General features: G+C 39.6%; 2 protein-coding genes across 6 annotated transcripts; one reads left to right on the forward strand and one right to left on the reverse strand.

Moving 5' to 3' along the window:
- Positions 1-12,855: 12,855 nt before the first annotated feature.
- LOC124868486 (polycomb protein suz12-B-like) lies at positions 12,856-30,783 on the reverse strand. 4 transcript variants are annotated; one of them, XM_047365845.1, is made up of 18 exons: positions 30,454-30,783; positions 30,052-30,196; positions 27,925-27,971; positions 27,775-27,839; positions 27,627-27,695; positions 27,474-27,523; positions 25,777-25,862; positions 25,464-25,686; positions 25,237-25,342; positions 25,049-25,154; positions 23,002-23,179; positions 22,516-22,560; positions 21,369-21,457; positions 21,013-21,165; positions 18,117-18,274; positions 17,728-17,926; positions 17,125-17,204; positions 12,856-14,499 (listed from the first exon to the last, which is right to left on the reverse strand). In XM_047365845.1, the coding sequence occupies exons 1-18, from the start codon at positions 30,466-30,468 to the stop codon at positions 14,187-14,189; spliced, it is 2,127 nt and encodes a 708-aa protein (XP_047221801.1). In that variant the 5' UTR covers positions 30,469-30,783; the 3' UTR covers positions 12,856-14,186. The 4 variants fall into 4 exon arrangements, with proteins under 4 accessions (XP_047221801.1, XP_047221802.1, XP_047221804.1 ...); XM_047365846.1 differs by having other exon boundaries at positions 21,369-21,454; positions 30,454-30,780; XM_047365848.1 differs by lacking the exon at positions 22,516-22,560 and having other exon boundaries at positions 21,369-21,454.
- A 3,803-nt stretch (positions 30,784-34,586) lies between these two features.
- LOC124869006 (cysteine-rich hydrophobic domain-containing protein 2) lies at positions 34,587-53,524 on the forward strand. 2 transcript variants are annotated; one of them, XM_047366708.1, is made up of 6 exons: positions 34,587-34,694; positions 48,156-48,210; positions 48,736-48,891; positions 49,042-49,098; positions 49,172-49,231; positions 50,436-53,524. In XM_047366708.1, exons 1-6 carry the CDS (start codon positions 34,600-34,602, stop codon positions 50,484-50,486), a joined length of 474 nt encoding a protein of 157 aa, XP_047222664.1. In that variant the 5' UTR covers positions 34,587-34,599; the 3' UTR covers positions 50,487-53,524. The 2 variants fall into 2 exon arrangements, with proteins under 2 accessions (XP_047222664.1, XP_047222663.1); XM_047366707.1 differs by lacking the exon at positions 34,587-34,694 and adding an exon at positions 39,530-39,851.
- Positions 53,525-72,089: the final 18,565 nt, after the last annotated feature.

A 72,089-nucleotide genomic window follows, 5' to 3' on the forward strand; every position in this document is an offset into this window, starting at 1 on the left:
AGCTCCTCTAGAAATATATTTAGAAACAGGAACTCTAACCTGCTGGAAGTCAGGCTTCCATAGTCCAACTTATGATTTCTAACTTTCAGGCAATGCGATGGCCTTAAGTAGATTCTGAAATAACGTTGCACTGCCCAAGGGATTATTGTGCCCTTGTAAGAACAGTGTTCTTCAACCACCTGTTCAATCACTCGCCAGTGATCAGCTTACAGTTCTTTATCTTGTGGTGGTCCGCTGTCCTCACACCTTTCAGGCCGTGGATGATCCATTTGGAAGATGACTTGTGTCCTGGAAGCCAGATGAAGCTGGAGGAGCTGGAGCTTTCCTGCAGCTTTCCTGCAGCTTTCCTGGGTGTCTAGTAGGATCTGATATGGGCCATTCCAGCGCCTGGACTTCCTGTGTTTTCTCCTAGATTCTCTGACCAGAATCCAGTCGCCAGGAATAAAGGACTGGAGGGTGGAAGTGGCTGTTTCTGGTAATGCAGCCTTCACCGTCTGTGAAACTTGAGAAAACACAGTGGACAGGTTTTGACAGTAAAACAACATCCTATCTTCACACAAAGATGTGGAAGAAAATTATCTTGGCAATATCCCCATGTCCAAATTAGGAGACCTGCCACACAGCACTTCAAAAGGACTGAGATTTGCCTGTGTCCTTTGTCTCAATCTCATATAAGTGAGAACAATAGGTAGAGCCTTCACAACACTTGGCTAATTTTCAATTCAAAGTCCCATTCTCAAACCTAAGTGCTTAACTACATGAACTCCATCAAAACATCCAACAAAATCCAAAGAATTGATCTTCTGACTTCACCTGATATACTAGCAATGACCATCAGCTAAATATTCTGAATATCAAAAATGTGACATGATGTTTGTGGAAGGTCTGATTACAGGTCAACATTTCATAGTTTCAGAAAACCCAAAAAGAATTTCAAAAATGGTCTAATCTGTGGAGATGTAAAATTTCACAAAAGAATCAACACCATAATTTCAGAGAGGTTATCATAATGTGGTCTTAGGGAGCTATGCACCATTTATATAACAAAGTACAACGTCTCTCTTGCATTGTCACTAAGTCCTCACTGGAGGTCTGAGCTACCCTTTTTCCCATGAGTGCTAAAACGTTTGGAACCCCATGTTACTTTATTCTGACATTCCCCTCTTCTGGCGCAGGGTCCAACCCATGCGACAATCCAGCAAAAAGTTTGTACAAAAATGTTTTAGTAACCAAGATCACATAACATAGAACCAAAGAAATGAATTCTGACATAACTATGTGTCACTATGAATTTAACGAAAGCAACATAAAGAAAATCCAGATGTTTTTAACTGCAATTCAGTTCCATTAACAACTAAACACAAACTTTAGTTATTCACGTCATCAATGTCTCACTTAGAAATTAGTCACACATCATCCTAATTTGTCTTGTACAAAGATGAGTATTAGATTAATGGACATCCAATGTAATTTGGATGAATAAACCCTACAAATTGAATCAAATAAATAATTCCCACCAAGTATAAAGGCATGACTCTGATTCTTTATCAAAAATATATTCCTTACTTTTTGCATATCTTGAATTGTCAGTTAGCTTAATGGCACCAGGGAAACTTTCAATCTAATAAATCACCAATGATTCTGCATGCAAAACTAATTCTTCAAACTAGTTTAAACTATTTCATTAACCTTTTAGTAATAAAACACATAAATCTAAAAGTCATGCTACATCCTTAATTATTATACAAAAAAAACATGTTTTTAAGGCAACAATCACTACAAGCATTTTGATTCTATTGTCTCTTAAACAGTGTTAAAACTCAGGAAGGGAGGTGCTGAGCGTTACCATGACAACAAAGGCATGAACCAACCTAGTAGGTGGGCGGAGTCAGGCAGAACTAACCTCTGATTGACAGCCTATGGGCGGACCCACAGTTTCTTCATCCCATCCCACATTAGTGTAACTTAAACTACAAAGCTATTAACATGCACCTACCTTAGAAACAAGCTGCTTCTTAACTCACCTGAAAACTCAAAGTTTTAATCAATCTGAGATTTAGAAACATTATTCTAAACATGGATTATTGTTTCATGCAATATATAAACAAACATTAATTCCAACAAAACAAAGACAAAACATCAAAGAGAGACAAATGGCCAAATTTGAAGCTTCAAGAATTCAAAGAAATTTTTAACAATCTCTTTTCAGAATATGTTTTCTCAGCCATATCTTTTAATGCTATAACTGATCAATTTTGTTATGACAATCGTCAGGATCCTTTTTAAAATGAGTGCACATAGTCCAAAGAGATCTCAAAGTATTTAGAAGCACAGCAACAGTTTTCTCTTATATGAATCCAAATTTACTGATGCTGAAACCTTTTGCTAATTCTTTGTACTGTAACTCTGTAATAATAACTACAATCCTGAGAGTTATTGTTATAGTTCTCTTTTTGTTTGGCTCAATTTGATCGCAGCTGCATTGCAGAATTTCAAGTTAAATGCAAAGAAGTATTTTTTATTTAATTCAATTCAAATTCAAAGATACTTTATTGATCCCCGAGGGGAAATTAGAAAAGTCGGCATTGACATTTTTATGGTATACCCAAACTAAACAAAACTGCAATGTTTGACTTAATCAGAAATTAAGATAAGAAGCTTGTCTCCAAACTGGACTTTTTCCCACATAGTGTTTCAAAAGGAGAACAAACTTCATTTTCTTTAATTTGGCTATTTAAATTTTGAGAGTTGGGGAAAACTTATTACTAGAACCCCTCTTTTACAATCCAAATGCTGATAAATGTTTCAATATTTTATCTCTTAGTAATCTGAAATTACCTTGTGTACCTTTGTACTCCTATGTATTCCTTTAATCTTTAAACCCTAAGAAATCAAACAAGGAGACTTGAGTTTGAGCCGACCATCCTCTTACTGTTAAGAGAGCCTTTATTTCTTTTCTTTTCCTAAAATAAAGGATTTTACTTGTCTTTATTCCGTTATACAAGTCCTAACCTTGGTTCCAAAACTAAACTCTTCAACCCCAATCTGTGTTCCCCAAAGTAGAAATTTTGAGTATTATTGCATTTCAAAGTCACCAAATGACTGGAACTCATCATTGGCTTAGATCTATTTTAATAAGTAATCAGCCTACCTTTAATTAAGTCTTATAATTTCATGGACCCAAAATCTATGGCTTACAGGCTTCAGGAGTCCAGGAACCACAAGTTGAGTACTACTGCATTGAACAATGGTGTTAACTTTCTGCAGAGGTTGAAGGATTGGCTAAATATATTGTTTCTGCTTGGACAATAATCAGATTTAAAATTATTAGTTCACAGCTCCTAATTTACCTCAGATCATATTTGCTTCGAACCCAGTTCATAAGAAGCTTCAGACAAACATTATGCTAAAAAAAACCAAGAACAAAACAAACAAAAACCAGATCTGTTTTAAAATAAAGAAAAAGCATGCTTAAAAAACTTGGTACTGTGGTGGAAAATAACTCCACGGTTCTGAAGGCCTTTTCATGCAGAGTCTTTTAGGAAGCATGAGATTAGTTTAACTTTTGTGTGGTACCACTGTCCAATCAGATTCTTTCTAAATAACCCAATTTTTTCATACTCATTTTAAAGGTTTGTTTTACCAAGGAAAATGTGTTTAACAAAACCAATTACTCTGAAAAGTTTTAAAAGTTTTTAGCTGGTGATATCTTAGAAAACAACAAGTGTTTTAATATTTCTATGCAACACAGAACTGATCAGGTGTCCTTTCCTTCTCCAAAGGGAGAAAAAAGAACCTGCAGAACCAAACCTTTCATAGTTTTTATCAGGACTTGATATAAGGTACAGTGTAAATCAACACGCTGCATGAATCAGAAGAGGTAAGAAAAAAACCTAATATAACCTCTTCCCAGCAGCTGCTGTGAAAAACAATGAATTTGTACTTTCCATAAGCGTCAGTTAACACTTGCGGACAAAAACTGCACCAAACTGTAAATACTGTGTCAGAGACTGTATGAAGACCATCTGCAGTAGAACTAAGCCTGTTTTAATGAGGTCTCTACCCATTAGATTTATGGAATACAAACTCTGACAACAGAAAATAATATCTGAAGGAGAAACCCATCAGGTTTTACGCATGCGCTGGGTTTTAAAAATACTCCTTCATGAGATCTGTCCTGAGAATAACATAGAAACACTTGGTTACTGCTGAGTTTTGGAGATGTTGTAACTTCCTCTGCATTTTCATAACTTTTAATAACTATAATAATTGATCCTGAATATTCCACGACGAAAGAGAACTTGTTTCTCTGAAAGAATTAACTGGAAAGTATCAAATGAGTTAAGTTATCACCTTTTTAAAGATACTTTTCTAACCCTAAAATAATATTTTAACCCGCTATATCTGTCAACGTCAAGCAAGTGTCACATGAGCAGCGGTTAATAAGCATTCTTCATTGCAGAAAATAGGAAAAGATTTATGCAAATGTGTGTTTGTACGTTACCCCCATCAGTTTCTTAATCGCTCCAGAGTCAGACTGTCATGGCACACAGTTCTCTATCAGTCCAAAAAACAACCAGGCCCTTCAGGTCTGTTGGTGAGACATTCAATCCTTCTTTGTCCACTTTAACTTCTCTAGGAGGGAGAAAGAAGAAACTTTGCTCCGGTTTCTCTTCTGCCTTCATAAGATGTGCTTTCAATATAAATCCAGTGTATCGCTCTTCTGGCTCTTGCAAACAGCATGGATCGTTGTCCATCTCAGTGGGTCCAGACTTCTTCTGAGCTTTGTTTTTTTTTTTTTTTTGTAGAAAGTCACACTGCGATTTTCAACATGCAGGAAGGCAGATCTCTCTCTTTCAGGCCGTGCTGGAGAAGCGTCTCTGGTGGAGTAGCCATGGAGAAGGGCAGGTTTCTAAGGTCCAGACTCAAAAACGCAGATGTTGAACTTAAATCCCATATATGTGTGTATTTGTGTGTGAGAGAGGCAAAAGAAAAGTTTAGTATAGGTTCAGATTTTGTACAAATACATATTATCAGTCAGTCAGTCAGTTGTCCCCCTGCCTGTCACTTCCTTCCACAACATGAACTATACTCCTTTCTAAAACAACTTTCTTTTCGCATCTCTAATGTCCCTTTTCAATTTTACCTTCTTTTCCGACTGATCGCAATATTTAAGACAAACAAAACTTCCTTCAGGAAAGTTTTAACTCTTTAACCCCTTAATTGATGCACTCTGTGCTTTTTAATCTTTTCTTATGTTTTTTTATTTATTTTTCCATCAACTGTTTTACTTGAAACTTTTTAAACTATTTTACTTATTTACACTCAAACTTCCACGCTGTGAAAAACCAAACTTATCTTCCAAATTAAAGCACATTTAACACAATCATCCCCACTTTTTCCTTTCATTATTTTATAAATCAGAGTATGAAGAAGGAGACACCCCTGATGCCTCAAGGTTCCGGAACCATTTTTTTTTACCTGTTCAGCGGCACGTCTGCCCACTGGCTTTTCTCCTTTATGAGGTGTAGAAAATTGCTAAAAACCACCCGCAAAACCCTGTGTTTTGCTTTATCTTATTGTTACCAATAAGAACCTCCCTGCAATTCCTTTTGCAGGGTAACTGGGCCCTCAGCTGATGTCCTCCCTCTCGCAACTCTGGAACCTAATTAATTAGTTAGGAGATGATGGTTAATGTGTAATAAAAATAATAATATACATTATATCATACAGAGCAACTTCTCACCCAGATATATTTGAAGACAAATTGTTCGGATCTAATCAGCCAGAAGCTGCAGGCGGACATGAGGACACCCCTCCGTAAAATGGAAGTGGACTGAGGACAACGTCTCCAGGCTGGCCAGGCGTCCGTGTCCCCTCCTGCGGTCTCCTCTGGCACGTTAGATCCTGTTCGTGACGCTAAAATTGTTGTGGAATTTTCTTATCAAAGTGGGTAGAAGTTGACTCATAACAAGAGAAAATCCGGACTTTGTCTTATAAGTTTTATTCAAAGGCATTCAGCGTTTGAAGACCCTGTCACTGAGGTTAGTCAGTGAAACAGAGCAACGAACAGAAATCACAAACAGTATTTATACTAAAAATGAGGGTGTTATCTCAACTTCAAGGAGTTTTAGAAATATGGCCCCTAGACCCTCCCCGGGTCAGAGTTAACAAAGTTATTTATGAGGCCACCCATCTACCTTCCCTTGAAATATACACTTCAGGAAGGGTTAACCATAAAACTCTCCAGCATTTGAATTTAGAGTCCATCTGCTAATAAAAACAGAACACCAATAAAACACAGAGGTCAGAGGTGAGAGGTAGATGGAAGGTCACCTGTGAGTGATACAACACAGAAACAAATGAGAGAGGTGAAGGGAATATCAGAGCATTTTAAAAGAATTTTCCATTACAAAACACAACATAGAGCCTCATCCTGGTCCTTTCTTGGAATGTCATCTTTTGTTCTGTTATTAGTATTAATATTACAGTTATTAATAACTGTATACATATGGTATGAATATATTGCCTTCATGTATCATTGTTTAATTAGTTTATATAATATAATCCAATACCATTGTGTGGCTCAGTGCATGTGACCCAGTTTGTTTGGTTAGAGAAGAGACTGGAAGGAGCCTCATTATTTTCAGAGATTACTTTTTTGACCTAAACAACAAATACGAAAGAGATGGTAAAATGTTGTTGTATAATATTGTTAATGTGAATTTATTCACACCAAAGAACGAGTTGGTCTTAAGAAAACATAAGCATTTTACCTGTTAACTAGTTAGCGTGATGTTCAACATTTAATTTCTTATAAAATTTCTGTACGCAAGTTAAGCAGGTTATCTTTACTTAAAATGTTCTTACAATTGCATGTAAACATTATTTATTTGTTTTAGATGTAAAAATTTTTTTATAAATGTGTGTTTTAAGCAAAGATGCATTTAGCAGACCAAAAATATTATTTTTTACAGTATTATACAGGTCCTTCTCAAAATATAAGCATATTGTGATAAAGTTCATTATTTTCCATAATGTCATGATGAAAATTTAACATTCATATATTTTAGATTCATTGCACACTAACTGAAATATTTCAGGTCTTTTATTGCCTTAATACGGATGATTTTGGCATACAGCTCATGAAAAACCAAAATTCCTATCTCACAAAATTAGCATATCATTAAAAGGGTCTCTAAACGAGCTATGAACCTAATCATCTGAATCAATGAGTTAACTCTAAACACCTGCAAAAGATTCCTGAGGCCTTTAAAACTCCCAGCCTGGTTCATCACTCAAAACCCCAATCATGGGTAAGACTGCCGACCTGACTGCTGTCCAGAAGGCCACTATTGACACCCTCAAGCAAGAGGGTAAGACACAGAAAGAAATTTCTGAATGAATAGGCTGTTCCCAGAGTGCTGTATCAAGGCACCTCAGTGGAAATCTGTGGGAAGGAAAAAGTGTGGCAGAAAACGCTGCACAACGAGAAGAGGTGACCGGACCCTGAGGAAGATTGTGGAGAAGGGCCGATTCCAGACCTTGGGGGACCTGCGGAAGCAGTGGACTGAGTCTGGAGTAGAAACATCCAGAGCCACCGTGCACAGGCGTGTGCAGGAAATGGGCTACAGGTGCCGCATTCCCCAGGTCAAGCCACTTTTGAACCAGAAACAGCGGCAGAAGCGCCTGACCTGGGCTACAGAGAAGCAGCACTGGACTGTTGCTCAGTGGTCCAAAGTACTTTTTTCGGATGAAAGCAAATTCTGCATGTCATTCAGAAATCAAGGTGCCAGAGTCTGGAGGAAGACTGGGGAGAAGGAAATGCCAAAATGCCAGAAGTCCAGTGTCAAGTATCCACAGTCAGTGATGGTCTGGGGTGCCGTGTCAGCTGCTGGTGTTGGTCCACTGTGTTTTATCAAGGGCAGGGTCAATGCAGCTAGCTATCAGGAGATTTTGGAGCACTTCATGCTTCCATCTGCTGAAAAGCTTTATGGAGATGAAGATTTCATTTTTCAGCACAACCTGGCACCTGCTCACAGTGCCAAAACCACTAGTAAATGGTTTACTGACCATGGTATCACTGTGCTCAATTGGCCGGCCAACTTTCCTGACCTGAACCCCATAGAGAATCTGTGGGATATTGTGAAGAGAACGTTGAGAGACTCAAGACCCAACACTCTGGATGAGCTAAAGGCCGCTATCGAAGCATCCTGGGCCTCCATAAGACCTCAGCAGTGCCACAGGTTGATTGCCTCCATGCCACGCCGCATTGACGCAGTCATTTCTGCAAAAGGATTCCCGACCAAGTATTGAGTGCATAACTGTACATGATTATTTGAAGGTTGACGTTTTTTATATTAAAAACACTTTTCTTTTATTGGTCGGATGAAATATGCTAATTTTGTGAGATAGGAATTTTGGGTTTTCATGAGCTGTATGCCAAAATCATCCGTATTAAGACAATAAAAGACCTGAAATATTTCAGTTAGTGTGCAATGAATCTAAAATATATGAATGTTAAATTTTCATCATTACATTATGGAAAATAATGAACTTTATCACAATATGCTAATATTTTGAGAAGGACCTGTTTACCTATTATGAATTTTGTCATCCAAATTCAATTGCTTTTCAGTACAACTCATGTTGGACCGTACAAGACTGTCTTTACATTTTTAGATCTCTGCAGAATTAAATAACATATAAAAATTAAATTAAAGTTTTTGTTTTTTAGTAATCCAGGGTTATGGGTTATTCTGTTCAACCTAGTCTGTAGTACATTAGAAATTAGTCCCTTGACCCATTTTTGTGGTTCCATAACTAACCCTGCTGTATGCTGGTTCAAACCCAACCCTGTAGTGTCCCATGCTGATCGGAGAGAAATTTAGGAAGATCAGCTAATTAGTTTGAAAAGATTAGATTCTAATAAACAAGGAGTCACTTAAACTCAGTTTCAGTTTCTTGGAAAATCAGTAATTTATCCTCAAATGCTTACATTATGGTAAATTAACTGTAACTATTATTTATTGATTATTTACCATATTATGTCATTATATTTTCTACTAAGCTACAGTGAATATCGCTGCGTGTCATTAAGTCTTTAAGTCCCTTTCATCACTGCTGTAAAAACGACAAGTTTCCTCATATACTCTGATTGCTATTCTAATTTTAACTCACAGGAAGATTGCAGATATTTAGCAGGTAACTTAAAGTGTTTAGGAATAAATCACAGACAAATGATTTCCTGTGGAGAAAAAAAAACTGGATCTGTAGAGAGCAGCAGGGCAAGATTATCCCCCAAGTCAGGATGGAGAGCGCCACCGTGGCAAAAACGCCTTACGGTCGCAGATGACACAAAATACTTCGGAGTCTGTGCTGTGTTACCACATGAAACGAAATACAGACAATAACAGACAAGAACATTTTCAAACTGCAAGTCTTTTCTGTAGTTGTCCTCAACCATGCTGTTGCCAGTGATGGAGAATTTGCTCCACTGCAGAGCTGTGGGAGCAATTTCACACATCGTCAGTCTGCTTCAGGATCTCATCAAGGAAACACTGAGACCATTTTAGTTGAAAAAAAACATCACTGCTGCTTTCAGTTGGCGATGCTCCAGAGCTTTGGTTGGATACTTTAAGTCAATAAAACTTTCATGATAGATTTTTTTTTTTTACATAGCTTTTCATGGTTCTAAATGATGCCAAAATCCCATAATAGCCTCCAGTAGTGTTTAAAGTGCCTGTGACACGCTTTTCCCACAAATGCTAAAATTCAAAGACACTATCTTAATATTGAAGGAATTGGGCAGACATTGACATTATACTAGGATTAAAGACATGATAATTGTGACAGTTATGACGCAAAATAGGCATATTTCACCTGGAGGGGAACTCCGATTATTCATTGTGTGAGCATCAGTGATAAACCTATTCAGGTAAAAGCCAAGTTGCGTAAATGCAAACCAACTCCGGTGGCAAGAATGAAAGCCAGAAAGTTTAAATACAGAGGCAGGCAGAGAAAAGACCAGTAAACTAGGAGGGCTTATAAGGAGAAATGTGGAGCAGCAGGTAGCAGGGAGAATGCAGAGCAACTAAAGAAGGAAGGATAATTAACACAGATTGGAAACATAGGGGTAACAGAAATATCAAAACACCACAGTAAACTGTAAACCCTAATCTAAGAAGAATAACAGCAACTGAACAGGGAAGTGCAGACAAAAAGACACCAGTGAGAGGTAGAACAGATTGCCCTATAAACGGTTTCCTCCTAAATGGCTTCAGAAAGTGCCAGCCACCGGCTGGTGCCGTGAATGAGATTAATTAGATTAAACACTCTTGCAGCAAGAACAACATCAAAGTACTTGGTTTTGTCAATAGCATAGTGTCTGATATCTCAAAAAAAAATACTGATGAACATGGAAGAGCATCCAACAGTGAACAACATCAATATACACACAAAAGCACATAATGTTGTGAATCAAAATCTATATCTTAAAATAGAATTTATATTCAGTTGCTGTTTAAGGTCTCAATATCAAGGTGTTTTTAAGTGGACCTCTACCAACAGTTCGGGGTGGAGATGAGAGATTCAGTAGACTGCTGATGCTCAACAAATGGCTTAAGAAAGCATGTGCTGCAAAATCTGTGAGCCTTTTGGACATCTTCAATATTTCCATGGGAAGAAGATATCTTTCCAAGAAAGATGGATTTTGTCTTAATAAGGAGTATGACTCGTCACTTCCAACATTTTCTGTTCTGTGAATCAGACACCCGCTGCCTTGGCCAAAAACCAGAGACGAGAGTTCAAAACAACTGGCAGAACGGCGTTTTGAAGTACAACTGCAGCCTGCTGAGATAGGGATCAACCATGGAGAAAAAATGACACAGAAGAACATCACTACAACAAATGGAGTCTCCCCAGACTCCAACAGGACAAGTGGACACCCCTAGCCCCAACAGAGGACCCCAAACCCCCTTCCCCCCAGACCCCACCCACCTCTCCCTTATCTCCATTAAGCCCAGACTCCCCTCTCCCAGACTTAACTGGCAACATGAAAAACCTTGTCAAGAACGGAATACGATTTACTCGAATCTCACATTTCTTGCACAAAACACCCATTATCGTCCAGCTGATGACAAGCTTGCTTGTGGTCAGGATGTTCCAGAAACATATTTGTGATATGTAAAGGTGCCATGTGATAAGACTACCAGCAGTGATTATCTCTAGGAAAAGCTTGGGCCCCCAATGGGAGAAAGCTGTAATATCTCTGTGTTGATACGTAACAGAACAAACAAAGCTAATAAGATAAGAAACAACAGACAGACATTAAACTTAAAATATTTTCCATGTCAAGGTCAACTTGCCACAGAAATATTACAAGCCACTAAGTTACTTAAACTGGCTCTATTACATAAGATCTTCATCAGGGAAATTATTTTGAATCAATTACTTCATTACTGAGCGTAATCTTGATGTTATATTAACAGAAACATGGTTAGATGAAAATAGTGAGAGACCCACACTGATAGTCAATGCCTTCCAATTACATGTTAGATCAGGGAGCATAGGAGAGGTGGAGGGAGGCCACTGTGTTTCATGATTCACTAAATTGTAAAAAGGTGTTCTTTGGCAAATGTGACTCTTTTGAAAATCTGGCTGTCCAGGCTAAGGGCCCGACTCGAGCTCTATTTATGAATGTTTCTGGCCCTCTGAAATCTTTTTCAATGATCTTCAATAACCATATGTGTTGATTACAACAGTTCTATAATTGTGGAAGACTTCAACATCCATGTTGACAACCCTTAAGACAAAGGGGCAAAATAACTATGTGATACAGTTAAAAATGTTGGTTTGACTGAACTTGTTGAACAGCCAACACACAAAAAGGGACATGTTTTGGACATACAGTAGTCATTGGTATGGGTCTGAACATTTGCAAGGTCTTAGTAACTGATGAAGTCCTATCTGACCACTTTTCTGTTATCTTTAAAGCATTATTTCCATTCCATTTCACAGTGGGAAGCAGTTCACTGCAGAAGACCCCTCCCTGACTGACCGCGGCTGAGCTGGGCTCTCCTAACAGTAGTTAGGGGGAAGGTTACAGACCTCCAAAAAGGCTCTGACTCTTGGTCCAGATGTGGACAGGTTTTAAAAGAATATTGCCCCATTATCCAGATGTGTAATGGGCCAGAAGAGTTCCAAGGTGTTGCCTCCTCCCCGGGGAGAAAAATCTGATTTTATTTTAAGAAAAAATATGGAGCAAAAAGCACCGAGTGCATCAATGAATGGGTTAGAACATTAGATTTTTCGACAGGGAGTTCGTTCAGCTACATCCAAGTACAGTTAAGGCCTACAATTGTTAGTACTTCTGGCAGATTTAGTTACATTTGTTTTGTTTAATTAAAACAGCCGTCTTTCAAAAGACAATACAACGTAAACAGATTATCTCAATAATCAGATTTGAATAATCAATGGAAAAATCTTTGATTACTGCAAACCTTTAAATCAGCTGATCGGCTTTCTGCACGTGTCCACCGTTAGTCTGAGGATTTATTTTTGGTGATGAGCCCCAACGCCTTAATGGTTGTAAGGCCTACTTGCCATCATCTAATCTGTAGCTCCCGCCACAAATTTAAGTCAGGGCTGGGTCACTCCAAAACACTAATATTATTTCCAGCCGAAAGAAACATGTTGGTAAAAATTGAAAGATAACTTTAAACCTAAATCTGCTGGGTGTATGAATACTTTTGGGCTTAACTGTACGCCCACCGTTGCTTTCACAGCTATGTAATCACAAACTCACAACAGGACTGTTATTAGCATGCATATTTATAAAACGGTCACAGGCTTGAATAAGGGCAAATGTATTTTATTTTTTTAAATATAAAATACTTCGAAGTTCACAACGTGTTTAGACAATATTGATGGATATGACAGCATCAATGACCAGTGAAACAGAGAAAAACTACATGGGTAGTTTGGCTGATTAAAACGGTGACTGTTATGTGCACAACAAAATACGACTGAAAAATGAAATGGTTTTATGAAATTAAAATAAAAAACAGACTGGTGAAATTATTCCCCCTTTGGCATAAACTGTATCTAACAAGGACCAAGCATCAAAAATAAACAGCCAACCACTATTAGAGAAAAACTGCAACCTGTCGGTAACTACACCCGGAACAGGACCCACCTAAAAACAGTTCATGTGATTACATGAATACATATTTATTTCAGCTACTGATACCTGTAAAACAACTTTGAATAAAATAGGAAAAACTGCAGATGCGGACATCAGAAAACCAAGTATGCTATTGTTGATACTACTCACTGAACATGCCACAGAGGGTAATGTGCTGCTGGTTTCTAGGAAACATAAAATATCCTGCTGGTTTCCCTGTCTTTTCGTAAGCTTTTTACCAAAAACACTTACTAGTGATGAAAACCAAGTTTGAATTTACCATGTTCAAGTTCGAGGCTCCTACTATAACACTACTTTCATGCCAGCAATAACCATGCTGGGATCCCAACATAAGCTTTTCAGAGTTCATAGATGTCAGGCATTAATGTCGACTAAAGATATTCTTTTCATTAGGGCACTAGCATCTGTGTGGTGCTTTAAATTACACTCAATCCACCTGCAATTTCTTCACCAATGAGAGCAGGAAAAGTATTCTTAATATTGGATGGGGCACAATATTTTCTTTTAATTTGTTGATTTTATTTTCTAAATACAACCAAGAAGTGCTAAAAATAATCAGCTGAAAGTTATAAACATGGTTAAATTCTGTGTGTACGAATAGTGATAATGTTCCCAGTACAATTTTAACTGTAGCCTTCATACAACCCTCCACAACATAGTGAAAACAGTGGTGCCATATGACAAGATACTGTTTGTTCAATCTCCCATTAAATAACAGGGACCTTGGTGGCTCTTATGACACGCATGGTAAAAGTATAATCAACTTGCATCAGATTGAGTCCTCAAACTCCTGGTTTGAGTGGATGTGGGTGATTCACTGTCATATTGTTCATATTTGGTTCAGTTCTCAAGTTACAGAAACCTGTTTAGCCTTAGTACTGGTCAGCTCAGATCCTCTGACTACCAGTTTGTTAACCTATCTAAGCACCAAAGGGTTGGAAATACTCCTTGTTGGTTTTCATCCCTTCCAACCAGACTGACATTAGTCTGTTAGAGCACTTTTTGTCCTCTTGCCCTGCTTTCCGCCGCTGGACGAGACGCCGCTGCCGTTGTAGGCTCCCGCTGATCCCATTATGTCGTCCTGCTGATCCTCCTTGGTGTCTGGCAGCTCTTCTTGAATCTGTTGCAGGCGTGCCATTGCGCGATCAATGGTGGCCGTCCTCACCAAGTTGAAGTCATGCATGCTGACCAAGTGCAAGAGGAGGTTGCGGCAGAGGTTGCGGCGGATGATGTGAGCGCCGCGGTTCTCCACGAATAGCATGACGGCTTGTTTCATCTGGTTGTCTGCTATAAAGCTAGAGGAAAAAACAGAGCAGAAAATTAGTGAAAGTAAGGGTTTCAAAAGATGGTATAGAGTTGGCATTTGAAATTAGATTTGAGCTCAGTTCCCATAAGTCCAACTGCATCAACAGGTGGTTCTCAAACTGTGGGGTGCAGCCCCTAATGGGGCCCAGTGTCCTTCCTTATTCTGTAGTTTTCCAAAACTTATATCTCCATTACAGTGGCGATTGTTCTAAGACTGCAAGGGAAGCTCAGCTTCCCCTAAAATGTCAAAAAATAAGTGATCAAATATATACTGTTGTGTGTACATGTCATTGACTAAATGTACGCTACAACGCGCTCAGCTTTGTTCAGAATCAGCTTCTTATCACTGGTAACGACGAGGCTTTCCTCTCACTCATTCCCCTAGCTTCACAGTGCTTTAAACAGTGAGTTCAGTAGCGAAGTAAAAATGCTGGGCTTTGTCCCGCCCATCGGACACTCAGCGTCTCTGGGGGTCTATGGGGCAGTGGGCTGGCCTCGGCTCGCCGGATGCTCAGCTTCTGCACGATGATTGGATGATCTGTCGGAGGCTGAATCCCTTTTTGATTGAAAGCGAATCAGCGATCTTGAAATTGAGCTTCCCCTCCTTGAAAGACCAGCATCCGCCACTACTCCAATACATTATCAATAAAAAAGCATTTCCATGGTGACGGACAACACATAACAAGAGTCTCTCCAGGTGACGTCTTTCTGCCAACAATTGATCAGCGGTCCAGGTGAGATTTGTCCTCTCAGCAACAACGTGCTCATAATTGTCCCTGAGCTTCTGACCTTGGTCATCGATAAAATGCTTGATTCAATTTTCAATCTGGATTCGAATGATTACAAAAACAAAAAAAGTCTCTATATCTTTTTTCCCCAATACATTATTCTGGCATGTTCTGGTTTTCAAGAATGCTTCAAATTGTAATGTCTCCCTGATGACGTGTACTTTTTTTTTTTTTTACTGTGGGTTCCTGAAACGTTTTCTCCCAGAACCTTTAGATCCACCTTGGTCTTTCAGTGGTGCGTTTCTATTGTGTGTTTTAAAAGCCGGGCCGTACGTAAACTCTGCCCCCTGACTCTAAGGCTTCGTTCACACTGCAGGTCTTAAAGCTCAAATCCGATTTTCTCAGAAATCGGATTTTTTGTGTGGTCGCTCACATTACTTTGAAAATGTTGTGGCTTCAAACTGACCCGCATGCAAATAATAACACGAGCATCGTCAAGCGCAGTACAACAGTAAACACGGAGAAATAGGTGTTAAGGTTTAAGTGCACAACAAAAGTGAATAAAAGGAGAGTGAAACTCTTTATTGTTCCCTTTTAGGGAGATCTGACCGCCAATTCAGCACAACAAGCTGTTTGGATGTGGAGACACAGCCAACAATGGTGGGGCAGGGTTGATATCTTTAGAGACGGAGTTTATTCAGAACTTTATTATGTTGAGGGCAACTTTTAATCATACATGTCAGCGCCCCTCCTCTCAACTCCACAGGCAGAAGACTTGATGCAATCCAGTGTATCGGACTGCAGCAGGACCAGATTATCACAATGCTGGTAACCTCCGTTTGAAGGGTTGTATTCGAATTTTACAATACAAACTACGTCCCACATCCAGACGGTTCCTATGAGCCTTTAGGTTTAAATCAAGTTTTATCTGTTTATTAACGAGCTCTAGCGTCTCGCTGTCTCTCCACTGTGCAGTTCTATTCTAGCCCCCCGTCTGCTACAGTTTCCTGTTGGGCAGCGCAATACTGTGACAAATGCGATGGAAAGTGACATCAAAGTCACAACTAATCCACCTTGGTCGTTCCCACTGGAGTCACATTCCAAAAATCAGATACGAGTCGGATTTAGGACCACATATGACTGTGGCTCAAATGTGACTTGAAAAAGTCAGATATGGGCCAGATATGAGCGTTCACACTTGTTCTAGAAAGTCTGATCTGACACTTTCCAATAAAAATATACATAACCCTCAGATGTAATTTAAAGTTAACACAACATATGAGTTGCAGATGCAGATTAACTAGGAGAAATGATTAGCGCACACACAGCCCCCCCACAAAGCTCCATCTTTAGTTCAGGGTGTGTCCAAAACATCCTAGCTGCCTAACAGAGCTGTTTCCTGGGGGACATTTCTCACTGCTTTTGCCCGATTTGCCTCTGGGAAAGCAGGGGAGAGAAAAACTACCCCAGAAATCTTCCCTGGTTCCTGAAAATGTTCCTGCAGTGAACCCACGCTTTACACAGAAAGAAAAAAAGCTACCTGTTCTGACTGAAGAAGCTCTGACTGAATGAATGTTCAAATTTAGGATAAAACAAAAGACTATTTAAGACCTAGTATGGAAAATCTTGACAGATTTTAATGGCCTAAAATCATATTTGCCAAGCAAAAAATCTCCGCCCAAATAATGAGTTTGCTTATGAAGCTCTGCAGAGTACAACTAACTGGTTACAAAGTGTTAAGAGTTCAAAATATCTCGAAATCCAGTTTGCTGCAGCTATGAAATTCGAGATAATTTTATACTTAAACTTAGACTCATATTATTGTGTTATCCCAATATAAATATTACAGAGTCTCTACGACTCGCTAAACTGAGATTTTGAACATACCCGTGCTTCATGACATGCAGGTTCCAGAGCTTCATCACCTCCTTCTCTCCTTCATTGACGTCTGTGAACTCATCCAGTTGCTGTCAACGAGGGAAATGATGAAATATTTAGCATTTAGCATCAACACAGATGATAGTGGTCCAGGACACCAGGCATGTTATCCTCCTATAACCATTTAGTTTTATCAGGTTACATTGGTTTGCTTTTCATCATGTCTGTTCTCATGTCTCATTCTTCATTAAAAAATTCTTTAATTTTTTCCTTAATTATGCTATAAAAAAAAAAACAATCAAAACCTGGTAATGAAATAAAAAAACAGATCTTATTAATGCACTGCCTGAGCAGAAGTTTTCTATCCAACACAGCATGTTGTCTCTGTCTTGGCCATGAAGTTTGTGGTTGTTGGGAAAGTTCAAGGAGACTTTATACTGTATGTGCATGCAGCCAAGCCTAAGAGAGCAAAATCTTCACATGAAGCCAACAATACACTTCAAACTTGAAGGGTTTATTTATTTAAATTCCGATTTCAAGCTGACTGGACACACATGAAGACCCTAGGTCAGGTCAAAGGTCACAAGACTGAACATGGTAGCAGCTTCTCACCGTAGCGGTCTTCTCTCGGAGCCACTCTGGGTCTCTCTCGTCCTCGCTGTCCACATCCATCTCCTGGGGCCTCAGGGGCATGCAGCTATCGCTGTGGAAGTAGAGCCGGTTGTGTCCACTGACGTAGGTCCTCTGCTGCTCCAGGTCTCCATCCTCAGACTCCAAGAACTCAGACAGACTCGGTTTGGTCCTCTTGGGTCTAATGACATCAAGAAAGAAAATGCATTCTGCTATAAAAATAAGTAGGCTTAGATTGTGGGGCAACCAAGATTTTACTACTGCAGTATTTGTCTAGAGAAGACTTAAAATTTTCCACCAAACACGCTGTATCACTGCTTAACTGATTAAAAATAAAGACCTAGCAGGGGTTCAAACAAGGTGGGATTTACCTTGAAACCAGTATGTGAGTGACTGGGGTTCTTTTGACTGGGCCGTTTCGACTAAAAGCAAAGCCCGGCTGGCTGTGGATGTCCTGAGGGTTGCCCACGTAGGAGCCATCATAGCACTCATTGATGGACACGTCTATTCTTGCTCCTTTGGGGTGAGGCTGAACATATTAGATGGAAAAAAGGATAACAGAATTAGGATGTTGCATTTATTAATGAGATGCTGTACAGTACAACACTATCTGCCTACACAGTTTTCTTAGACCTTTAGTCAACTATAGTAAATATTGCAAAGACAACATCAGTTGGGATATATGCCTATTTTCTTCTTTACTCTCATCTGTGCTTCCTACTCTCTATGACCTTCAACATTTTGGCCAAAGTCATTTGCATCTGCTGCCGTGAGACTCCGTCCAACTGCCTAAATATTACATTAGCATATAAAGTACAAGTTCCTAACACTTGGACTATACAGGTCCTTCTCAAAATATTAGTATATTGTGATAAAGTTCATTATTTTCCATAATGTCATGATGAAAATGTAACATTCATATATTTTAGATTCATTGCACACTAACTGAAATATTTCAGGTCTTTTATTGTCTTAATACGGATGATTTTGGCATACAGCTCATGAAAACCCAAAATTCCTATCTCACAAAATTAGCATATCATTAAAAGGGTCTCTAAACGAGCTATGAACCTAATCATCTGAATCAACGAGTTAACTCTAAACACCTGCAAAAGATTCCTGAGGCCTTTAAAACTCCCAGCCTGGTTCATCACTCAAAACCCCAATCATGGGTAAGACTGCCGACCTGACTGCTGTCCAGAAGGCCACTATTGACACCCTCAAGCAAGAGGGTAAGACACAGAAAGACATTTCTGAATGAATAGGCTGTTCCCAGAGTGCTGTATCAAGGCACCTCAGTGGGAAGTCTGTGGGAAGGAAAAAGTGTGGCAGAAAACGCTGCACAATGAGAAGAGGTGACCGGACCCTGAGGAAGATTGTGGAGAAGGGCCGATTCCAGACCTTGGGGGACCTAGCGGAAGCAGTGGACTGAGTCTGGAGTAGAAACATCCAGAGCCACCGTGCACAGGCGTGTGCAGGAAATGGGCTACAGGTGCCGCATTCCCCAGGTCAAGCCACTTTTGAACCAGAAACAGCGGCAGAAGCGCCTGACCTGGGCTACAGAGAAGCAGCACTGGACTGTTGCTCAGTGGTCCAAAGTACTTTTTTCGAATGAAAGCAAATTCTGCATGTCATTCGGAAATCAAGGTGCCAGAGTCTGGAGGAAGACTGGGGAGAAGGAAATGCCAAAATGCCAGAAGTCCAGTGTCAAGTACCCACAGTCAGTGATGGTCTGGGGTGCCGTGTCAGCTGCTGGTGTTGGTCCACTGTGTTTTATCAAGGGCAGGGTCAATGCAGCTAGCTATCAGGAGATTTTGGAGCACTTCATGCTTCCATCTGCTGAAAAGCTTTATGGAGATGAAGATTTCATTTTTCAGCACGACCTGGCACCTGCTCACAGTGCCAAAACCACTGGTAAATGGTTTACTGACCATGGTATCACTGTGCTCAATTGGCCTGCCAACTCTCCTGACCTGAACCCCATAGAGAATCTGTGGGATATTGTGAAGAGAACGTTGAGAGACTCAAGACCCAACACTCTGGATGAGCTAAAGGCCGCTATCGAAGCATCCTGGGCCTCCATAAGACCTCAGCAGTGCCACAGGCTGATTGCCTCCATGCCACGCCGCATTGAAGCAGTCATTTCTGCCACAGGATTCCCGACCAAGTATTGAGTGCATAACTGTACATGATTATTTGAAGGTTGACGTTTTTTGTATTAAAAACACTTTTCTTTTATTGGTCGGATGAAATATGCTAATTTTGTGAGATATGAATTTTGGGTTTTCATGAGCTGTATGCCAAAATCATCCGTATTAAGACAATAAAAGACCTGAAATATTTCAGTTAGTGTGCAATGAATCTAAAATATATGAATGTTAAATTTTCATCATGACATTATGGAAAATAATGAACTTTATCACAATATGCTAATATTTTGAGAAGGACCTGTATATTAGCCAACAATTATTCCACCCCAAGCAGTCCTTTGTAATATGAATATTGCACACACTGACATTGGAATGATGACATATTTGCGATACATTGTGCAGCCTTACTGCTGTGGTCCCTGCTCAGGCTGGATGATCTCATGATGCAGATTTGCTGATTTCTGACAAAAACAATATTTAGGGGTGATGTGTTTGTTCTGCAACATATAATGTAAGGAAGTTTTTGATTGAGTACTTCTGTACCCATTTACCAACTGCTTAAACCACTTTGTTCAGCATTGTCTATCAGAAAGCCACATGCAGTTATTATTCATAGCAAGACAAGCATCGTATAACGCAGTACTTTGTTTACAAAGGATGGATGGTATTACAAAAATAGATCTGGCCCAAACTTACTGAGGACAAACACAGAGTAAAGAAAGGTGACAGCCGTCTAATGTCCAGGTCCATTCTGACACTGCCCCCAAGTGGTGGCAGAAAGCTACGGCTGATAAATGTGAATCTACAAAACTGATCACAGAACTAAAGCAATGCTAGAAACACAAAAAGTCAAGATGCACTGGTAGAACGTATAGTGTGCTCTGATAATTGTGTAAATGCACAGCAAACAGGAACATTTCCCAAGAATTACATGACTTCTCTCAATGGAGTCCAGGGATGACTAGAAACAAAGCTGTGCATTGTCTGATGAAGCATCATTGGCACCATGACTGGGATATTCTGATCTTTTCCCTTCTTCAGCACTTCTGGTTTATTACCTGATAGAAAAATAGCATGAAAACCTTTCAGATAAGAAGGTCCAGCCTCCCATCCTTACCACATAGTTGAAAATGAAACGCGAGTGGGAGATCTTGAGGTGTTTGAGCAGGCTGTAGAGTTTGCTGCAGTTCAGAGTACACCAGGGACAGTGGAGATCATCTCTCGCCTCCGTCTGCTGCGTCTGGTGCCCTGTGTTATTGTTGTACAGGAACTAATGGAGAGCACATCACAGGATTACTACAAGGAGGTTCAACCCACAACAGATGTAAGCAGGGTTTCAAAAACAGCACCATTAAATGCCAAACACCTTTTCTGTCAAGGTCAATATTCACAATTCATTATTATTATTTCCCAAATGTCTCAGGAGGTGATCCAACCCGATCCCAATGTTTTCCTTACTGCTGTGAGATGTACCTGATATAATATACGGAGCTTCTGTCGCGGTTCAGATGGGACCTGCTCTTTCCTCGTCTGAGTGTCTGTGCTGACTGACTCTTTCACTGCTGACAGGAACAGATGCAGAAGTTAATTCTTTGTGTATCACAAATATGAACAAATTTTGCATTTGAGACCAAACTGTAACATGTTCCCTTCACACTCCAATATGCAACACAAATTTGAACAATGGATTAGTCCCTTCCAGACCAAAATAACATACAACACTGTTGAACCATGTACCTGTCAAACATATACGTCTATACTAGAGATGCACCAATCAGACTATTTTTAGGCCAATACAGCTTTGCAGTTTTCTTTCCAATACAACCTCATTATAATTTTTAGTCTGTGGATCCAAACCCTATTAGGACAAACCATTTTCTTTACAGGAAGACCATTTCTAGGTGCCCCTGACTCAAGATAGGTCAAATGTGTCACTCTTAATTTTAAATAAATAAATAAAATATATACTATTTTCTCAATCCTCCTTTTGTTATTTTCTTTTTCTGTTGTGTGAATGAAAAATGTGAAATACTTTGTTGGATTATAGGGGATTTTATAGGGAATTTTTTTTTACTTATTCTCATGCTTTGGGTGGTAATCAGCATTTTTCCTAAAAAAAAAAAAAAAAAAAAAAAAAACTGTTCCCCTTTGGACAATATTGCATAGTTTTTTTCTTATTTCTTGGTTTTGCCTTTCTGAATTTTGCCCAAACATTTTTTATTGGAAGGTCTGAGGACCGGGCTGGCAGCTCCACAAGGTAAACCATGTTGGTCTGGCAGCAGATGCACCCCACAACTTGAAAAGCATCATTTAATTCAACAATACAATGTTTTAACATCAACCATAACAGAAAACAAGCTTTTCCAGGTTTAGTGACAGAGATAATGGTTCTAAAATTCAAGGGGGTCCTCCACCTGTGCATTAAAGCATTTGTCCTTAACTGTAATTACATTTTTCCTAAACTCTAGACTAAAAGCATCAGAGAACATGCTGATTGTTCAATATTTGCTATTTAAGTAATGATAACAGGCCGATCAACTGGTGCATCCCTAGTAAAGATATACATCTCATTAGGACTGGAACGTTACGTTGGAATATGAAGCAAAAAAGCAATGCTTACACTTTAGTTGTGTGCTACATGAGTTGATCTCTGTTGAATGTTTCTCTGAGAAGTAACAGAAATAAGATATTATGTAATGACTAACTCACTTATTTTCTTGCATAACAATAAACTGAATAGAAATTCTTAGTGAAGAACGTTTTAAAAGGTTGCCGTCTACCACAAATTACCTCATAATAAAAACAGCTCATTAAAAAACTATTTCATAAAACATCTAGTTCTCATGTCTGAAAGGGACTCTACAGGTGAAAGTGGTAAAATACGTTATGTCACACAGATGCTAGTGATCCCAGAGCCTTGACTTGTTTAGCTTTGCTTAGATCTGACTTATGACAGGAATATTGGATCGCCGTGTACCATCTTCTCCTGTCACTCCTCTATATAAAACTAATGTGACATATAAACAAAATAAAATGACCTAACACAAACTAAAGGCTGCATACATTTCTTAAATTAACCTCAACTTGAACAGAGTTCTATACATACTCATAAGGGCTGCACGGTGGTGGCTGGTCCGGGTCTCCATTGGGCTGGTGGTTTCTGAGTTGCGGGTAGCAAGAGGTTTGGCTACAGGGGCAGTGGACTTTGCACTGGCATCACCTGTCCAACGCAGCGTAAACTGCAGCGTGGGTCCCTGAGAAAATGTCTCAAACGGGGGGATTCTCTGTGGGACAGACATGCAGAGTAACGGTTTGTCGTACTGTTTGTTGCTGTGACAAAACGCTTCTCAGGTGAAACACTATGTGCTTTACGGTGTTCTGGTTTTCATCGAGGTCTCACCTGCCGAGTCAGATTCGGATCAGATTTTTTCAGTATTATAATCAAACAGGAGAAGAATGCACTGCTGGTTCTTTGATATTTTATCTATAAAAGCATTTGGTCCTAGCGATTATGTGATCTTTATTCAACAGGCTTCCTATTAGTTAGGCTTACAGACTGAAAATGGTGGGAATTCTTAGTTAGGAGGCATTTAATGAATAGAGAGGGGAAAATAATTTTACAGTTGTAGATCCTGCAGCTGACTGGTTGGGGGAAACCTAAAAAATGAGTAAGCTTCGAAAGAATGTTAATTGTTGAAACAATTTTTGAGTTCATGAGTTTTAGCCGAGAAAAAAAAAAAAACAGGAGGCCAAATTTATATCCAATTAAACTCTTGATTTCCAATTCCAGCCAGATATGAACCAAAATGTGTAAAGACGGGAAGCGGCGGGTATAAGAATCAGTTCCTCCAAGTCTGATGCCGTGGTTCTCGACCAGAAAATCGTGGCTTGCCCTCTCCAGATCGGAGGGGAATTCCTGCCTCAAGTGGAGGAGTTTAAGCATCTTTGGGGGGGGGGGGGGAAACGACAGACAGATCGGTCAGCAGACGCTGTGCCCATTGGTTGACGTAAAGAGAAAGATGAGCCAAAAGGCAAAGCTCTCAATTTACTGATCCGGCTTCCCCCAGAAGAGCTGGAGGTGGTGTCTGGGAGTCTCTGCTGAGACTGCTGCTTCACGACCCGGTCCCAGTCAAACAGAAGACGATGAGTACGAGTGTCTAAAGACACACAGAGTTTTAAGGTCGATTTCCAATCTTTGGTTCTGTAAAGTTTTGAACTGTTGGTATGAATTTCAGCTCTTTAAACAACTTTAACAGCATTCAAAATATCCTTTCTAGCCTTCCTGCCGGGATCATTTTGTTAAGACCAGAGGCGACGTCACACAGTGTGCATGAGAGAGGGTTTCCTTAAAACAGCGATTTAATAATTAAAAATAATCCATTATTTTAAGTTTATATTTTAAATCCTCTTTACCATCTTATACTAAGCCATTAGCAGAGTTTACTATAAAAATCAGTTTCCCTATTATTTCATCGCTAATGTAGCCCCCCCGCCACCACCCAACATTTCTACACCCAGCACTGTAAAACAGTAACTTTAATTAATATCTGAGCTCTAGGTTAAATCCTGAGGCAGATTAGCTGTCAAAATTACAAATGTAAAAGAAACAGCAAAAGAGCAAAACAATCAGAACCAGTTTAAGTCCAGATCTCCACTGTAGCAGTCTGAATAAACACCCCACAGAGATGCCTCCACAGAAAGAAGTTTTCTTTGCAGAAGCTTCGTACAGCTTTTGTGCTTCCACTGATTTATTATTATTTTTTTTTTAATACTCTTTCTGGCCAACTTTGAGTTTTCTTCCCTCAGCAACAACATCTACATCAAAGGGTGTTGGTGGCAGCATGACCTAGTAGTGTTAGGTATGGTGCATTCACTGAATGGAAAAAAGCTCTAATTCTGGAGTTTCAGCCCAAGGCCAGTCAAGCATTAAATCGTCCGGTTCTGGTCTCAAGTGGATTTCTCGCTCCATCTGTTCACTGAAAGCAACCAGTCAGAGCAGACAACACATTCTGCTTACAATGAGAGTTATTATTAATATAAAGTTATTAGATAATATTGTGTCTCAATATGCTGTACAAACAACTCTGGACAACTGTCACCGTGGACCTACAGGCGCTGACAAAGCAACTGTAAAAATGTTGATAGCCACCCACCTTGCCATCAAGGATTGTTTCCCATGTTGCCCGTTTTTTGCTCACGGGACTCTCATCCATGCCTTGCATCGACACCTCGTACTCTCCATCCAGCAGCTGAAGCCTCCTGTAGAAGAACGGAAGCACTTTCTAAAAAGACGTTCAGCTAAAAATCCGCAGGAAAAAGGAGAAGGACCACAGCCGCTTACCGGTTCTTATCAAAGACAGTCATCTGTGCAACGTAGGTCTCTGTGGTCCCCCCCTCCTCTCTGTGGGATGAACTTCTCTTCTTTCGACTGGGAGTATCTGACACATCTTAGCACAAAAGTGACATTTTCAAGATGAAAGGGCAAACAAAAATTTTAATGATGTTTAAAATTAGCTAGCAGCAGCTAAACATAAACCAGAGCATGCAATTTCTGAAATGCTAACGCACCAATATTCTCATTGGCCTCCCCATTAACCAGGCCACTTCTCCCCGTGTGCGACACCCTGAAGAGGAGCGAATAGGACTTCACCATGTGGCTGTTGCTGGGCTCAAACTCATTGCTGGGGACGAGTAACGAGGGGCAGGAGCCCGACTTGGTTTGCTTCGAGTCAGGATTCAAAGGCACCTGCTTTTTACCGGTAGGCACTTGTTTTATCGGGCAACTGACATCCTGAAGTGAATAATTACGAGAGTCATCAGCGGGGAAGTCAGGACAACGAAGACAAATGATCAGCTTCAGTGAGTTGGTTTTAAACTATACCTTGCGTTTTTTATGGCAGACTTTGACGAGTAGCACCTCTAAAGACACAGAATGTTGCTCGTTTTCTGAGTTCTGAGATGGCTTTTCTGTAAAGCGACAAAAAACATTTACATTAACCCTCCTGTCAGCTAAATGCAGTCAAACATGGAAGATTTCTATTGATACCATTATAGCTCATTAAAACACTGCTTGACTTATCAAGAGTTTTTCAAATAAAAGCATGTTTAATGTCTATCCACAAACCTTTATTATATAATAAAGTAAAATGAAGATAAATTGTGTTATTTTACATAGGATGGACAGATTTGTTGGTACCACTAAAGAGTGCAGCACATTGAAACTGGACCAGACAAACCAAAGGAAAGAGTTATCTGAGGAGCTCAGAAAGAAGATTATAGATACCCACATCAAAGGGTAATGGGTATAAGCCCATCTCCCAGCAGCTCCATGTTCCTCTGGCCACAGCTACCCTTATTATTACAGAGGAGAAGGCTATTAGGGCTGTAGCTAACATCCCAGAGTGGGGATACAATAGGAAATATGACCCCAGGTGGATCAGAAAGACCGTGTCTATGAACAAGCGCAAAACTGTTCAAGCTGAACTTGAAGGTCAAGGTATGACACGATTTTCAACCATACTGGGGGCCAGGGAAGACCCAGAAAGCTCAATTGTTGACAAAAAATACAGAAAGTAAGATTTGATTCAAAATGCATGATGAAAACTCCCAGAACTTATAGGAGAAAACAAATTAGACTGATGAGACGAACCTGGAGATTTGTGACCAGTTCCATCGGCTTTACGTCTACAGCCGGAAAACAGAAGCTTGCATAGAAAAGAACATACCTACGGTTTAACATGGAGGGAGCTCGGTTTAGTTCAGGGTCTGCTGCATCTAAAGGCTTGAATCTGTACAGGGCAATGTAGTTCTGAAGATTACCAAGGACTCCTGGAAGCAAATATTCAGCCCAGCTTCAGAAAGCTCAGACTTAGTCACAGCTTACTGGTTCTCCAACACACTGCTAAAACCACTCAAAGACAGCTAAAAAGAAAGCATTGCCCTATTCCTAAATGAACCTTCATGATTCTAGATCTTAATCCATTGAACATCAATGGTATGATCTGAAAACGCCAGTATGAAGACACCACCAGTAAAACCTGAGAGAGATTATAAACAGCATACTAAGCAAGAGTTGACAAATCTACCTGTTGGTTTTTACAGTCCAAGCTATTTTCATTTGTTTATTTACATTAAATATTCAACGAATAAATAATCAAAGCAAAGGCTGATTTGTCAGTATTTTTACTTGAAGGGTACCAACACATCTGTCCGTGTCTGTAAAAGTGGCTAGCATGGAAGATCACTGTAGCCAAATATGAGTTTGAAGGCTGTATTTTTTTTTTTATCCGTTACTTCCTCTGATCAGAAGCTTAAATTTCTCGCTGTGATTTCAAATCTCCAACAAAATCTCGCACAAACGTAACCAACGTTTCTTATGTGAGCCTTGTAATTCGGCTGCTGTACTGCGAGGCTCCTCGGCGACCATTGTTGTTCATCTGGAAATTGGTTTTAGCTTTTCAGGCAGAACCGATCAGCAGAGCAGTACAGGTTGACCATAAGTGCCGAGTATTACAGGAGAACGCCCATTTTCATTCAGATACTGTTTTGGGAACAAAGAAAAACCAAACGACTGCTTACCATCCTTATGGAAGAACCCGGTGAACGTTAATTGTAGATGTGAAGACAAGCTAAAAAGATATGTAACAATACACGTGCATTAAAGACTGACGTTAAGTTCTTTTTAAATGTCTCTTCAAATACTTTAAAGTGCAACGCTTAGAGCTTTGTTACCTTGGAGAATCCTGCTCTACCTTCATTTTCTCCACGGCCTTTAACATATCATCCACTTTGAATGTTTTCCTACAAGTCAACAGGTCCACAACATGATTTTTAACAGGCTTTAAACAATGTCTGCTGTGAAGATGTGCAGACTGTGTACCTTCTGGCATTGGTTCGGTTCATTCTGTGAGACATGAAGGTGAGGGTCCTGTGCAAAAATATGGGCTGAAAGAGGAAAAAAAAGAGGTGAGAACACGTTTGTAGGTGCGGGTAAATGTCTGAAAGAAACAAGGTATAAGAGTCCACTTACTGCAATGATGTTCCTTGTGCGGAGGAATCTGTATATCTGAGTAGGCTCTAGGAAGAATTAGACAAACGATGAATATACATTTTAAATAATCAGGTAAAATCTGGCTGTGCTGCACAATCTGTCTCTTAGTCACCTTCTCTAACCGAAAACTACACGCATTAAAAAATTTTTTATTGGCATGTATCCATTTGGAGCTTACGGTTACCATCTAACTTGTATCAGACCATTTACAGTTTGTTGGTAGCTCTCCACAAAACGCACTCTTCTCATTGGTTCCTGTGTGGAATTACATGCAAGACAGTCTGGGACATCGAAGTCTCCAGATTCACTGCCAAAAATTATTCAAGACAACATTACAACCTCTTCACCCAGGCAATTCTGTTGTGTTTACGTCACTTACATGGGCCCTATGCTAGGAAGCAGGTTCAACATATCCAGGTTTCCTTTAAGGGATTAGGTTTAAATAACTCCAACATTAAGATTGTGTGTAAATGATGCTACAAAGCTGGGTATAACTTGGTAAGTAGGAATTAACTGTGGATATGTGTGCTTCCATGTAAAACAGGTGGAGAAGGAATAAAAGGATCAATCACTCTACCCAAAAACATTAAAAACTGTAAAAGTGCAAATTACTCCTCTTACGAAAATTTTAAAGCATGAATGTATCTAACATTTAGTAATCTAAAATCTAATGGTGTTAAACGTGCAGATGGTAGCTACTGAACATCTGAGAAGGTTTTAAACTCAGTTACACATAATCCTAATTCCTCTTTGCCTTAGAATAATCTACACTGGGTGGAGATACTGCAAATGACTAAATCCACTTTGCTACATCCAGAAAGGTGTTGGAGTTATTCTGTGAATTCAAAATGGTACAAGTAACATGAGTTTGAACATGAACGTTGAGACAGACTATGTAGCAGGTTGGACGGTATGATCCACTCTTGTCCCAAATGCTCATCATAAATGACGAGGACCTCTTTTCTGAAGGAGATATTTGAAATAAGAAACACAACATTAATTTTAACACACGTTAGAGTAATCCGTCTCTGTTTAGGTACACACTGCACCTACCGATTCTGCGGAGATTCCATTATTATGTAAGAAGTAATGGTATAATTAAAACACGCATCCACACTTATCATTTTTCACTTACTTAATTTTCCACTGATTGGTAAGGAGCTGTGCTGCAATAGTTTTGATCAGTATTTTGGAAATCTAACCTGCTCTTTAGCAGCATAAGCTACCACTGAGGCAGACCACCAGTGAACCAGCTTTGTGATCCTAAAAAAAAAACATCAAACTAAACCGGAAGTGACCTCATTAAGCCATTAATCCTGCCAAGTACTACAAGTCTGCCACTCTCTTATGTTGGTCAGAACTAGGGCTGCACAATATATCACAATATCATTGTGTGCAATATTCAAAGTGCAAATGACTGTTTGGAGTGTGATAATTGTTAATTATATTCCAAGTGTTATGAACTTGTATTTTATATGCTAATGTAAAATTTAGCCAGTTGCACTGAGTCTTACAGCAGCAGATATGAATGACATTGGCCAAAACGTTGAAGGTCACAGAGTGATGGTAGCACAGATTAGAAAGAGAGGAAAAAATAAAATAGGTATATATAACAACTGATGTCGTCATTGCAATATTTACTATCATTATAACCATCACAAGATATGGTGCAGCCCAAACAGAACGGGGTATAATTCACACCCACGTATTACTCAAACTTATTATACATAACTATACCTGATTACCTGTTACATCACGTGTTTGTAAATATGATATTTGTATTGTTACGGTCATTCTCGTCAATGTTGGTTTACTTTCAGAAATCATATAAAAATGAAGAAAGTACTGTAAAAAACAAAATAAAAAAATGACCTGATTGGGTTTAACCGAGACAATTAACGAGTCTGCCATAAAGTTCAGTCTGACATTTACTGCCAAACACATTCACTATTTTCACGTCTGGTTCAACACTATGAGGAGCTGTTAAACCGGAGGCCAGAGAGAAAAACGCCAGCAAAACAAAGGTAACTTTCCTATAGATCGGATTAGAATGTAGGGAAACCAGGAAAAAGTAAAACCGGGAGACAGAAAGCAGGGAAATCTTACTTTCAAAGGCCTGTAAAAAGAGCTCATGGTCGGCCTGGATCTGCTCCATTTTCGGCTTCTTCACAGAGTTCATCAGCGCGGATGAGGCGGGGTACACGGCGCCGTTAGCTTTGCAGCTCGCCCCGCTCATGATGTGACCCGAGTTCTGGGAGGGAAACAACATCTCATATGGGGATATACATCACCACAGAACGGGTGGTGGGATATACAACCAGTTAGCTTAGCCAGAATAAGGCACATTCTCTGGCATTAGCAGCATAGCCAGCACCAACTAGCTCGGCTAGAAGCATGGCTAACCTGTTTGCTATCTTGGGATTTCAAAGTAGAATGAAAACTGGGAAGGTAAATAAAGCCGGAAATTTATCTTGTGGAAAATAATGAACGTATTTAAAGGTAACCCACCCTGGCTGATGGCATTAATGTCTTAGACGACTGGCAGGATTCAACAGCCGGAACCCATGAAGAGGAGGCAACGACACGGAGGCTAATTAGCTAGCAGGGCTAGCATGGTTCACAGAAGAAAAAAAAACAACCGTCCTCACTCCCAAAGTCCCGCTTATTTCCGCTGATCCAAAAACAAATATATATCAACGTAATTCCTGTTCAGATCAAGCAAACAGATAAAGAAGGGTGATTTATGTAAGCTGAATATAGCTCCCTTTAGTTTGTACTAAACAACAGAGCAAGAGTGGGTTGTCAGCCAATAAAAGAGGAGCCGAGAGAGAGCAGCGGGCTTATTGGACAATGATCTCCGGACATGACGTACACCCCGCCCTCGCCTTCAACGATTTTGCGGGAAATCCACTTCACAAGCTTTCATGTTAAAACAACCAAGCGCCCAACTTTTATACAGCATTGTATTTACTAACCTGGTGCGTGTTAAAAATGGACAGAGGTGTAAATATATTTAAATTCGAAAAATGCACCAATAAACAAAATACAAACAAAAGAGATGTGGGGTAGATCACTAATGCATACTTTATTTGTCATGGCCAAATGAGGTTTTCTGAAGCATTAAAAGCTCGTATCAAACAAGTTCTTTACTGGAAGCTTTTCAACACAGTCCTCTTTGTGGCATCAAGTGAAAAGCAGCCCTAATGTACAGTTTAAAACAAGCTGCTCCGTCATGATTGGGCATTCGTTCAATTGATAGCTTCTCTTTAACAACGACAGTTCTGTCTGATATTGGGCTAACATTGTGGTGCTTTGTACATATATTTGTTCGGGAAAGAAGAATGTTATGTGTGTTTTTTAAGAAATTTGATGATGCCATGGTGTGGTCTCACTATATTTTGTGACTTCTTGATATTGAAAGAAAATGTAAAAGATCACAAATGTATGTACAAGACAATCTTATTATAGCTTGAAAGTATGTGTTAAGAGATCAATGGAAGAAGTGCTTGTGAACTAGCAAACTAAACCTACTCTGTGAGATGTGGGATTATGCAGTTTGAAGCTTCAGCTTCAAACTGCATAATTACCTTAGCTGGTACTGCTCTGTCTGTCTGTCTGTCCATTCGTCCTTTGGCCCAGGACTTACTATTTCCTAATTCTCAGCATGTTTTTGGTGGATTTATTGGTATATTTTGATAATTGTTATATTGTTAGGTCCAGTTGGATCCCCGGGACATTTCCAGCTCTATGCTTTATTTTGTTTATGGTAAACATGTCTTTTGTTCTGGTTCACAAATAATTGCAGTCTAAACTCTTCTGTCCGAAGAATATTATTACTGAAGTCTTGGTTTTTGTTCATCCCAGGAAACGTCATGGTTTTCTTAGAGAGCAAACGTTTCATCATAGCACAAACCTGTGCAATCTCCTTGTGATTGTACAGGCATGCACTTTCATATCAACAGTAACAACAGGCTGCTGTAAATCCCTTAACCCTTTTAGGGTTTTTGGAGACTTCTTTTAGCATCTTGCACTCTGCCTTCAGGGTGAACTTGCTGGGACCGTGAGACCTGATTCCAGCAGTTTTTTTGACTGTCCTCCACTTGTAGACTATTTCCATACAGTGGAAGGGCTGAGCGGCTTCTTTTGAAACCTCTTAAAATCTCTAACTGGACTCATATCCTTCCACAGTTTTCTTTCTAATGGCATCAGATAACTATTCCAATCTCACCATGGTGTTTCTCTCACAGTCAGGAAAACACCAAACTAAATATCTCAAGTTTAAAGAGACAAAGACTTTTTTCAGTTTTGTTATATATTTAAATAACTAGTAATTTTGATAAAAATAATTTTTTTGTTAAAGATATTAAATATTCATGTGTCAAAATATATCAAAAACACACAGGCTTTTACTGGGTTTCAGAAACCACTTATCCAATGTCTGTGGGGACAAAAATGCCACAATACCACTTGTTACGATTAAAGTATGCAGAACACCATCTCTAAGCTGACAACACAAACCTTGCCGCAATTTGGCTGGAACAGCTGAAGACCACATCGGGTGCCACTAATGTTACCCGAGAACAGGAAACTGAGGCTGCAGTCTTGTCACTGTCGCTGCTGGGTGGTTCCCCTGGGACTCTCCACTGCTCTTCTCTGGGGGGGTTGCGGTAGTCCCGGCGGTGGTTCTCCTGGGGTTCCTGTGCTTTGGGGGGCCTTTAGATGTCTGTGGCTCGGATCTCCTCAGTGTCCGTTCAGGGACCATGGGGCAGGCCTGTGGGTCCTCACACTTGCTATTGCATATTTTTGTGGAGAAACCTTGTATACAAAAGCGCGTCCAAACCCATACTCACAGGTGTTAAGCTTCAGGTGTTGACAGATACACAGATGTTCTACAATGGGCCGCACCTCTCACTAAGTACATTTTACATTCAGAATTACTGTGTAATATTTTGTTAAAAAACAAACAAACAAACAAACAAAAAAACAAACAGCTGCAGGTGTATAAGCAAGCAGGGTGTAATCTTGTATTCTCTTCATCCTTCTTTCTCTCCTCCACTCTTTCCTCCTTTTCTCCCCTTTTTTCCCCATCTCTCTCTTTTTTGAGCTTCCTTTTTCCTTTTCATTTCAGTCTCCATGTCCGTAACAATTGAAATATTCCCAAAGAAGTTTATAATAAAGTTTCTTTAAAGCATTAACTGTGATGCTCTGCTTGTGAAAGTAAATCTGTTGGGCAATTTCTTGGCACTCAGACAACAATTCTGAGCGATACTCTGCTGGACAGGACACGGTAAAAAACAAAAAACAAAAAAAAAAACTTTTTTAATAATCAACAGAATCATATTTATGGATAATGCAGCAGTCACACTTATATCCTGATGATTTATGTTTGGTGATGAGCTTCAAGACTTTGAGGGTGGGAGGCTTTATTGCCTTTAACCTAATTTTTTGCACCACAGATTCAAGTCAGGAACGTAAATATCACTTTAAGTCAAAAACAAAAAACATGTTGGTAACGAAACACTAAACAATAGAAAGATAAAATTTTTTATTTGCCGACAATATTAATTATTAGGTCCTTAACCATTGACATAGATATCGGCTAAACAGTCTATATTAATGCAAATGCACCTGTGGATTCATAGACTGTAATTTTAAAACACCGTGTAACAATGTCTTAATCATCTCCACCTGTTGTGATACAAATGTATATTGCTTTAGGCATTTTAAGTTGGAATAAATCTGGATGTGCCCTTACTTCTACCTCACCTAAAATTGCATTTTTTCTTCAAATTATATTTAACAAAAAGTTTTGGAAGCTCTTTTCTTCAGTTTTAATTGTTTGGTTGTATTTCTTTCCAAATTGATACCAAACATGTATATGTCCAAATAATGCACAGACTTTCATGGGGCATCCTAACTTTTTAACATTAATGTTAAAAATACTCTTGAATCTTTTCCTGCTAGTACTGGAAGGCGTCCTCCGGAGATACATCATTAATCTTTATAGCTATGCTGACAAAACACAACTACATTTCAATGTCTCACGATGACCCTTGGACAATTATTTTAGATATTAAATTACCTCAACTCAATCAGGAAAATAACTTTTACCACTGGGAATACACCCTTTAGATAAAAATAAAAAAATATTTTATACCAGTTTTTTATTTGTCTTCATGTTGGACTACGTTTTAAAAAAGTTGTTTAGAATTTCCAGATTTTAATGCTTTTAAACTGTTTATATACTTAATGTCTCTTTTATAGGGCTTAGATTTGTCAGGTTAAAAATTTAAATCACATTTCATTGTAGTTGTCTATAGTAATAATTGTCATTATAGTTAATTGTTTTAAAATTTTTTTGTCTTTTGATGGTTGTTTCATTGCTTATTTCTTGTTTTAGTTTCTTTAAAATCTCCTTGTATTGTATTTGATTTTAGAAAACGTGCTCAGGATATAAAGTCTTACTGATTACTATTAAAATACAGCACAGAGTGGTTTCCATGACTAATAAATATGTATTTTTCAAAATATTTATTTTCTTATAAAAGTTACGTCAAAAAAGCATTTGGTTTGAAATTTAAATTAAAAAATAATGATTGAAAAAAGAAGGGGAGAGTGACTTCTCGGGGCGGATGAGGAACGGCTGGGCTGTGAATGGTTGGAAAGATGTCAGAGGGAAGTGACGTGTCAGGGAGGGATCTCGTGGAAATGGACGAGGGTTGTGATGGCGGGGAAAATGAAGAGATATGGTATACTCAAAAAGATAAAAACAAACGCAAAAAATCAAGACAACAAACAGAATCATCTGTTTTTGAGGCTGAAGGAGAAACAGTTGTGATGACAGAGTTTAAAATAGTCTTGAAAACGGTTAAAGAGGTGTGTCATTGGGGAAGTGGAATCCAATTAAACTTACTAAAGAAATGAACTCACTTGTTGGAAAAGTGAAATATGTTAAAGTGTTGAGAGATGGATCCTTATTGATCATTTGTAATGATGTTAAACCAAAAGAAATGGTGCTGAATATAAAAAAAGTCCTAGGTGAGAATGAAAGGGGGAGAATACTAGATAACAGGAAATATGTGTGCGGCGTTATTTCAGGTATTTCTCCTGATGTGCCAGTCGATGACATTAAATCAAATATGTCAGGAGGGAAAGTAGTTGAAGTCAGACGGTTGAAAAGAAACAAAAATGGAGAAAGGAGTGATAGTTTTTCTGTCATGATAAAGTTTGAAGAGAAAACTCTACCAGACAAAGTGTTTGTGGGATATATGAGTTATGATGTTCGACCATTTATTCCTCGGCCACTGCCATGTTTTAAATGTCAAAAATGTGGACATATTGCGACAGTATGCAAAGGGAAACAGAAATGTGGGAGATGTGCTGGGGATCATGAGTATGGGAAATGTGAGGAAGGAGCTCCTTTGAAATGTTGTAATTGTGGAGGTGGACATAGTTCAGGTTTCAGGGGATGTGCAGCTAGTAAAAGAGCTGTGGAAGTACAGAAAGTTAAAATCTCTGCGGGGATTACTTATGCAGAAGCAGCTAAAAAAGTGCCTGTTCAACCAATGATGCATCCAAAGAATGTGACCAGGTGTTGAAGAAGAAAGTTCTAATTATCTAGAATGCAGTAAGATTAAAGATGATACGCTACTCATGAGGAAAGAGGATTTTGTTTTATTCATGGTGGAGGTTATAAATTGCACTGCTCATACACAAAGGAAAACGGAAAAAATTCAAATAATTGTGAAGGCAGCCCAAAAGTATCTTGATTTTAAGAATGCTAGCTGGGAATCAATTAAGGAAAAACTGAATGAGACACAATCTACTCTACTTCAATCAGGCAGTGGTGGCCCTTCTTCTTCATGTTAGTTATAGTTCAGTGGAATGCAAGACGTCTCATTAGTAATGGTCTAGAGTTTAAGAAATACATTTCTGATTTGATAATTAAGCCTCATTTGATTTTCATTCAAGAAACTTGGCTTAAGCCCCAATTAGATTTAATAATTCCTGGATGTACAACAATTAGGAATGATAGAAAGGAAAGACGAGGTGGGGGGGTGGCAACCTTTGTGCAAGATGGTATAAGATACAAAGTGGAATCAATAGGGCAGAATTATGAATTAATAGTTGTTAAGATCTGGATAGAATATGGTCAGATTTCAGTGATTAATCTGTATAATTCTAGCAAGAAGTTGACCATTCAACATCTTTATGAAATAAATGAACAGAATGAAGGAAAGACTGTATGGTGTGGATATTTCAATTCACATAATATTTTATGGGGGAGTCAAATGCAAATGGATTGGCTATTGAAGAGTTTCTTGAATTACATTCACTGGTTTGTGTTGATGATGGATGTCCGACTAGGTATGATTGTAATAGGAATTTAGAAAGTGTTTTAGATTTAACATTAGTATCAAATGGAATAGCTGGATTTACATCTTGGGAGATGCTGAGTGATTATCCTATGGGTAGTGATCATTTCCCGATTATAATATCAGTTGGTTCTGAATTAGTTAAAGAAGAGGAAGTACTGATTCCAAGATGGAGACTAAGTAGGGCTAATTGGGAATTATTTCAATACTTAGTTAAAAACCAGTGTGATAAACTAGATGAAAACTTGTTTTCTGATGTGGAGTTATGTAACTCAAAAATCGTGTCTGTTATTATTAATGCAGCTGAAACTGCAATTTCTAAAACAGGGGGAAGAGGAAGTGAAAAATCTATTCCATGGTGGAATGAGCAATGTAGTATTGCTATAAGGGGAAGAAATAAAACTTTTCAATTGGTAAGGAGATGGCATACTTTTGAGGCATTAATTCAATATAAGAAAGCACAAGCTATAGTTAGGAAGACTATTAGAGCAGCTAAGAAGGTATGTTGGAGGCAGTATTGTAATTCTATTGGAAGAGAAACCTTAATTATGTGATGTATGGAGAGTTATTAAGAAAACGAATGGTGTTAAGAATAAATTTTCATTACCTGTTCTAGAAATTAATGGGAAAATAGCTGTTAGTGATAAAGAAAATGCAGAGTTATTAGCAGAAACGTTAATTACAGTGCATAGTTCAGAAAATTTATCTGAAGATATAAAGAGTTATAAAGAGAAGATTTTAGCTGAAAATCCAGGAGTTACTAATAAGAGAATAGTTTCAGATCAAGAGCTAAAATGCCTGTTATTATGTATGACCTAAAAAAAGCTATTTTTAATGCTAAACAATCAACACCAGGAAAAGATCAAGTTTGTTATATAATGCTTAAACATTTAAATGATATATCTTTTACTGTTATTTTAAAACTTTTTAATCTGATTTGGGAGACAGGGATAATTCCTGCTGCATGGAAACAGTCAGTTATAATTCCTGTGTTGAAGCCAGGTAAAAATGCAACAGACCCTTCAAACTATAGGTCTTTAGCTCTTACATCTCAATTAGGGAAAATAATGGAAAGAATTGTGACAGATAGACTATCGTATTTTCTTGAAAGTAAAAATTTATTATGTCCTTTTCAAAGTGGTTTTTGTAAAGGGACAAATACGATTGATGCGGTATTGTGCCTGGAGTCAGTAACAAGGAAAGCTCAAACAAATAAAGAAATAGTGATAGCTGTGTTCTTTGACATAGAAAAGGCATATGATATGTTATGGAAAGAGGGATTATTGATTAAATTAGAAAAATTTGGCGTAAGTGGTGAGATTTATAACTGGGTTTTAGATTTTCTGTTTGGTAGGGAAATAGAAGTTAGAGTTGGGACTGCTTTTTCCAATAGATATATTATTGAGAATGGTACCCCACAAGGCAGTGTGTGTAGTCCAATTTTTTAAAATATAATGATAAATTATATTTTTGATGAGATAGATGGTAGTATAGGGAAATCTTTATTTGCAGATGATGGGGCTCTGTGGGTGCAGGGACATAATCTTATATATTTGCAGAAAAAGATGCAGGATGCCATTTTGAAAGTGGAAGGTTGGGCAAATAAATGGGGATTTAGAATGTCAGTTGCAAAATCCCAAGTTATTTGTTTTTATAGAAGACATAAGGAAGTTAATTAAAATCTTTATAATCAGAAGCTTGAACAAGTGAATAAAGTGAGGTTTTTAGGTGTCATATTTGATGAAAAATTAACTTGGAAACAGCACATAGAATCAGTTCAAAATAAATGTAAAAAAGTTAATAATTTGTTGAGATGTCTCGCTGGACAGGAATGGGGAGCTTCAAGAAGTGCGCTGTTGGGAGTATATCAGGCTCTCATGAGATCTTCCTTGGATTATGGGTTTATAGCATATATGGCAGCTGCTGATAACCATTTGAGGAAACTTGATAGTGAACAAACACAAGGGTTAAGAATATGTTGTGGAGCTTTTAGATAATCTCCTTTAGCTGCTTTGCAAGTTGAAATTGGTGAGCTTCCTTTAAGATTATGAAGATTGAAGCTAATGTATGTGTATTGGGTAAACCTACAGGAACACAATTATGATCATCCAACCAAGGCTGTGCTGCAGGACTGTTGGGACAATCAGAAATCTGATTGTAAAAGATTTGGATGGATTGGGGACATAAAAGCTCATAATTTTGGATTGACTCAGTTCCAGTATAGTTTTACGGTTCCACAGCCACCAATTCCACCATGGTTATTTATCACACCAGAAGTTGATCTGAAATTGGGGGAATTACTTAAAAAGGGAAAGACTCCAGAATGGGTTATAGTGAATAATTATTTTGGAAGATTTAAAGATACTATAATTATATATACAGATGGATCTAAAGATCCAAATAGTGGCAGAACAGGAGCAGCTGTGAATATCCCACAGCATAAAGTCATGATTAAAAGGAGAACAACAGATCATCTAGCAGTTTTTACAGTTGAATTATCTGCCACTATGTTAGCTTTAGAATGGTTGCGTGATAATATTAGGGAAGAAAGTAAATACATAATTGCATCAGATAGTCAAGCTGCATTATTAAGAATAAAATCTGGCAAATCTTGTAGATTAGATTTATTATTAGGTATATATCACTTATTAGTTCAGCTATATAATAAGAAATGTTTTGTTCGATTGGTCTGGATTCCTGCTCATGTAGGAATAGAGGGAAATGAAGAAGTAGATATATTAGCTAAACAGGGCCATGAAATCAGATATTATTAACTTAAGTATTCCTTTAAACAAAAGTGAGGGTAAATCTATCATTCAAAATAAAATCCTTAAGGTTTGGCAGGAACAATGGGATAATTATGACACTGGTAGAGATTTATATAAAATTCAAAAGTATGTGGGGGGTAATAATTGTATGAATAGTAGGCGGAAAGAAGAGGTTGTTATATCTCGACTTAGAATTGGTCATACTGGACTTAATAGTTCTCTCTTCAGAATGGGGACGCATGAAATAGGGACTTGTAATTATTGTAAACAGATGGAAACAGTAGAGCATGTATTATTAGAATGTAATAAGTATTCAGAGGAACGTCAGCAACTAAAATCGATACTAAATAGAGAGAAAATAGGATTTTCTATGATAAGTCGTTTAGGAAAGAAGAAGAAGCAGAAGAAAAAAGAAGGGTGAAAAAAAACACGGAAGTGCGTCTCCGTCCCTTTTCCGGTGTCGTGCAGTTCCAGCAGCGGATGTTGATGTTTTGTTTCGCAGCTCGCTGAGCGATTTGTGAATACTTGATATTTTTGTGCCGATTCTACACGTTTCGTCTTGACTCTTTAAGTTAAAAAGGTTTCTCTCTCAGTCGGCACCGTGTTTCTCCCGGTGTCACGGCCGGGGAGCAATGATGGAGGACTTTGATGAAATCTACGAAGAGGAGGAGGAAGAAGAGGACGAGGACAGGGCCGCGGAAGAACAACTCCTCAAGTACGCTCCGGACCCGGTGGTGGTGCGAGGGTCCGGCCACGTCACGGTGTAAGTTACCGGTAAAGCCCATCGCTGTCGGGAGGGAGCTCTGTCTGTACCGTAGAAATAACGTCACCGCCGCGGTCTCGGTGTAAAAGTGTTAGCAAACGGTTTTATCCGTTGCTGGTGAGCTAGCTGCTAACATAACAGGAGGCTAAACAAGGCGGAGCTGCTTATAACTTCCTCACACATTTACCCGCTTTCCACTTATTGTTTGTAGCTCATATATGCTTATATATATATATATATATATATATATATACACACACACACTGCTCAACAAAATAAAGGGAACACTTAAACAACACAATATAACTCCAAGTGAATCAAACTTCTGTGAAATCAAACTGTCCACTTAGGAAGCAACACTGATTGACAATCAATTTCACATGATGTTGTTCAAATGGAAAAGACAACAGGGGGAATCTTTGGCGATTAGCAAGACACTCAATAAAGGAGTGGTTCTGCAGGTGGGACCACAGACCACTTCTCAGTACCGATGCTTTCTGGCTGATGTTTTGGTCACTTTTGAATGTTGGTGGTGCTTTCACACTCATGGTAGCATGAGACGGACTCTACAACCCACACAAGTGGCTCAGGTAGTGCAGCTCATCCAGGATGGCACATCAATGTGAGCTGTGGCAAGAAGGTTTGCTGTGTCTGTCAGCGTAGTGTCCAGAACCTGGAGGCGCTACCAGGAGACAGGCCAGTACACCGAGACGTGGAGGAGGCCGTAGGAGGGCAACAACCCAGCAGCAGGACCTCTACCTCCGCCTTTGTGCAAGGAGGAACAGTAGGAGCACTGCCAGAGCCCTGCAAAATGACCTCCAGCAGGCCACAAATGTGCATGTGTCTCCACAAACGGTTAGAAACCGACTCCATGAGGATGGTATGAGGGCCCGACGTCCACAAATGGGGGTTGTGCTCACAGCCCAACACCGTGCAAGACGCTTGGCATTTGTCAGAGAACACCAGGATTGGCAAATTCGCCACTGGCGCCCTGAGCTCTTCACAGATGAAAGCAGGTTCACACTGAGCACATGTGACAGACATGACAGAGTCTAGAGACACCGTGGAGAGTGATCTGCTGCCTGCAACATCCTTCAGCATGACCGGTTTGGCAGTGGGTCAGTAATGGTGTGGGGTGACATTTCTTTGGAGGACTGCATGGCCCCCCATGTGCTCGCCAGAGGTAGCCTGACTGCCATTAGGTACCGAGATGAGATCCTCAGACCCCTTGTGAGACCATATGCTGGTGCGGTTGGTCCTGGGTTCCTCCTAATGCAGGACAATCCTAGACCTCATGTGGCTGGAGTGTGTCAGCAGTTCCTGCAAGATGAAGACATTGAAGCTATTTCCATGCGATCTAAAAGAGAGGTTTCTACAGCACCCATAAGTCCCTGAAGGTTCTCTGTTCCAGTTAGGTTGTAAAATTAAAGGCTGATCCCAGTTAGGGGTGGAAAGTTAAATAGTCTTTCACCAGGAACTAATGGGGAAAAATGTATATCAACCACACACTTTTGTGTAATATTGGTTACCAAAAAACAAGTTAACTTAAGGTTTTGTTTTGCCTACAATTATCAAATCCTCACTAAAAATTTGGTTTATTGGCAAAATTCTAAGTTAAGGCATTTTTAGTAGACAGATTACACAAGAGTCTCAAACTCTAGGCCTCGACGGCCAGCATCCTCCAACTTTTAGAAGCGCCCTCGTCATACCTACCTACATCAAATGGATACATTTCCTCCTTAGTATGCAGTCAAGCTCCACAGAGCTCTGCAAATGAGATATTTAATAGGGTCAGGCGTATTTTAGCAGACACTCTCTAAATGTTGCAGGAACCAAGGACTCCTTAGAACGCCCTCAAGGACTGGCAGTTTGAGATCCCTGGTTTAAATATTTAAATAAAGCTCATATTACAAGGACTTTATCTAAATTCAATACACTACATTCTACATTCAAAACTACTGCATTTTGAAATGATTCATGACCCTGAATTCATGAGTTGATCCCCTTAAATACCCAGACTCTTCACGGCAATACTTCATTGCATGATAGAAATAGGGCAAAGTCAAGAGAATTGTCCAGAAAGTTCAGAGAAGAAAGCATTGCCTTGCACAACAAGGAAAATGATACAAAAGATACCAACATTAAAGGAACAGTGGCTACACCACCCTTATGTAGCAGGAGAAGGAAGCTGCCAACAGATTCCTCAAGACACATGTGGTCAGAAAACCTTGACTGTCTGCTGCTAGACCTAATGGCAGCAAAACCAGTTTCCCCAGTAAAGCATTCATGAAATGCAGAAGAGGCCCTTCACTGAACCCCAACCACCAAAAAAGTAAGCCCCGGTTTGCTTACAACTATATACAGGTCCTTCTCAAAATATTAGCATATTGTGATAAAGTTCATTATTTTCCATAATGTCATGATAAAAATGTAACATTCATATATTTTAGATTCATTGCACACTAACTAAAATATTTCAGGTCTTTTATTGTCTTAATACGGATGATTTTGGCATACAGCTCATGAAAACCCAAAATTCCTATCTCACAAAATTAGCATATCATTAAAAGGGTCTCTAAACGAGCTATGAACCTAATCATCTGAATCAACGAGTTAACTCTAAACACCTGCAAAAGATTCCTGAGGCCTTTAAAACTCCCAGCCTGGTTCATCACTCAAAACCCCAATCATGGGTAAGACTGCCGACCTGACTGCTGTCCAGAAGGCCACTATTGACACCCTCAAGCAAGAGGGTAAGACACAGAAAGAAATTTCTGAACAAATAGGCTGTTCCCAGAGTGCTGTATCAAGGCACCTCAGTGGGAAGTCTGTGGGAAGGAAAAAGTGTGGCAGAAAACGCTGCACAACGAGAAGAGGTGACCGGACCCTGAGGAAGATTGTGGAGAAGGGCCGATTCCAGACCTTGGGGGACCTGCGGAAGCAGTGGACTGAGTCTGGAGTAGAAACATCCAGAGCCACCGTGCACAGGCGTGTGCAGGAAATGGGCTACAGGTGCCGCATTCCCCAGGTCAAGCCACTTTTGAACCAGAAACAGCGGCAGAAGCGCCTGACCTGGGCTACAGAGAAGCAGCACTGGACTGTTGCTCAGTGGTCCAAAGTACTTTTTTCGGATGAAAGCAAATTCTGCATGTCATTCAGAAATCAAGGTGCCACAGTCTGGAGGAAGACTGGGGAGGAGGAAATGCCAAAATGCCAGAAGTCCAGTGTCAAGTACCCACAGTCAGTGATGGTCTGGGTGCCGTGTCAGCTGCTGGTGTTGGTCCACTGTGTTTTATCAAGGGCAGGGTCAATGCAGCTAGCTATCAGGAGATTTTGGAGCACTTCATGCTTCCATCTGCTGAAAAGCTTTATGGAGATGAAGATTTCATTTTTCAGCACGACCTGGCACCTGCTCACAGTGCCAAAACCACTGGTAAATGGTTTACTGACCATGGTATCACTGTGCTCAATTGGCCTGCCAACTCTCCTGACCTGAACCCCATAGAGAATCTGTGGGATATTGTGAAGAGAACGTTGAGAGACTCAAGACCCAACACTCTGGATGAGCTAAACGCCGCTATCGAAGCATCCTGGGCCTCCATAAGACCTCAGCAGTGCCACAGGTTGATTGCCTCCATGCCACGCCGCATTGAAGCAGTCATTTCTGCCAAAGGATTCCCGACCAAGTATTGAGTGCATAACTGTACATGATTATTTGAAGGTTGACGTTTTTTGTATTAAAAACACTTTTCTTTTATTGGTCGGATGAAATATGCTAATTTTGTGAGATAGGAATTTTGGGTTTTCATGAGCTGTATGCCAAAATCATCCGTATTAAGACAATAAAAGACCTGAAATATTTCAGTTAGTGTGCAATGAATCTAAAATATATGAATGTTAAAGTTTCATCATGACATTATGGAAAATAATAAACTTTATCATAATATGCTAATATTTTGAGAAGGACCTGTAGGTAGACTAAAGGGGTTTGGAGATTCTGTTCTTTGAAATGATTAATTAAACCTGGAACCGTTTGGGCTCTAAAAAGGTGTGTGATTAAGGGATTGAATAAGTTGGAGACTGCAGTAGTCACTTAAAGTGTTATTTTGTGTTTAATGTGGTAAAACCTCTCATAATATTAATTGTGCAGAGCTATTCTTTATTTCCACTGCTAAGTAAACCAAAAATAAAATTCTCACTGAGAGCAAATTGTACTGGAGTCAAACTCCTTGTTTGTCTATACAAACTTGGCAATAAAGCTGAGTGTGATTTTTATTTCAATTGATCTTGTTTGATTTGTTTATTATAACGTGACATTGATTTTCAGGCGGCAGCTCGGGCACATTATTGCCTCAGAGAGGTCAGTTGTAGAAACTGAGAGCTGTCCTTATCTTCAGATTGCAAACCCTCCAGAGTGGTTGAGAGGTTGATCAAATTTGTCTGCTACTTTTTAAATGTACATTAATTTGTAAATTTGTTGATTTCCAGCCTTGATTGCCACCTAAACCTGCAGAACCTAAAGCGTTACACAGTTTAGAAGCTCCTGGGTCCCACTGTTTACCTCAGTACATAGGTTTGTTTTTTTATGGCCACTGGTTCAGATTTATTGAGAAGATGATTCTAAACCAGCTTTGCTATGGAAGATAAGCTGTCAAGATTAACTTTTGAGCTTTGCATACTGATTTTAAAACTAAATACTCTCCATCTGACTAGATTAGACTATTCTTGTCAGATGGAGTCTATTTAGTAGACTACTATGATCTGAGCTACGGACCAGAGAACTGTACCCTGGCAATGTGCTGGTCACGGCACAGTTTATCCAGACCCTGGAGTGGTTGACTTGCAGTGGGAATGCATGCCGGGCCAGCTTACTAGAAGCAGGAAGAGAGGATGTAACGTAAGAGCACATTGAGCAGAAGAAGTAGAAGTAGAGGAAGTAGACTCTCTTCTTCCTGCTTTTTTTCTTCTTGATCAACTCAATACTGCCTCAGAAACAATTTGCTTCAACTGCATGACTTTGTTTGGTCTAAAAAATCTCTGTGTGAAAGCAAACCCGACCAACTACAGGTCTGAAATTTCTTCATTTCTCCCAATCCCTGCATTGGACCAGCAGTGTAAATGCTGTTGTTACATAAAAACACCAATTCAGTAGGATAAAGAATAACTTAAATATGAAAATGAAGCAAATTCTAATGTGCATCAGAAGTAGGAATGGATACCTTTCACTTATGAACCGACTTGATACCGATGCTTGGTACCTGGGAACCGATACCGATACTAAACGGTACCAATTTTCAGTGCTTTTGTGTGTATGTGGTAATAAATATTAATTAATTTAATAATAAAATCTAAAATTTTCAATATAACATGTTTATTTCTCAATCTATAAACTTTAATGAATATATGAAACAACATCCAGCTGTTTGTATCATAACATCTCAGTTGCTTCAAACATTTCTTCTCCCATGTTGCTGGCTGCAGACAACGAGACGCTAACAGATGCAGGCGTCCTAACGGTGCCGAATGCAGGAGTTGTAGCCGTAGATCTGAGGCTGACGAAAATTGTGTTTCTTCAGCCTTGAGAAATCTGGTGCTTAACCAGGTGCTTCCTCAGATTAGAAGTATTCCCGCCGCTGGCCTTGCACTTCACGTCACAAATATTGCAGCGAGTGTAATCTGCACCGCATTTTGAAAAGTAGAGCTGTACTTTCGAGTTTGATTTTACGTGAATAGGTACTCTAGTTTCGACGGAATTTGGTCTGTACCCATAAAAGTACCAAATTCGGTACCCATCCCTAGTCAGAAGAGGGGAAAAACCTGTATTGTAGTAACAAATGTAACAGCAAAATCCAAAAATAGCTTAAGGATGGTGCATGTTATAAAATAAAAACTAATTAAACTGAATTGTTTAAAAAAAAAAAAAGAAAACCTCAAATTTCCAAAAATGTTTGATTTCCATAAATATGGTAACTTGGGGAGCTGAATGCACAGCAACTAAATTAAACTTGTACAAAGACTGAGGATGGACTGTGCTAAAAACCTGCGTAAAGGACGGACCGAGGTCACATTTAGATCCAGTCACACAGACCACAGTCAGAGGTATGTTTAGCGGTGTGAATGTAAATCTGTCCTGGGACAGAAAGATGGATAGACTTTAGAGATGCGCCGATCAGAATTTTGTGGAGGATATCTGATCTCCTTAGATTTTGTAAAGCTTTTATAAGCTGATACATGTTCTAGCTTATTCCTATTTTTCTTTCAGAACTATAAACATAAAACTACAGCATTTAAAATGTTTTTTTCTAGCTTTCCTGCCCTTAGCAGCCATTAATGATTGTCAGTTGCAGAGGTGGTCTCATGCTCTGTAATGATGAGAAGGAGAGAAGCTGCTGTTGAGCAATATTTTACTATCACAAAAAAAGACAAAACAATTGGCTGTAGCATCTTCTATTAGCGACTAGTGTAGCCAGCGTTACTTAAACTGCAATGTGGGTGTATTCCTAAAGGCTTTTACCTTAACTACGAGATTTGCAAAAGGCTGCCAACATTTCGGTTATGTTTCACAAGAGGTTGAAAGCTCAAAAGGATGAAAAAGCACATCCTACCTTTAATTTATTCAGCTTTCCTGTTATCTATTGAAAGTCTCTATCTTTATATTATTTAGATGTTTTGTCGTGTTGTATACAATAGTTTCCTTTTACATAGATTCTTGCATCTCTGTGCTCCCTCCGACTTAATTTTTAAACACATCACTAATAATAAATTTAGCTAAGTATGCCTGCACCAATATGAAAACCTGTCTGATAACTGTTATTTACTGTTATTACATCAATATTACATATATTTCCATATTCTTTCAACACTATGAAAAAACAACCACTCTGCTGACATCCCTTCTCTGCCTCAGTTTAACACCCCACAATCCTGCGCTGCATCACTATCACTGTTACAGGCCCAAACAAATACCACAAGGCCAACCTACTCCCCTCCCGGAACACACACAAACGGCAACAAGATGGGAATAAACATCAGTAATTAATATTGGCCCAGTTATACTTATTGTATAGATACCAGTATGTTCAAAATGACTAACCTCAGCCGATGCTGATGTTAGTCCAGATATGTCGTGCATCCCTACTAACTTTCAGTCTTATACTCTCAGTAACAGCACCCACACTAAAGAGTGTGGTTGTCAGACTGACCTGGTAGCGCTCAGTATAGTATATTTATTGGCCCAATTTCTCAAGGCATCTTAACTTAATAAAGCTATAGAACAGCAACCTTATTTAATCTTTATAGTATTCTGAAGATTTCTGTTTCTTACAGACGAATCAAATAACTCTGATTCATTTGGAGAGTAAAGTAAAAGTAGGGGTTTTATGAGTTTAGGAAACTGATAATTGATAATTGTATCAGGAAACTGATAATTGTTTTACATCCACTACAACACATTGATTGAGGGTGTTTTCCTTCACTTAGGAACATTTTATGAGTTTTCTTTCAACACTCAAAGTAAGTTCCTTAGCTGAAGAGGATTTACATGTCACACACTTGAAGAGTAAAGATGAACAGTTGCTTTTTACAGCCAGTGTCTAAGTGAACATCTTGATTTTCAGACGTTTGCACTTTTTACCTACCCTCTGTGTCTTTCGAGGATGTACATCATCTTTTTATAATAGAAGCATGGTTAGCATGGCTAGCATTACGTAAACATTCTGTAGAAAACGAGGGTCCTTTATTCCCAGCATGTCTAAGTTCAGCAACTTTCTTGACAAACGAGAAATAAAACGCAGCAACTTTGCTGTAACATGTTCAGGCTTCCTGTTCCCTCCTGAAAGCATCTCTCTTGCTCTTTGCAGTCAGGATTAATCACTGTCGACACATGCTGTAGAAAATACAGATTCCTTTTTAAAATAGGTTCTTAAATCTCTGTTTCTTCCGACCTTATGAATAAACTTCTCACCGATACTAGAATGGTACGTTTCTGTACAGTTCACTGTTGAATTTCACATTTCAATAAACTTTTAACAAAGAACGTTTGTGGATGAGATTACAGACCGATGGTGGAAGGACCCTTGGGGTGGGTCCAATTTGTCCGTATTTGACCTGCCGATCATGAGTGAGCACTGATAGAGGGGAATATTGGCCTATTTTGAGCACTGGCTGATTGATTAGTACCTCACTAGAATATACATTGCAGATGTCTTTCCTGATTCATATAAATGAATAAAGGTTATTTGATGAAGACATTTTAGAAGATATCTTTGATTAAGTTTAGTAAAATAATTTTTTCTTACTCCACAGGTTTGGACTTAGCAACAAATTTGAGTCAGAATTTCCTTCAGCACTTACAGGGAAGGTGAGTTTGACATACACTGCTTGTCAACAAAATAGGCTGTTTAACTCAGGCCCATTCATGTTTTCGGCTGGACTGGTGGAACCTGTAAGATTCGCACAACAATGCGTCACAGGCCTATGTTAAATGAGGGTGTTTCTTTACCAGATATTTGCCACATTACTTGACTGTTAACCACCGAAAGCTCCACAGATATGCTATTTTTGCTCTATCCTTTATAAAAATTTTCTCAGTAGACTTGTAACTGTGCTCTGCTTTGACTTAACTTTGACCTAATTAAAACACCAGAGATTAATGTTTTTTATACAAATTTACAACATAAATTTTAACCGCAGGTGGTAGTCTCTAGGATGTACTATGTTTTTTTTTTTTTTTTTACTAAAACAATACATTTCAGCCACCAGCCAGCACATAATATCTGTTCTTTCATAAGAAATACAAACTAACACTACACAATGTAATAATAAGATCTAATGGTGTGTCAGATTAGACTGTATTTACTGTTGTATGATGGTCGGCTTCCTATAGGTGGCGCCAGAGGAATTCAAAGCCAGTATCAATCGAGTGAACAGCTGCCTGAGGAAGACCCTCCCGGTGAACGTGCGATGGCTCCTGTGTGGCTGCCTCTGCTGCTGCTGCACTCTGGGCTTCAGCTTGTGGCCAGTTATCTGCCTCAGTAAAAGGGTAAAGGACAGTCCATGCTATCTTTCACTTCATGTATCTCACAGTAACCAAGTTGGATTTGCATCATCATCACTGTAAATGCAAGTCAAAGGCCATTTATCTGGGACAGTCCAACATCACCTTACATGACATGTTGTCTTTCCCTCCCAGACAAGAAGATCAATAGAGAAACTTTTAGAGTGGGAAAACAACAGACTTTACCACAAGGTGGGTGAACAAACCGATTTATGCTGGATTTAAAGATTTACAAAATCTCATCATTCTTTCACTCCTTTTGCAGTTGTGTGTGCATTGGAAACTTAGCAAAAGGAAGTGTGAAACCAACAACATGATGGAATATGTGAGTATAAGTTGTAGCTTTTAGTTTTTTTACTGCCTTGGGGCTTTGTGTTAAAGCAGTGCTTGAGAACACATTCACAGGAGCTATAAAAACCAAGCAGTACAAAAAGTTTTTGAAGCTGTACCTGACACAAGAAAAATGCAATAATTAGGAGACATATATAGGCAGCAAATTTCTACTCCATTGTAACGATTTCAGGAATTTATACCTTTGCATATTTCCTGTCAAGGATGTAAGCAAGCTTCCTTTTAAAAACTGATTCAGGTATATTTTATCAAATTTTGTTTTATGCTCAGACACTGCTGATAGATATTACTAAGGATAAAAAGAATCCAGTCCCAAATACAGTCTCTGCATCCCACTCAAGGCATTGTTTAATGATCGGTTTCTGAGTCCGTAGTTAAACTCATCTCCTGATACCTGTCTCGGTGTTCTCTTGTTTGTGTTTTTTTTAATTTATTAAATCTTTTTGACAGCCATACCGACCCCCACCAGTGAACCGTGCGACTGCCTTTTGCGTGGGCAGTTTTTGCAAAGTTGTTTTCGTGCGCACATCTTGCTAAACTGTATTATAGGCCATGTACAGTATTGTGTCAGTCTACCAATTCTGGGTTTTCTCTAACAATAAGTCTCTTTTTGTCTTTTGCAATGATGTTCACAGTGAAAGAGACAGAATTGTCAGCGGTAGCTCCTAATTTAGACACATGTAGGTGTAAAGACAGCTACACAGAAAGCAGCTGAAACAGTAGTTGTTAAATTATATGAGGTTCAAAGCATAGTACTAAGTCTGTAAAGAAATGCTGCACATTTTGTCCCCACATAATTAACTAGAAATACACTGAAATATATTACAAGCCAAATTATTAACAAGTCATATCTAAGCAGAGTAAGCACTTTGACATCAGTAGCAAGATGTTTGTCTACCAAGCACTGTAGCTGTTTGTCTACCAAGCACTGTAGCTGTACGGATACTGACTACATAATGACTGAGTCAAGTGGGATACAATCACAATGCTAATGTAGACCTCCTAGCTCTGATGAAACGTAGAGTGGTGTTTTACTGGACTTAGAAGTTACTGATGCCACATGATGGGCATGTAAGGTATCAGGAGTGGCAATTATTAACAAAATGCAACTGTATAACTACAGTTTCTTGATCATCTTTGAGTCATAACTTGCAGTCTAATTGTTTTCTGATCTACAGGTAATTCTAATAGAGTTCCTTCCCAAGATTCCCATCTTCAAACCAGACTAACAAGAGGAGAGAAGAGCTGCAACTTCCACTGCTGCCCAGTTCTGTGCTGAAGCTACAATGGCTGCGAAACTCCTCCCTCTGAAATACTCCACTAGTGTTTATGTTGTTCGCCCCTCTTTTCTCAAATATACCTATTCTACATCCTTGTTTACAAATCCATCAGTCCCCTGCTTTTATTTGAGGGAATTGCCATTGAAGTTTGACCTTTTGGTCAAACTGATGCTCTGTTGAGCAGCTGCTGACCCGCATCAGCCTGCAGAGTGTATGCGGAGCAGCAGCCATGGGCTGGGATGTGGATTTTGAAACCCGAAAAGAAGACCGGACCCTCAATTTGAGTTTAGTGCGGACAGAAAAACTGGATATTTGTAACTTTGATCCCTGAACAAAGCACATGGCTCAGTCAGAACAAAATCTTACTTTTTATATTTCGCACTGTCAAGTTCACAGGCAAAATATACTGCCGTGTTTTCAGAGCTGTTGGATTGGTGCTCTGGATCTTTGCTGGAGGCAGTGGAGACAAGTCCACAGCAACATGTCAAGGTTCACTTCTCAACCATGGGATGTCTTTTTATCCTGTGCACAACCAGTGACAATCACACAGTCTGACTGCACTGTTTATTGTATAAACAGGGTTTTGTGCATCACAGTTTACCCAAAGCATTTAGGTTTCAATGTTGTTTGTGTCCAAGTGATGGACTGGTCGCCTAGCAACTTGGAAATGAAGAACAAAAACTTTCCTTTACAGTGTTCCTTTGTTTTATGGATCAGGTTTTGTTTATTGTCTTGGTGAAAGAGACAGACGATTCTTGCAAAATGTGGGTGTGGGTCAGACAGAGAAACAAGCAATCAAACAGGAAACAGACCTCAAAACAAGATTTTGTTTTTTAAATGTTTTACCCACAATGCTCTTTTGTGGGCTTGTGTACCTATAGTGTTCATGGAAATCCTTGATTGTTCCTTTTGTTAAATTTGTAGTCAAGTGTCAACAGTGAAGCACTCTGTCTACCGAGTCCTACACTCCTTCTCATGGCCTGTGTCACCCAACTGCAGAGCTTGACTTGTTGAAGTGTTGGAGTCCAAGACAAGGGTGAAAGCTCTGCTGTTAGCGATGTCTCTATAAGTTCAGGTGTTTTGGTTGACAGAGAAGCTTAAATTTGACTTCCAAGGTGTTTAAAGTTGAGCAGACTGCTCCCAAACTGGAAGCATGAATTAAAAGTTGCACTAATAAATGTTTTTTTTACCAACGAAAGACTTCCTAAGGTGGAAACCCTACAGTCATCCCACTTAGCATCATTGTGTTTTGTTTTACTGACAGGTTCATTTTCACTAGTATTATTAGGAGTGTTGAGCTGGTTATGAGTAACTAAAAGGTGATCAACAAGGTAAGTGATTTCCTAGTAAATATAGGCTTTTTTTTTAAGGGTGTCATTCTATCAATCTAAAGTTTGAACACATCAAAGACGTGCGACTAGGTGTGGGCCAGAATGAGATTCTCACAGCTTCATAAACCTTAGTAAAAATACAGCAGTTTCACTGTATCTGGGATACAGGATAGCCGGAAGATTGCTTTTACTTAAAACAGCTGCAACTGATAAAATAACGTTGAATTCTACAGTTAATAGATTTTTTAAATGTGCTTATATGCAGAAAATACCTTTTTGAGGTTGTACTCTGTACACAGTGACACGGGTAGTATAACAAGCCGATAGCTGGTTAATTGGGCTATTTGCTGAGGTAGCCGTCCTGCAGTTGGCTGCATACCAGACATGCCACTCAGCTTTCAGAACGGGAAATGTTTCCAAACAGCAGACCTTTTATTTTGTAAACAAGGGAAACATGTTGTGGTCTACTTTCAGTTAGCTGACCAGCAGTGTGCAGCAACCAATGGGAAAGGGGCAGCGCTCTTACTCTATGGTTATGGCGTGAAGAGAAGTCAGCTCACTCCGACACTTTCTCGGTCTTCTCATTAGATGGACTCTAAATTCTTGCATCGTTATGACTATATTGTGGCAGTTTGAAAGCCCAAGCTTTTAAAAACCTTGGTTTGCCTTGATACCTCAAACCCACCCATACCTAACTGAGTAGAGAGTACAAAACCTATAGTACCCACTTTAGAAGATAACAGGTAAATTTATGGCACCTAAAGTAAAATGATTAATATGACACTTAGGAACGGTTTTCATTCATCATTAACTTCGTGGACTTTGTGTCCAACTGGTTCCATCTTACACATCATAACTCAAAGCACCCATCAGTTTCATGACGTATGTCGAACAATTGTTAAAGAGACAAGTTGGGATCAACAAAGACTGCTTCTAAGAGGCTGCTCTAGGTTTTAAGTTTTTCCAACCTGTCTGCACACCAGTGTCTAAACATCCATGTGTTGATTGAGAATATATATACGTATATCTGTGAAATTTGAACAAAGCCATCCTGTTTTAGCCCTGGTGATTGTATGGGTGGCACTCAGGGGACATGGTTAACAAAATGTAGCATTAACAATAAGCCTGGTCATTTATTTTCCACAGTTGCGACAAGTTCTCATGTATAGGAGTACAAGATCACACATTACTTGACTAACTAAATACATAACTAAAATAATTCATTTGGAGTTTGTTTTGAGATAGAGAAGGAAAAAAATGGCAATGCTGATTAAACTTTCTGATGCCTCTGATCTTTTTGTTCAGAAGCACATACTTCACTGACCCGCAGATAAAAAAATATTACTTTATATTTTGAAAGACAAATATCAGCTAATTATTGCTGTATAGCATTTTGGTTCATCTGTCACTTTTCTACTTTTTTGATTGTCCTCTGCTTTTTGTGAATCAAGGCACAAGGTGTTTGTTTTTGTTTTGATATGTGCACAGTGAATGGCAGATGCATATTGAGTTCTTAGTGCTGATTGCGTGATCAAATTCCACAGAAATGCTTCATTTTATATGATCCAGAGTGTAATCTGTTTGTGTGAGTGAGAAAAAGATATATCCACATGTAGATATATGTACAGTAAAACTACCAATAAAATAGACAATGTATATTGTCTTTGTTACTCCTTGTTGTTTATCTTTAGGATGTTCTCTGTTTTAAGTTTGTGAAGATAGCCAAAAAGAGGATTTATTTTTTTCTGCAAATACATCCGGACATTACGCCAAGTCATTTCCCGTTTCATCCGTTGTGTTCAGTTATGCCTAAAGCTATGACGAGTTTAGTGTAATGACTTTCAGCAAACCCAATATTGCATTAATCCATTTTAAGAGCACTGACAGAAGAAATTCAGTCAACCGTCCAAATTAACAGCCAATCACATCCAGCCTTCACGGTTTTTGCGGCCATCCGGCCTACATAAACCAATCCTTCGAAGGATGCAGTCCCTGAATTTGGACACAGCACTCAGAAACTTCACCAACGGATGGCGTTTTAAGTTTTGTGCAAAAAAAAAAAAAAAAAAAGATTGGAAATGTTTTAAATGTTCAGTATGTTTTCAAAAACATTTCCAAGTCTCTTCAGGAGAGGTTCATGTACAGTTGCCTTCAGGTTTCTGGAATTAATGTTTGAAACACAATCACTATAATGCAGTGCTTGTTAGTTTCTAAGATGTTTGCAACGCGTGAGCTAAAGTTTATCATAACCTGAACATAATTACTCAGCATTTTGTGGTCAGAAGTCGGACTTGTTTCTAGGGCATGTTGGACTCCAACAGGGTTCCCGTTTGTCACCAGTCCTGTTCATAACATTAATGGACAGGATTTCTAGGCGCAGCCAAGGGTCGCACAGTCTGGTTTGGGGACCAGTGGATTTCGTCTCTCCTTTTTGAAGATGACGTGGGCCTGCTGGCTCCCTTTAGCCAAGACCTAAAGCATGCACTAGGGCAGTTCGCAGCTCAGTGCGATGCAGCAGGGATGGGGATCAGCTCTTTCAAGTCTGAGGCCATGGTTTTTGTCCAGAAAAGTGTGGCTTGCCCAGTCCAGGCTGGAGGGGAGTTCCTGCCTCAAGGGAAGGGGGGTTCAAGTATCTCGGTGTCTCTGTTCAAGAGTGATCGGAAATTGAAGCAGGAGATCAACAGATGGATCGGTGCAGCCAATGCAGTAATTGCGGATGCATTGCCGGTCCATTGTGGTAAACAGAGAGCTGGGTCAAAAGGCTCTAGATTTACCCGTCTAACAAACGAGCCTCCCTGTTATGTTATGTACATATTTGTTTTTAAGTTGTCTACCCATCATTAGGCACATCAAAAACCTCTAATATGTTTGTCACAACCACTAATTACAGTAATTCTGTTTTCCTATTTTATTTAAGTTCCCATACATGGGGGCTTTATTGTGCAAGCCAAAAAATTTGTTGACAAGCAAATCAAAAGACACATCCAATAGGGCAGCAAGAAAGTGTCCCATCTTGGCTTGTAACACATCGGTAACTGCACTGATTCCATCGAAGGACTCAATGTTGTCGGGGCAGATTTCTGTGTACAAAATGAACAATAAATCAATGAAAACAAAAAACAACAACTAAAAAGATATACATTTTTTTAAATATTTTTACCGGATTTTGTATCCAGTAACAAAGGCCGTGGCAGGCGAAGACATTCTGCTTGTTTCTTCAACATGGCGCATCCAGTGAGGTCCTGGTTTGGCCTGAAAATACAGGTCCTTCTCAAAATATTAACATATTGTGATAAAGTTAATTATTTTCCATAATGTAATGATGAAGATTTAACATTCATATATTTTAGATTCATTGCACACTAACTGAAATATTTCAGGTCTTTTATTGTCTTAATACGGATGATTTTGGCATACAGCTCATGAAAACCCAAAATTCCTATCTCACAAAATTAGCATATCATTAAAAGGGTCTCTAAACGAGCTATGAACCTAATCATCTGAATCAACGAGTTAACTCTAAACACCTGCAAAAGATTCCTGAGGCCTTTAAAACTCCCAGCCTGGTTCATCACTCAAAACCCCAATCATGGGTAAGACTGCCAACCTGACTGCTGTCCAGAAGGCCACTATTGACACCCTCAAGCAAGAGGGTAAGACACAGAAAGAAATTTCTGAACGAATAGGCTGTTCCCAGAGTGCTGTATCAAGGCACCTCAGTGGGAAGTCTGTGGGAAGGAAAAAGTGTGACAGAAAACGCTGCACAACGAGAAGAGGTGACCGGACCCTGAGGAAGATTGTGGAGAAGGGCCGATTCCAGACCTTGGGGGACCTGCGGAAGCAGTGGACTGAGTCTGGAGTAGAAACATCCAGAGCCACCGTGCACAGGCGTGTGCAGGAAATGGGCTACAGGTGCCGCATTCCCCAGGTCAAGCCACTTTTGAACCAGAAACAGCGGCAGAAGCGCCTGACCTGGGCTACAGAGAAGCAGCACTGGACTGTTGCTCAGTGGTACAAAGTACTTTTTTCGGATGAAAGCAAATTCTGCATGTCATTCGGAAATCAAGGTGCCAGAGTCTGGAGGAAGACTGGGGAGAAGGAAATGCCAAAATGCCAGAAGTCCAGTGTCAAGTACCCACAGTCAGTGATGGTCTGGGGTGCCGTGTCAGCTGCTGGTGTTGGTCCACTGTGTTTTATCATGAGCAGGGTCAATGCAGCTAGCTATCAGGAGATTTTGGAGCACTTCATGCTTCCATCTGCTGAAAAGCTTTATGGAGATGAAGATTTCATTTTTCAGCACGACCTGGCACCTGCTCACAGTGCCAAAACCACTGGTAAATGGTTTACTGACCATGGTATCACTGTGCTCAATTGGCCTGCCAACTCTCCTGACCTGAACCCCATAGAGAATCTGTGGGATATTGTGAAGAGAACGTTGAGAGACTCAAGACCCAACACTCTGGATGAGCTAAAGGCCGCTATCGAAGCATCCTGGGCCTCCATAAGACCTCAGCAAGTGCCACAGGCTGATTGCCTCCATGCCACGCCGCATTGAAGCAGTCATTTCTGCCAAAGGATTCCTGACCAAGTATTGAGTGCATAACTGTACATGATTATTTGAAGGTTGACGTTTTTTGTATTAAAAACACTTTTCTTTTATTGGTCGGATGAAATATGCTAATTTTGTGAGATAGGAATTTGGGGTTTTCATGAGCTGTATGCCAAAATCATCCGTATTAAGACAATAAAAGACCTGAAATATTTCAGTTAGTGGGCAATGAATCTAAAATATATGAATGTTAAATTTTCATCAATACATTATGGAAAATAATGAACTTTATCACAATATGCTAATATTTTGAGAAGGACCTGTACAGACTTCCTTTTAATGTAATCTATTGATTTGAAGCCTTGGTTGATCCGACAGTAACCCTAAACCTGTTACTGTCAATTAATAGATTTCCAAATTTAAAAAATGTATTCCATACCAAACACATTTCTTTGGCAACCAGACAGTCAGCGCACTCAGTAGGCAGGTAGACGTCCTTAATGTTGAGAGGTTGCTCTGTGCAATACACAAAATACAAACAGCTCAGTAGAGTGAATTTGTGTATCTTATTGTTGATCTCTGTCATCTCTGCTCGCTTTTCTTTACTCACTAACAGTTGTTGTGCTGTTTTCAAAGCCTACTTCAAATGTTAAACCCGAGCACAGGCCAAAACTATAAGGGCAAAAGAACTTCAGGTCAGAATGAATGCATCCATTTTAAAATCAGAAGGGCATTCCCTTCTTTAAAGGTGAAACGGTTTTGAACTTATGTTGCCTCGTACTGTCCTACCTGATACCTGAAATATCACACCCTGCTTGATGGTGATGTTTGAAGAATTCAGGTCTGATGGGAAACTCAGTCTTTCCAGAAACTCTGTTTTGTTTTGCTGCGGACAGTACCAATAAAATTACACAGATACTCAGCCCCCTCATGCAACAGCTCCCCTTAACATTCATGTTTGAGAACAAAACTGTGAGCTGCTGCTGGACATTAAAAACTCTGCTAACATGAAAAGTACGTCCAGAAAAATACTCCTCTTAGCCGAGAAGGAAAATACAGAGAGTTGTTTTGAGGTATATTGAATGAGAGGCAGAAAGATGCCAGATGCTAGCTGTGTTAACGCGAACAACCATAACTACCAAGTAAACTAAACTTCCAGTACGACCCAAGCTTGTTATGATCCTTGGGTGTTTGAGTTTTTGATTTCTATAGATGCCTGTTTCTTTTGTTGTTTATGTTCTATCAGTGTTACTATTTTAGTTCTTTCCACGGTTTAGTTATTTCTTAGTGTATTCTAGTTTCTCTGTGTTGCTCTCTGTCTGCTCCAGTCATGTTCTCTTCCCTCAGCTTTTTCTTCCTTCATTGATCTCAGCTGTGTCTCATCTCCTCCTGATTGCTCCCAGCTGTTTTGCCCTAGCTTTCTCTACTCTTCCCCGTGTATTTATACAGTCTGGTTTTCATTGATCGCCACTGGATCCTACTGTTGGTTACTTGCTCTATGACACTGTTTATCATGCCAAGCCTGTCGCCTACCTGCTCCATGTGTGTAACCCTGCCTGCGTTCCATGTCCTGCCTCTTGCTGTGAGTTTTCACTAGTTTTGTTATTGAATGTTTCTACTTACTATGCAGCTCCCGAACTCCTGTCTGCACGTTGGTCCAGCAAACATTCAGCAAAACATGACAAAGCTAACATTATCAATTCAAATATTAGTTACTTTCGGACAGCCCCATGGCGGTGTTTAGTTGGACTGAGCGACCCATGTGTTTCCCAGCTTAGAAGTCCACACAATGCAACCATTATATGCAGAAAAATATTCTTCAGCAGAGAGCTCCATCATCTACTAAATAGTAAAGCAACAACATGACAAGCGAACCCCCTTCATTACTTCTCTGTTTAGTTGTAAAGGCATTAATGCACTGTGGCTAATGACAGCGTAAGTAATTAGCGGCTGATGTGGACAATAATGATGGGACTAACGTTGGACCCAGACCGAAGGTGACATTTAGAGCACAAACTAGTCAGAACCCACAGCAACGTACCGTGCTGACTGTAGTGGATCACCAAAGAAAAATGGCCAGAAACACAAACTGAGCTATTGTTTATTGGTTTCGCTCCTACCTGTCTGGCAGAAGTTTTTTCTGTCAAGTTGGGTAAATTTTTCTCCTCAGAGGCCCCTTTGAATTCTGGGGTACTTCAAGGCTTAATTTAAGGACCTACATTTTTTTTTTTCACAATATGTACTTCCTTAGGGGTCCATTTTAGAAAGTATGGTTTCTCTTTTCATTGTTTTGCAGATTATCTGCAAATGTATCTCTTGTTAAGAATTAGCGGTAGCCAATAGGTATAGAATATATTAAATGACATTAAGTTGCCTGTATGTTTAGGGATTCATTTTAAGATTTTAATTTAGTTTTTTACATGTTTAAACCATCTAGCACCTCTTTACCTTACATATCTTTTACACAAGCACTTTTCCAGAAGCAGTTTTAGGTCAGAACTCTTGCTGCTTTTAGTTCCAAGGACCCGTCTTGTGACCTGAGGAGACAGCCTTTTCTGTTGTCGCTGCCAAACTCTTGAACAATCTTCCTCCTACTGTAAGGATAGCAAACACCTTGAATAATTTAATGTCCCTTCTAAAGAACCATCTGTTCAATTTGGCATTCAATTGCAGTTGAAGAGAAACGTCAGGCTGTTCTTATTATTGATCTTTTATTATTTATTTTTTTACTTACTGTTTTCACTGCTTTAACTGCTCTTTTCATCATTTTTCTATTTTTCTATTTTTTATTGTAGGTGTTTTTGTGTCTTAAGGGCCATTTTTATTGTTTTTTTTTAAACTTTTATGGACCTGGACCCGTGTAAACTGCGCTATAAATAAAGTTTGATTGATTGATTGAACAGGGCTGCTGCTGAATAAATTTGCATGGACCAGATTCTTGTCCACACTATAAAACATGTTTTGTATAAAGCTAAAACCTCATTTAAACTGTAAAATCATTTTAAGGAAGGCATATATATTTACACTGAAAAAAAGAGTAAAATATAATAGTCCTTCATTTGACTGTAAAATCTGTGTATCAGCAGAATAGTGGCAGGCAAATGAAAGTACAAAGATGTTTACACTACCATAAAGGATGTAAACACTTGTTTTAAGTGTTACCTTGTCTACTGTTTAGCAATCCAGGGAAGCTACACACACACACACACACATACATACATACATACATACATGGATAGATAGATAGATAGATAGATAGATAGATAGATAGATAGATAGATAGATAGATAGATAGATAGATAGATAGATAGATAGATAGATAGATAGATAGATAGATAGATAGATAGATAGATAGATAGATAGATAGATAGATAGATAGATAGATAGATAGATAGATAGATAGATAGATAGATAGATAGATAGATGGGCAAGTGGGTGCTGAATTTCGGCTCATTGCAAGTTTTTGTCACATTTTGATTAATATTTTCTGCTATTTCTTGGAAAGAACCCTATGCCTTCAAAAAAAAGTTGCTGAGGTATTGAAATTGGTACCAGGTATCGACATCGAGTTTACAATTTTTGTATGGTGTCAATCCTGGACACTCATGTTCAGAGATGTGTGATTAGAGTGAGTGACGAAGACAGAGTAAACGTCTGCTCAAGTTGCTGCCTGCCTTGGACCGTGAGGACCTACTTGTATAAATCATTCCGAGGTAAGTTTAAAGTTTGTTTTCTGGATGAGTTTTAATTTCATGACAATTTGATCGCACTGGAAGAAGAGAAGAGGTTTTGTCTCCAATAGTTCAACTGTGCCTATCACCCAATGACTGCTGGAGATGGGCACCAACCTGCTATATAGAGGATGGAAGGATGGTTCAACTGTGCAAGCTGGGTAATGTAATAAAAGGCAATAACCTATCACTAGCCTGAAGCAACTTATCAGAAGACTGATAGGATAAATACCAGCCACATAAATGACTAAACTTAATTGTAGTTCTTTATAAAGGACAGAATCAGCTTAGTTCAGACGACTGTCATAGTAGAGTTTCAAAATGAACTGGGATGAATGCTCAGAGATTGTCTAAGCATCCATGTAGCTTGGTTGCTATTATAAAGGTCTAAATCAGTCAAGTTACTAATTGTTGACTAGTTTTCACCATTAAGTTTAAGTTTATAGTTATGAACCATAGTTTAAGATTCTAGTAACACAATCTTGACATGTATTATTTGCTGTTATTTCAGCTTTTAATTCTGTTTTCTCTCTCTTTTTTTCTTTTTCTAGAAACCTACATCTGACCTGGCTCTGGGTTTACCTGTGGCCCCTTCCTGTAGGGGGACAGCGGCCAAGCTGCTGCTCCCAACAACTTAATGTTCTCCTTCTACAGATGGTACACTTGGCCCTGTCTTTCAGTGTTTAACCCAGTCTTTCCTAGATATCGCTGCTGGCTGATTTTCTACTGTGACTAAGTGTATGTCCTGTCTCATACTCTAGACTTGAAAACTGGCTCAGAGTTAATCTGCTTAGCTGTCTTTCTCTCCTAGATGAAGGCTCTAAAGGAGCCAAAATCATTCATGTTTTACTTTTCTTTTCTATAGAAGGTACTCCTGGATCAATGCTTCTGTGTTCTTTTTCTGTCTCTGCTCTGTTCTCTCAAACCCCCAGTCGGTTGTGGCATTTCATCAGCTGAGTCTGAGTTCTGATTCTGCTGGAGGTTCTTCCTGTTAAAGATAGTTTTCCACTCCATTGTCGTTACATGCATGCTCAATCTGAGGGTAGCTGCAAAGTCAAGGTAATCGACTGTCCACTGTCTCTACATGCTCATCCAGGAGGAGTGACTGCTACAAGTCACTGACTCGATGCTGGGTTTCCTTAGACACACGTTTTATCCAATTTAAATAAATAACTGAATCTGACTGCACTGTTCGATAGTTAGGATTAATTGGAATGTATGTACCTGACTTGAAATCTGTATGAATCGATTGAATTGACTTTAAAGTGCCTAAAGATGACATGTGCTGTTAATTGATGCTATATAAATAAAACTGAATTGAATGGAATGAACCAGGCTGTTTTATATAATTTCTTTTTATGAGGAGCGACAGTGACATGGCCATCTTTAAGAACCAGCTTGGAGAAACTGAATATTTTCCTTTATTGGTACATGGACCCCCTGATAAAGCCTAGCCAACCCCCTGGGCACCCCATGTATAAAAGTCTATGTGTGCTACTGCTTAAGCCCAAATGTTAACTCCTAGTCCACTCTAGCTTCCACTTTAATGCAAAGTCTTTGTGAAGTTCATTATTTGTATCCGTCTGTTGACTGTACTCGCTGGCAGGAGAAATAACAATCTTAGTCATTGGGTGGCGCCAAACACACAGTGATGAAGAAAACAACGATCCGATCATGAAACGAAGAAAAACACCAATGAAGCTTGTTTTAAAGAAATATAGTGAGGAATAATCAATGGTTTTCATAATGCGGATAAGTTATCTCTCATGCAGTGAGAAAAAATATTGTTGATTTCTAGTGAGAAATCACTTTAGTTCAGTTCTTCTTCTCCTCTTCTCAGTACACAGTGTCATAATCAGTGCATAATTGCCCCTGCAAGAGGCTGTTGTGAAAACTATATTTCTAATTGGAATGTGATTAGCTAAATATAAATACAAGTATGCACACGGACTCGTCTGCCAAGTCCAAGCGGCTCACGGACATAAGGAGGTACACCAAGTCCTTTGGAGTGGGTTGACAATTCACAGCGGATGAGGTGGATTGATACAGCTGGCTGCCTTGTCCAAAATAAGGTTATGTAGTAACACAGAAGTTGGTCTTTTTTACCTATCTGCTAATATGGCATCATGACTCAAAGATATGAACATTCTTAGACTGTGCTAATTTAAATGGCTAAAATCACCTAAAACGGGGGTGCACCTGACAAACGTTAGCCTCCCAAAACCCTGAGGATTTCTTCACTTTCCCCAAACTTTCAACAATATGACATCTGTCTCCGGCAGGCAAGGAAACCTTTACCAATCCCTTTAGAGCTAGTTTATATTTTACATATATACATTCTGGTGATATAGTTTATATTTTACATATATACATTCTGGTGAGACCGGTGCAAAGAGGATTGGGTGGCGGACGAAGGTGGAGACCTCAGCGGCCCGATCCCCGGATGCTTAGTTTTGAAAATATAGACCACATTGGATAATTGTTAATGTGAGAGGCGGTGTAGGTACCAGATCTGCTAGGGTGGTCGGATCTGCCGGGGCCCTATGCCTGCTGATGACGTCACACTATCAGATTGGCTAAACATTGGCACGATGACATAAAACATCGTGGTTGGTCCGGACAACCTACTGACGCACCTTTGGGGGGATTGCCGTTTGTACGAAACATGGGCGACTTTTGAAATAAATCTCCCATTACCCTTCGAAAGGTACTTACCCCAGCCTAACCACCACTTCTAAAAGTCCCGAGAGCAGACTCAGTGTGCAGAATTATTGAAGTAAGGGGTTTGATGTTACATGTTTGAACTTTAGGGTGGGAGGTCACTGCCATTTATCAATATTTGTATCAACATAGAGATGTAAACATTGGCACTGATATGGTGTCTAATATATTTGGTTTCTTGGCGTATTAAGGTATAAGTGATAGTTGGTCTAACAAATAATAGTGCCAGTCACACACCGTAAACAGACTAGCTAAATAATATCGATTCATCTTCAAATTCAAAAGGGCTTTATTGGTATGGTGTAAACAGGCTTAGGTTGCCCAAAGAAATGTGAAATAAAAGCAAAATTATGTAATGATAGAGACCCGGAGCAGGTTTGATTCTTATGAATGGGAGCATGTAGCTTGTCTTTAAAAAGCGGTGTGCAATGTAGTTTGTCCGAACAGCGTTGTCGTACTGTGACGTCAATGGCAGGCGCAGTGCCCCCAGCAGATTTGACCATCTGAACAGATCTGGTACGTACACCGGGAATGCGATTCAGCAGGTGTGGAGCCAACCTTACATACACATAAACTCCAATACTAAATTACTGTATTTGATTATTGGAATCCTTGTATTATATTATTTAATTGAATCTTTATTTAACCAGATCAAATGTTTAGTTCTAGGGTTTCTACTTTTCATAGCATACCTCTGTATATCACTTATATTTGCTAGACCTTCTTGGAAATCGCATTTCATGTCAATTTTATCTCAATTACATTCGAGTCAAAGAGGTAAAACCACATGTCATTCTACTCCTAGAACTTGACTGGTCTTCATAAAGGACCAGTTTTGTGTACTTCCATCGCTTCTTCTGCAGCAGTCCTGAGTTGTTGCATAGCAACGGTGCACTTGTGTCATGTGACAGTCACGTGATGTTCGTTCTGCCGACATGTGTTAAAGAACACCAGCATACGTCACCGAGTGACATCAGAGCCAGCAATGACTTTGATCCTCCGACCAGAGCCAATCAGAAGCAAGCAACCGCACAGTCTAATTTGCATACGGCCTCTATATAAGCAGCCCCTCTGCGCTCATTTGTTTACTAACTTTTTCTTCTTTTCTTTGCAGGTACACCTCAAAAATAATCAAAGCAATATCTGTTCTCTGTAGAGAACAAGCTCTGTTGGCTTGGCTTAGGCCCTGTCTGAGCAACATTTATTTGTAACTGCCATTAACTGCAGCTAAGTCATATATAAATGTTTAGAGTTTTGAAAATATAGACCAAATTGGATAACTGTTAATGTGAGAGGCGGTGTAGGTACCAGATCTGCTCGGGTGGTCGGATCTGCCGGGGCCCTACGCCTGCTGATGACGTCACACTATCAGATTGGCTAAACATTGGCACGATGACATAAAACATCGTGGTTGGTCCGGACAACCTACTGACGCGCCTTTGGGGGGATTGCCGTTTGTACGAAACATGGGCGACTTTTAAAATAAATCTCCCATTACCCTTCGAAAGGTACTTACCCCAGCCTAACCACCACTTCTAAAAGTCCCGAGAGCAGACTCAGTGTGCAGAATTATTGAAGTAAGGGGTTTGATTTAACATGTTTGGACTTTAGGGTGGGAGGTAACTGCCATTTATCATATTTGTATCAACATAGAGATGTAAACATTGGCACTGATATGGTGTCTAATATATTTGGTTTCTTGGCGTATTAAGGTATAAGTTTTAGTTGGTCTAACAAATAATAGTGCCAGTCACACACCGTAAACAGACTAGCTAAATAATATCGATTCATCTTCAAATACAAAAGGGCTGTATTTGTATGACGTAAACAGGCTTAGGTTGCCCAAAGAAATGTGAAATAAAAGCAAAATTATGTAATGATAGAGACCCGGAGCAGGTTTGATTCTTATGAATGGGAGCATGTAGCTTGTCCTTAAAAAGCGGTGTGCAATGTAGTTTGTCCGAACAGCGTTGTCGTATTGTGACGTCAATGGCAGGCGCAGTGCCCCCAGCAGATTTGACCATCTGAACAGATCTGGTACGTACACCGGGAATGCCATTCAGCAGGTGTGGAGCCAACCTTACATACACATAAACTGCAATACTAAATTACTGTATTTGATTATTGGAATCCTTGTATTATATTATTTAATTGAATCTTTATTTAACCAGATCAAATGTTTAGTTCTAGGGTTTCTACTTTTCATAGCATACCTCTGTATATCACTTATATTTGCTAGACCTTCTTGGAAATCGCATTTCATGTCAATTTTATCTCAATTACATTCAAGTCAAAGAGGTAAAACCACATGTCATTCTACTCCTAGAACTTGACTGGTCTTCATAAAGGACCAGTTTTGTGTTCTTCCATCGCTTCTTCTGCAGCAGTCCTGAGTTGTTGCATAGCAACGGTGCACTTGTGTCATGTGACAGTCACGTGATGTTCGTTCTGCCGACATGTGTTAAAGAACACCAGCATACGTCACCGAGTGACATCAGAGCCAGCAATGACTTTGATCCTCCGACCAGAGCCAATCAGAAGCAAGCAACCGCACAGTCTAATTTGCATACGGCCTCTATATAAGCAGCCCCTCTGCGCTCATTTGTTTACTAACTTTTTCTTCTTTTCTTTGCAGGTACACCTCAAAAATAATCAAAGCAATATCTGTTCTCTGTAGAGAACAAGCTCTGTTGGCTTGGCTTAGGCCCTGTCTGAGCAACATTTATTTGTAACTGCCATTAACTGCAGCTAAGTCATATATAAATGTTTAGAGTTTTGAAAATATAGACCAAATTGGATAACTGTTAATGTGAGAGGCGGTGTAGGTACCAGATCTGCTCGGGTGGTCGGATCTGCCGGGGCCCTACGCCTGCTGATGACGTCACACTATCAGATTGGCTAAACATTGGCACGATGACATAAAACATCGTGGTTGGTCCGGACAACCTACTGACGCACCTTTGGGGGGATTGCCGTTTGTACGAAACATGGGCGACTTTTAAAATAAATCTCCCATTACCCTTCGAAAGGTACTTACCCCAGCCTAACCACCACTTCTAAAAGTCCCGAGAGCAGACTCAGTGTGCAGAATTATTGAAGTAAGGGGTTTGATTTAACATGTTTGGACTTTAGGGTGGGAGGTAACTGCCATTTATCTATTTGTATCAACATAGAGATGTAAACATTGGCACTGATATGGTGTCTAATATATTTGGTTTCTTGGCGTATTAAGGTATAAGTGATAGTTGGTCTAACAAATAATAGTGCCAGTCACACACCGTAAACAGACTAGCTAAATAATATCGATTCATCTTCAAATACAAAAGGGCTTTATTGGTATCACGTAAACAGGCTTAGGTTGCCCAAAGAAATGTGAAATAAAAGCAAAATTATGTAATGATAGAGACCCGGAGCAGGTTTGATTCTTATGAATGGGAGCATGTAGCTTGTCCTTAAAAAGCGGTGTGCAATGTAGTTTGTCCGAACAGCGTTGTCGTATTGTGACGTCAATGGCAGGCGCAGTGCCCCCAGCAGATTTGACCATCTGAACAGATCTGGTACGTACACCGGGAATGCGATTCAGCAGGTGTGGAGCCAACCTTACATACACATAAACTGCACTACTAAATTACTGTATTTGATTATTGGAATCCTTGTATTATATTATTTAATTGAATCTTTATTTAACCAGATCAAATGTTTAGTTCTAGGGTTTCTACTTTTCATAGCATACCTCTGTATATCACTTATATTTGCTAGACCTTCTTGGAAATCGCATTTCATGTCAATTTTATCTCAATTACATTCGAGTCAAAGAGGTAAAACCACATGTCATTCTACTCCTAGAACTTGACTGGTCTTCATAAAGGACCAGTTTTGTGTACTTCCATCGCTGCTTCTGCAGCAGTCCTGAGTTGTTGCATAGCAACTGTGCACTTGTGTCATGTGACAGTCACGTGATGTTCGTTCTGCCGACATGTGTTAAAGAACACCAGCATACGTCACCGAGTGACATCAGAGCCAGCAATGACTTTGATCCTCCGACCAGAGCCAATCAGAAGCAAGCAACCGCACAGTCTAATTTGCATACGGCCTCTATATAAGCAGCCCCTCTGCGCTCATTTGTTTACTAACTTTTTCTTCTTTTCTTTGCAGGTACACCTCAAAAATAATCAAAGCAATATCTGTTCTCTGTAGAGAACAAGCTCTGTTGGCTTGGCTTAGGCCCTGTCTGAGCAACATTTATTTGTAACTGCCATTAACTGCAGCTAAGTCATATATAAATGTTTAGAGTTTTGAAAATATAGACCAAATTGGATAACTGTTAATGTGAGAGGCGGTGTAGGTACCAGATCTGCTCGGGTGGTCGGATCTGCCGGGGCCCTACGCCTGCTGATGACGTCACACTATCAGATTGGCTAAACATTGGCACGATGACATAAAACATCGTGGTTGGTCTGGACAACCTACTGACGCACCTTTGGGGGGATTGCCGTTTGTACGAAACATGGGCGACTTTGAAATAAATCTCCCATTACCCTTCGAAAGGTACTTACCCCAGCCTAACCACCACTTCTAAAAGTCCCGAGAGCAGACTCAGTGTGCAGAATTATTGAAGTAAGGGGTTTGATTTAACATGTTTGGACTTTAGGGTGGGAGGTAACTGCCATTTATCTATTTGTATCAACATAGAGATGTAAACATTGGCACTGATATGGTGTCTAATATATTTGGTTTCTTGGCGTATTAAGGTATAAGTGATAGTTGGTCTAACAAATAATAGTGCCAGTCACACACCGTAAACAGACTAGCTAAATAATATCGATTCATCTTCAAATACAAAAGGGCTTTATTGGTATCACGTAAACAGGCTTAGGTTGCCCAAAGAAATGTGAAATAAAAGCAAAATTATGTAATGATAGAGACCCGGAGCAGGTTTGATTCTTATGAATGGGAGCATGTAGCTTGTCCTTAAAAAGCGGTGTGCAATGTAGTTTGTCCGAACAGCGTTGTCGTATTGTGACGTCAATGGCAGGCGCAGTGCCCCCAGCAGATTTGACCATCTGAACAGATCTGGTACGTACACCGGGAATGCGATTCAGCAGGTGTGGAGCCAACCTTACATACACATAAACTCCAATACTAAATTACTGTATTTGATTATTGGAATCCTTGTATTATATTATTTAATTGAATCTTTATTTAACCAGATCAAATGTTTAGTTCTAGGGTTTCTACTTTTCATAGCATACCTCTGTATATCACTTATATTTGCTAGACCTTCTTGGAAATCGCATTTCATGTCAATTTTATCTCAATTACATTCAAGTCAAAGAGGTAAAACCACATGTCATTCTACTCCTAGAACTTGACTGGTCTTCATAAAGGACCAGTTTTGTGTACTTCCATCGCTGCTTCTGCAGCAGTCCTGAGTTGTTGCATAGCAACTGTGCACTTGTGTCATGTGACAGTCACGTGATGTTCGTTCTGCCGACATGTGTTAAAGAACACCAGCATACGTCACCGAGTGACATCAGAGCCAGCAATGACTTTGATCCTCCGACCAGAGCCAATCAGAAGCAAGCAACCGCACAGTCTAATTTGCATACGGCCTCTATATAAGCAGCCCCTCTGCGCTCATTTGTTTACTAACTTTTTCTTCTTTTCTTTGCAGGTACACCTCAAAAATAATCAAAGCAATATCTGTTCTCTGTAGAGAACAAGCTCTGTTGGCTTGGCTTAGGCCCTGTCTGAGCAACATTTATTTGTAACTGCCATTAACTGCAGCTAAGTCATATATAAATGTTTAGAGTTTTGAAAATATAGACCAAATTGGATAACTGTTAATGTGAGAGGCGGTGTAGGTACCAGATCTGCTCGGGTGGTCGGATCTGCCGGGGCCCTACGCCTGCTGATGACGTCACACTATCAGATTGGCTAAACATTGGCACGATGACATAAAACATCGTGGTTGGTCCGGACAACCTACTGACACACCTTTGGGGGGATTGCCGTTTATACGAAACATGGGCGACTTTTGAAATAAATCTCCCATTACCCTTCGAAAGGTACTTACCCCAGCCTAACCACCACTTCTAAAAGTCCCGAGAGCAGACTCAGTGTGCAGAATTATTGAAGTAAGGGGTTTGATGTTAACATGTTTGGACTTTAGGGTGGGAGGTAACTGCCATTTATCATATTTGTATCAACATAGAGATGTAAACATTGGCACTGATATGGTGTCTAATATATTTGGTTTCTTGGCGTATTAAGGTATAAGTGATAGTTGGTCTAACAAATAATAGTGCCAGTCACACACCGTAAACAGACTAACTAAATAATATCGATTCATCTTCAAATACAAAAGGGCTGTATTGGTATCACGTAAACAGGCTTAGGTTGCCCAAAGAAATGTGAAATAAAAGCAAAATTATGTAATGATAGAGACCCGGAGCAGGTTTGATTCTTATGAATGGGAGCATGTAGCTTGTCCTTAAAAAGCGGTGTGCAATGTAGTTTGTCCGAACAGCGTTGTCGTATTGTGACGTCAATGGCAGGCGCAGTGCCCCCAGCAGATTTGACCATCTGAACAGATCTGGTACGTACACCGGGAATGCGATTCAGCAGGTGTGGAGCCAACCTTACATACACATAAACTCCAATACTAAATTACTGTATTTGATTATTGGAATCCTTGTATTATATTATTTAATTGAATCTTTATTTAACCAGATCAAATGTTTAGTTCTAGGGTTTCTACTTTTCATAGCATACCTCTGTATATCACTTATATTTGCTAGACCTTCTTTGAAATCGCATTTCATGTCAATTTTATCTCAATTACATTCAAGTCAAAGAGGTAAAACCACATGTCATTCTACTCCTAGAACTTGACTGGTCTTCATAAAGGACCAGTTTTGTGTACTTCCATCGCTGCTTCTGCAGCAGTCCTGAGTTGTTGCATAGCAACGGTGCACTTGTGTCATGTGACAGTCACGTGATGTTCGTTCTGCCGACATGTGTTAAAGAACACCAGCATACGTCACCGAGTGACATCAGAGCCAGCAATGACTTTGATCCTCCGACCAGAGCCAATCAGAAGCAAGCAACCGCACAGTCTAATTTGCATACGGCCTCTATATAAGCAGCCCCTCTGCGCTCATTTGTTTACTAACTTTTTCTTCTTTTCTTTGCAGGTACACCTCAAAAATAATCAAAGCAATATCTGTTCTCTGTAGAGAACAAGCTCTGTTGGCTTGGCTTAGGCCCTGTCTGAGCAACATTTATTTGTAACTGCCATTAACTGCAGCTAAGTCATATATAAATGTTTAGAGTTTTGAAAATATAGACCAAATTGGATAACTGTTAATGTGAGAGGCGGTGTAGGTACCAGATCTGCTCGGGTGGTCGGATCTGCCGGGGCCCTACGCCTGCTGATGACGTCACACTATCAGATTGGCTAAACATTGGCACGATGACATAAAACATCGTGGTTGGTCCGGACAAACTACAGACGCACCTTTGGGGGGATTGCCGTTTGTACGAAACATGGGCGACTTTTGAAATAAATCTCCCATTACCCTTCGAAAGGTACTTACCCCAGCCTAACCACCACTTCTAAAAGTCCCGAGAGCAGACTCAGTGTGCAGAATTATTGAAGTAAGGGGTTTGATTTAACATGTTTGGACTTTAGGGTGGGAGGTAACTGCCATTTATCATATTTGTATCAACATAGAGATGTAAACATTGGCACTGATATGGTGTCTAATATATTTGGTTTCTTGGCGTATTAAGGTATAAGTGATAGTTGGTCTAACAAATAATAGTGCCAGTCACACACCGTAAACAGACTAGCTAAATAATATCGATTCATCTTCAAATACAAAAGGGCTTTATTGGTATCACGTAAACAGGCTTAGGTTGCCCAAAGAAATGTGAAATAAAAGCAAAATTATGTAATGATAGAGACCCGGAGCAGGTTTGATTCTTATGAATGGGAGCATGTAGCTTGTCCTTAAAAAGCGGTGTGCAATGTAGTTTGTCCGAACAGCGTTGTCGTATTGTGACGTCAATGGCAGGCGCAGTGCCCCCAGCAGATTTGACCATCTGAACAGATCTGGTACGTACACCGGGAATGCGATTCAGCAGGTGTGGAGCCAACCTTACATACACATAAACTCCAATACTAAATTACTGTATTTGATTATTGGAATCCTTGTATTATATTATTTAATTGAATCTTTATTTAACCAGATCAAATGTTTAGTTCTAGGGTTTCTACTTTTCATAGCATACCTCTGTATATCACTTATATTTGCTAGACCTTCTTGGAAATCGCATTTCATGTCAATTTTATCTCAATTACATTCGAGTCAAAGAGGTAAAACCACATGTCATTCTACTCCTAGAACTTGACTGGTCTTCATAAAGGACCAGTTTTGTGTACTTCCATCGCTTCTTCTGCAGCAGTCCTGAGTTGTTGCATAGCAACGGTGCACTTGTGTCATGTGACAGTCACGTGATGTTCGTTCTGCCGACATGTGTTAAAGAACACCAGCATACGTCACCGAGTGACATCAGAGCCAGCAATGACTTTGATCCTCCGACCAGAGCCAATCAGAAGCAAGCAACCGCACAGTCTAATTTGCATACGGCCTCTATATAAGCAGCCCCTCTGCGCTCATTTGTTTACTAACTTTTTCTTCTTTTCTTTGCAGGTACACCTCAAAAATAATCAAAGCAATATCTGTTCTCTGTAGAGAACAAGCTCTGTTGGCTTGGCTTAGGCCCTGTCTGAGCAACATTTATTTGTAACTGCCATTAACTGCAGCTAAGTCATATATAAATGTTTAGAGTTTTGAAAATATAGACCAAATTGGATAACTGTTAATGTGAGAGGCGGTGTAGGTACCAGATCTGCTCGGGTGGTCGGATCTGCCGGGGCCCTACGCCTGCTGATGACGTCACACTATCAGATTGGCTAAACATTGGCACGATGACATAAAACATCGTGGTTGGTCCGGACAACCTACTGACGCGCCTTTGGGGGGATTGCCGTTTGTACGAAACATGGGCGACTTTTAAAATAAATCTCCCATTACCCTTCGAAAGGTACTTACCCCAGCCTAACCACCACTTCTAAAAGTCCCGAGAGCAGACTCAGTGTGCAGAATTATTGAAGTAAGGGGTTTGATTTAACATGTTTGGACTTTAGGGTGGG

The sequence above is a fragment of the Girardinichthys multiradiatus genome, chromosome 5, assembly GCF_021462225.1.
Source record: "Girardinichthys multiradiatus isolate DD_20200921_A chromosome 5, DD_fGirMul_XY1, whole genome shotgun sequence".
NCBI lineage: Eukaryota > Metazoa > Chordata > Actinopteri > Cyprinodontiformes > Goodeidae > Girardinichthys > Girardinichthys multiradiatus.

Coding starts and splice junctions, on each gene's coding strand:
- LOC124869006 (XM_047366707.1), top strand. CDS start 39,721: ATGATGGAGGACTTTGATGAAATCTACGAAGAGGAGGAGGAAGAAGAG. Junction 49,099..49,171: donor ACAACAGACTTTACCACAAG/GTGGGTGAACAA, acceptor CTCCTTTTGCAG/TTGTGTGTGCATTGGAAACT. Junction 49,232..50,435: donor CCAACAACATGATGGAATAT/GTGAGTATAAGT, acceptor TCTGATCTACAG/GTAATTCTAATAGAGTTCCT.
- LOC124868486 (XM_047365845.1), bottom strand. Junction 27,840..27,924: donor GCACAAGGAACATCATTGCA/GTAAGTGGACTC, acceptor TTCCTCTTTCAG/CCCATATTTTTGCACAGGAC. Junction 14,500..17,124: donor CTGCATGTCATGAAGCACGG/GTATGTTCAAAA, acceptor TTTTTCCTCTAG/CTTTATAGCAGACAACCAGA.